Source organism: Eutrigla gurnardus, assembly GCF_963514095.1.
Source record: "Eutrigla gurnardus genome assembly, chromosome: 10".
Classification (NCBI taxonomy): Eukaryota; Metazoa; Chordata; class Actinopteri; order Perciformes; family Triglidae; genus Eutrigla; species Eutrigla gurnardus.
In genome coordinates this window covers 5,064,674-5,131,710 of record NC_139924.1, presented here as the reverse complement: position 1 = coordinate 5,131,710, position 67,037 = coordinate 5,064,674, and the positions used below count along the sequence as shown (strand labels likewise).

The 67,037-nt window shown below is 42.7% G+C and overlaps 9 protein-coding genes across 16 annotated transcripts in view; 4 read left to right on the top strand and 5 right to left on the bottom strand.

Moving 5' to 3' along the window:
- Nucleotides 1-1,486, top strand: part of mrpl28 (mitochondrial ribosomal protein L28) — a 2,922-nt gene extending 1,436 nt beyond the window's left edge. The window contains exons 3-6 of the mRNA XM_084019600.1: nt 254-406; nt 492-626; nt 736-822; nt 1,051-1,486. Of these exons, the coding sequence (XP_083875726.1) occupies nt 254-406; nt 492-626; nt 736-822; nt 1,051-1,146 (471 nt within the window). The 3' untranslated portion in view covers nt 1,147-1,486. The remainder of the gene's footprint in view (nt 1-253; nt 407-491; nt 627-735; nt 823-1,050) is intronic.
- A 4,830-nt stretch (nt 1,487-6,316) lies between these two features.
- relb (v-rel avian reticuloendotheliosis viral oncogene homolog B) lies at nt 6,317-14,990 on the bottom strand. Of its 4 annotated transcripts, none has more exons than XM_084019199.1 (11): nt 14,898-14,990; nt 14,009-14,032; nt 12,943-13,115; nt 10,753-11,055; nt 9,836-10,002; nt 9,583-9,674; nt 9,329-9,460; nt 9,136-9,240; nt 8,315-8,530; nt 8,153-8,224; nt 6,317-7,592 (listed from the first exon to the last, which is right to left on the bottom strand). In XM_084019199.1, the coding sequence occupies exons 3-11, from the start codon at nt 13,012-13,014 to the stop codon at nt 7,144-7,146; spliced, it is 1,608 nt and encodes a 535-aa protein (XP_083875325.1). In that variant the 5' UTR covers nt 13,015-13,115; nt 14,009-14,032; nt 14,898-14,990; the 3' UTR covers nt 6,317-7,143. The 4 variants fall into 4 exon arrangements, with proteins under 4 accessions (XP_083875325.1, XP_083875324.1, XP_083875323.1 ...); XM_084019198.1 differs by lacking the exon at nt 14,898-14,990 and adding an exon at nt 14,263-14,527 and having other exon boundaries at nt 6,317-7,589; XM_084019197.1 differs by lacking the exon at nt 14,898-14,990 and adding an exon at nt 14,263-14,526.
- A 1,385-nt stretch (nt 14,991-16,375) lies between these two features.
- Nucleotides 16,376-28,893, bottom strand: clptm1 (CLPTM1 regulator of GABA type A receptor forward trafficking). Its single transcript, XM_084018721.1, has 14 exons — nt 28,800-28,893; nt 24,510-24,643; nt 22,998-23,121; nt 22,628-22,786; nt 22,357-22,474; nt 22,180-22,265; nt 21,202-21,322; nt 20,866-21,110; nt 20,467-20,560; nt 20,168-20,358; nt 19,663-19,758; nt 18,223-18,358; nt 17,326-17,493; nt 16,376-16,663 (listed from the first exon to the last, which is right to left on the bottom strand). Exons 1-14 carry the CDS (start codon nt 28,848-28,850, stop codon nt 16,488-16,490), a joined length of 1,899 nt encoding a protein of 632 aa, XP_083874847.1. The 5' UTR covers nt 28,851-28,893; the 3' UTR covers nt 16,376-16,487.
- Nucleotides 28,894-29,585: 692 nt separating this feature from the next.
- Nucleotides 29,586-34,263, bottom strand: tbcb (tubulin folding cofactor B). Its single transcript, XM_084019462.1, has 7 exons — nt 34,130-34,263; nt 33,560-33,700; nt 33,247-33,390; nt 32,666-32,759; nt 32,049-32,240; nt 31,432-31,504; nt 29,586-31,324 (listed from the first exon to the last, which is right to left on the bottom strand). Exons 2-7 carry the CDS (start codon nt 33,677-33,679, stop codon nt 31,210-31,212), a joined length of 738 nt encoding a protein of 245 aa, XP_083875588.1. The 5' UTR covers nt 33,680-33,700; nt 34,130-34,263; the 3' UTR covers nt 29,586-31,209.
- A 3,858-nt stretch (nt 34,264-38,121) lies between these two features.
- six5 (SIX homeobox 5) lies at nt 38,122-44,069 on the top strand. Its single transcript, XM_084020392.1, has 3 exons — nt 38,122-39,078; nt 40,174-41,603; nt 42,307-44,069. Exons 1-3 carry the CDS (start codon nt 38,393-38,395, stop codon nt 42,963-42,965), a joined length of 2,775 nt encoding a protein of 924 aa, XP_083876518.1. The 5' UTR covers nt 38,122-38,392; the 3' UTR covers nt 42,966-44,069.
- A 127-nt stretch (nt 44,070-44,196) lies between these two features.
- six9 (SIX homeobox 9) lies at nt 44,197-47,171 on the top strand. Its single transcript, XM_084020394.1, has 3 exons — nt 44,197-45,845; nt 46,422-46,582; nt 46,962-47,171. Exons 1-3 carry the CDS (start codon nt 45,450-45,452, stop codon nt 47,116-47,118), a joined length of 714 nt encoding a protein of 237 aa, XP_083876520.1. The 5' UTR covers nt 44,197-45,449; the 3' UTR covers nt 47,119-47,171.
- Nucleotides 47,172-47,194: 23 nt separating this feature from the next.
- On the bottom strand, nt 47,195-51,937 carry qpctla (glutaminyl-peptide cyclotransferase-like a). The gene is made up of 8 exons (XM_084020393.1): nt 51,227-51,937; nt 49,949-50,095; nt 49,576-49,869; nt 49,070-49,231; nt 48,686-48,785; nt 48,485-48,601; nt 47,247-48,410; nt 47,195-47,213 (listed from the first exon to the last, which is right to left on the bottom strand). Exons 1-7 carry the CDS (start codon nt 51,449-51,451, stop codon nt 48,265-48,267), a joined length of 1,191 nt encoding a protein of 396 aa, XP_083876519.1. The 5' UTR covers nt 51,452-51,937; the 3' UTR covers nt 47,195-47,213; nt 47,247-48,264.
- A 989-nt stretch (nt 51,938-52,926) lies between these two features.
- On the top strand, nt 52,927-57,312 carry LOC311019977 (ribonucleoside-diphosphate reductase large subunit). Its single transcript, XM_084019662.1, has 4 exons — nt 52,927-53,087; nt 54,522-56,503; nt 56,634-56,822; nt 56,909-57,312. The coding sequence occupies exons 1-4, from the start codon at nt 53,069-53,071 to the stop codon at nt 57,095-57,097; spliced, it is 2,379 nt and encodes a 792-aa protein (XP_083875788.1). The 5' UTR covers nt 52,927-53,068; the 3' UTR covers nt 57,098-57,312.
- A 592-nt stretch (nt 57,313-57,904) lies between these two features.
- Nucleotides 57,905-67,037, bottom strand: part of sipa1l3 (signal-induced proliferation-associated 1 like 3) — a 59,793-nt gene continuing 50,660 nt past the window's right edge. For 4 of the 5 annotated variants that reach the window (XM_084020387.1, XM_084020388.1, XM_084020389.1 and 1 more), the window contains 11 exons: nt 66,637-66,819; nt 66,060-66,184; nt 65,662-65,774; nt 65,124-65,572; nt 63,472-63,705; nt 63,077-63,239; nt 62,822-62,996; nt 62,433-62,582; nt 61,610-61,736; nt 61,054-61,135; nt 57,905-60,884 (listed from right to left, as the gene is read on the bottom strand). In XM_084020387.1, the coding sequence (XP_083876513.1) occupies nt 60,690-60,884; nt 61,054-61,135; nt 61,610-61,736; nt 62,433-62,582; nt 62,822-62,996; nt 63,077-63,239; nt 63,472-63,705; nt 65,124-65,572; nt 65,662-65,774; nt 66,060-66,184; nt 66,637-66,819 (1,996 nt within the window). In that variant the 3' untranslated portion in view covers nt 57,905-60,689. Of the gene's footprint in view, nt 60,885-61,053; nt 61,136-61,609; nt 61,737-62,432; nt 62,583-62,821; nt 62,997-63,076; nt 63,240-63,452; nt 63,706-65,123; nt 65,573-65,661; nt 65,775-66,059; nt 66,185-66,636; nt 66,820-67,037 lie in introns of those variants that run through there. The other variant, XM_084020391.1, reaches the window with a different exon arrangement.

Sequence of the window (67,037 nt, the reverse complement as noted above, 5' to 3'; positions counted from 1 at the left end):
TAAATACACAATATATAAACAAAGTATATTACGTTTCCAGTCTGTTCATCACAATTTGTCTTTTTCAATGGGATCAGGTCAACAGCACTGTGATAGTGATCACTATAAGTGCATTATAATTTGTGTGTTTACATACTCCACCTTCAAATATGCGATACTAAAGGCCAGAAGATTTCTGAGCATGTTCTGTACCTTAAGTAGACCAAAACATGTTTTGACACAGTTCCAGACATGAAATCGTCTCTTTCTGTAGATGTCGACACGTCTGAAGAAGACCTGGAAACCACAGCTGTTCAAGAGAGAGTTGTACAGCGAGATCCTCGAACACAAGTTCACCATCACTGTCACAGCGCGCACTCTGGACCTCATCGATGCTGCCTGCGGCTTCGACTTCTATATTCTCAGTGTAAGAGAGCGCTACCTCTGCGTAACAAAATTACATTTTCCATGTGTTTTTTTTTTTATGTGACTAATTATCCAACTCCCGTCAGATGTCAAAGGAAGATCTGAACTCCAAGCTGGGGATGGATCTAAAGAGGGCCATGCTGCTTCGCCTGGCTCGCAGAAACACTGAGCTTTACCCTGCTGATCCCGTCAAGAGAGGGGAGGTCTACAACAAATACAAGGTAGGTGTACCAATGCATTTGGGAATAGAATGATAAAAACAAAGTGTTACAAAGAGTTAACAAGATATTGCGGTTAAAAAAACAAATCACATTTTCTTTTTCTGAGCAGCAGTTTGAGATCCCAGAGGAGGAGGCAGAGTGGCTTGGATTGAGTCTAGAGGAAGCCGTGGAGAAACAAAGGCAGCTGGAGCACAAGGTCCTCAAACACAACTGCCTATAGCCCGCACAATAGAAATGTTTAAATGGGTGCAAATATATTCTACTTTTGATCAGAGAAAATACATTTCACATCTCTGTCCCATCTAACAAAATCACAGAGCACTGAAAGATGTGAAAAATGTTTGACTTGTAACGAGAACGCCGCGTGCGGTCTGTGACCTCCTACCATCCTGAATCTGTTTTGTTTCTTCCTCTTGTCTCTCAGGAGCCGGAGCCTCTCTTTCAGGCCTGTGTGGAGGAGCTGGTGGAGAAGCTGCACCTCCACAAACTCTCTGAGCCACTCCTCATGGAAAAGAAGTGACAGTCTGACCCGTCTGAGCGGGACAGAGGCCGCTTTCAGACTGAAACGAGTAGTAGGTTGAACTCTCAACTTCCTCTGATGGTGGTGGAATTTCCACAGTTTCTGTTTCTGAAACTTTTGCACCGGGAGAAATCCATCTGAGAGCAACTCAAAGGTGGAAGAAGTGATGCGGTCATGTTGGAGTAATGCTTATTTATTTACCCTTGCATTTCAGATCCAAACAAGACATTTTAACAATTAAGCTTAAAGCATCCGACAGTGTAAATAATCCCCAACCCGCTGTCATACCTGGCCCTTGTACAGCATATTAACAAAAATAAAACATCTCCTTTTTCTTAAACCTTGTTTCTACTCATCTGTTGTCCAATAATCTTTAAGTCGGTTCACTAATGATATAATTCACTGTGTAATCCATGCAGCACAAATTCAAAAGACGCAGCTGTAAAAGTATTAATGCAACTTTGTAGTTAAAATACTACCAGATACAGCCATACATGGACCAGTTAGCAAAATAATAATGTGTGTTGTAGGTGGTAGTTTCTTATTTAAGTTGACAGGGATGGTAAATATCTATTTATGCTTTACTATATTTATCCAACAGCTTTAGTTGTTAGTTACTATATGGATTAACATTGACACACATATCCTCTGAATATGTATTAAGATATGATGCATTGTAAAATCTCAAACTACCCACAAGTTTGAAAAAGATGTTTAAAATGATCCCGTTGGCCAGCTACATGAACATTAAAATACTGTTTAACACATAGTAATCACATAATATTATATAGTAATATAACTCACAGGAATACCTACTGAGGAATACTTACTGACACTAATACTAATGATATTTCTGTATTTTTAAATTAGGATTTGGAAGGACTTCTGTCGTATTGGTACTTTTGATCGACTCTGCAAAAAGCAAATAAAAATGTTGCATAGTTCATTGAGCTTGTAAAGTACAAGCTGAATATGTATTTTACTACATTTGGAGGATTTGTGTAAACCCAGGACATGTTATGTCAGCATTATCCCAATAGATGGCACCAAAATGCTTTAAATGAGTACAGTCTCCATTTAATAGTGACTGTCTTTTTTAATAAAACATTTTATTTTTCTAGCACTTTTTCGATAACTCAAAGGTGCCTTACAGAGAGAAAATCCAAACCCAAAGATACGATGGAGCATTCTTTTTATTTAAAATCAAAATCAAGTTAACTACTACCACAACTTAATGACTTCAGAAATGAATCAGGACCATAAACTGCAGCGTTTTAGCTCCAAATAGCTGAAAAAACTGTTTTCTCAGCAAATGTTTGTGTTTGTGAGGACTCTGATGCAGAAAAGATCTTTCTTTGGAGAAAGATGAAGACGTTAATTAAAAGCAGCCGTTTCTCTCCTGGTTTCGCTTTCGACACTTCTGGTCCGATGTGTGACAGTTATGTTGTTGTTGCTCGGCTTTGTGGTTGCAGCTATTAATGTAAGATGGGGAGTCCCGACTGCTGCGGGGACTCCCGTGGGTGTTGTAACCTGGCAACAGAGGAAGATGGTTATACCTGGCCCTTGTAAACAGAACTGCACTATGATGACCCCGTTTATAGTGCACATTATTTGAAAAGTAACACAAACAAATTATTAAACCAAAAGTATTTCTCTGCTGGGAAACAGGTTTTAGAGGAACATCTGGCTGATTCATCTTGACTCCTTGAAGCTAAATCAGGTTTAAAAGTGAGAGCTGTTTTACCAAATTCTTTTTATATTTTAAGTCAGGCCCATGTAGGAGCTGTCTGTGTTTGAACCTTTTTCAAGCTACTCATTAGCCAATAACTGTAATCTGTAGTCTCCTGATGCAGATCATTTCTCTCTCATTCCCATTAGTCTTTATTAGTGTAAATATGTATCCCGATAGTTGCCTTCTTACCTGTCCCCGTTCTCGTCCACCTTGTGAATGTTCAGCTGTTATCAAACCTAAGAAAAAAGTTAACTTTTAACTTTATGGACTGCTTTGTCGGTCATTCCGCCACTTTGGTCCAGACTGAAATATTCCAACAAATACTAGATGGATTTCCATGTAATTGGTGCAGACATTCCTGTTTCCCATACGATGGCTTTTAAGATTCCCTTAATTTTCCTTTGGCACCATTGACATTTGTGGTTACATGAAATGTCAAACAACTACTGGGTCATTTTGCCTCTAATGCCGAATGCACCGCCTACTCCTAATACTTTTGGAGAGCTGAATACTTCCCCCACCTTGGATTATTCATCATAATGTGATCACTTGACAGAGTGGTCGTGACTCCAGTGGAAACTCGTGTATGAATGACTTCATCTGTGTGGTCTGATTGTTAAACTTCACTCTTCCCTGATTAAACCTCCTTATGTCTGTCTTTGATTGTTTCCACCACATGACTCATCCTCTCCACCCGACTTTTCCCCAGAGTCTCCGCAAACCAGCAGACACCTCTGCACATCACACAGCTGAAGGTTTGAGGTGAATGCACACAGTGTGACAAACAGGTAATACCAGTGGTGGAGAAAGTATTCACATCCTGTTTAGGTAAAAGTACAAATACCACACCGTAGCAATATTATCACACGGAAAATTCCTGAGTTGAAAATATTACTGAGAAAAATGAAAATCAGGAAAATGTACTTTAAAAGTAAAAGTACTCTATGCTGAAAAAATGTCCTGTGTGAGTCTTACTAATAAAATATTATATTATTAGATTTGTATTATTGATGCTTCCATGTAAAAGCAGGATGTTATTGTTGTAGTTGGTTGAGGTGGAGCTCATTTAAAAAATATATTTTTTATAAAATGGCACCCATCTATTGTTTTCACTGTGGATGAATCCACTCATCATTTTATCCATTAATCAATTTCTGAAAACAGTGAGAGCTGCCATTACCATTACCAAGAGTTCACAGTGATTGTATCGTGTAAAATCATTACAAATTCAAATACTAAAAGGCATGTTTTTATTCCTTGTAAATATAATGTGCACTGAAGGCAAATTCCTTGTATGTGAAAATGTACTTGGCAATAAACTCTTCTCTGATTCTGATTTTCAAGGAAAAATAGCAGAAACTTCACATTTGTGAAGCTGGATCCATGAGATGTATGAAAAATAACTAAATTATCAAAAACAAATACTTCAATCCACTTCTCAACTAATAGTTTTAACTGTACTTGTACTGCTAGATAGTTTAATTTATGAAACATAATAAACTCCTTGTGTGTATTGTGTGGAAAAATCTTTGTAACGTGACTAACCATTTAAATTTTAAAATAATCTGACTTGTATGTGGAGTAGAAGTGCCACGAAATGAAATACTTACAGGTACTTAAAATGTGTGCATATGTACCACTGGTACATATTACCTAACTTGATATAATAGAAGGAATACTGCAATAAACACTGTTTTACTTCACAAGATGAATTTTAGTGCCAAATATATGTAATTACCAGTGAATCGAATGTGAATGTCTTTGAATTCGGGCTTTGAATAGTTTTTCATCAACCTTCGGACAAGTTGTCCAGTCGAATGTGGGGCGAGCAGAGAGAGAGCATGTGAAGAGAATAAATATAGAGTCTGTTGAAGTATTTCATTTATTGTGCTTGCACATGTGACCATTCTAATGCGTGAGTCTTTTTTAGAGTCTTCTCATAAGCAGTTTCCTGGAAATAATCAATTTTATATTGAAGACGTGGGTAAAGTTCACAGTTGTCTTTGTTCACAGTTATCAGCCTCGTGGTAAACTGAATGCTAAATTATTTTCAGGATTTAGGACCTAATCCTGCGATCCTGATGATAAAAAGTAGACTTTTATACAAACTCTGAAGTATACAAATACTTTCTGTAGCTATTGCAGCCTTTCTCTCTTTATTTCAATCTTTATTAAATCACCAGTTTTCGGATGACCACATGTTAAGAGTACTGATGGTGGAGACAGGTCACAGGGTATGGTCGGACCATTTTACAGGAAATAGTGTGTATCTTGTTTGGAGGCCTTGGTAATGAGCCCAGTGTGGAGTTTCCCAGCACCTGTGAGTAAGGTGTGTTCAGGTCAAGTCAACAGTGACGGAGCCAGACAAAGTAGCACACCTGCTCCCACTGACACACACCCGACTTCATACGATGCTAAGACTGTTCTCATGATACAGTACTTTGAATGTTTAGCACTTTGACTCAACTTACTATACTATGACTTTTTCAACAATACCATACAGACCAACAAACAGACCATATATGTCAGAAAAAGTCATAGTCAAAGAGTCATATTATAGTAAGTTGGAAAAAAAAGTAATCGTTTAGTATGAAAAATAAAAGTCATAATATAGTATGTAAAAAAAGTAATAGTATAGTATGTAAAGAAAAAGTAATAGTATAGTATGTAAAAAAGTAATAGTATGTAAAAAAGTAATAGTATAGTATGTAAAGAAAAAGTCATAGTATAGTATGTAAAAAAGTAATAGTATGTAAAAAAGTAATAGTATAGTATGTAAAGAAAAAGTCATAGTATAGTATGTAAAAAAAAAAAAAAATCAGAATATAGTATGTAAAAAAAAAAAAGTCAGAATATAGTATGTAAAAAAAAGTCATAAAAAAGTCAAAGTATAGAATGTAAAAAAGTCATGGTACAGTCATAAAAAGCCAGTTTATTATGTAAAAAAATCATAGTATAGTATATAAAAAAAGTCATAAAAAGTCATAGTATGTAAAAAAAAAAAAAAAAAAGGTCATAGTATAGTATGTAAAAAAAAAAGTCATATAGTATGTCAAAAAAAGTAATGAAAAAGTCATAGTGGACTTTTTCAGAAGTCTGGACTTCTGTAAAATGTGACAGCCAAGTTATTCAGGACAAGAAGACGTGTGAAGCGAAGACAACAACAAGGTGTCTGATCCAACCATGAACAACAAAGGGCACCTTTCATCTTAGTGTGTCTCTCAAATGTCTTGGGCAGGTCATTTGACCAGGTCTGGTGACATTGCTGAAGAGGATAAAAGGTTGTTTTTTCTTTTGTTAGTTTTTTTACGCGTGAACGAGCAGGTTAGGAATGTGTGTAGGCAGGCGGCTGAAGTTCACACTCCAAGGTTTTTTCATTCCTTTTGTCATCATCATACGTATTAATCAGTTTCAGAGGAAGTAACAACAAGACAAAAATTACACAGACATGACATTTTATTTCTTTTTGTTTCTTTTCGGAAATATTGACGATGCTAGCGAGAGGGCAGATTTGAACTCGTGACAAGCTGAAAATTGAATTGTTCATCAGAGAGTGAAACTACAAAACAATAGGAACTGACACAGACAGAGCTATAAATAGAGGACTGGTTTCTATTGCATTTAAGTGGATTAAATATTAAACAAGCCAGCTGGTGTGACCGCCACATCAACAGAGATTAATAACAGGCAAGAGCAATGTGAAGACGAGATCTGAAACTACTCTACTTGAGACTTTGTCATAAAACCAAAATCCTACGTCAACTTCGTGTAGTCAGGTTTTTTTCCCCAAATCATGTTGAAGCAAACAAAACAGAGCTCAGACAAATGTATGACAGGTATGTCAGTCTTACCTCACCAATCATTAACTACAATGGAAGGCAATTAAAGGGAGGGTTTCTATTGTTCCCCAAGTTAAATATGGATGTTAATGAGTTCTCGTTTTTAAATGCGACAATCACCTTCTTCTGACGATGAAAGCTGGCAGCGTTTACTGGCACATACGTAGGAATGTTAACCTGCTCCTGCTGGTGGCTGAAGCCTCGACCAGCAAGGTCTTCAGGGGACAAAGATACAGATCACAGTGCAAGCAGCCAGAGGGGATATGGGACAACATAATCTTGTTTGGCTCTAAATCCAGAGGGGTTAAGAGAAGTTTAATATTTTGGGAAAATACACATCTTTCACATTTCCCAAAATGTCTATATTCTTTTTAAGTGGACAGAGAGAATGTGTAAGGGCGTTTCACGATGCCGAGGAACCTGTCCTCATAGCTGCTCTTCTGTCTTTACCTGAACCACGTTAGACAGGCTCTCCTGGGCCTCGGACTGCGGAGTCTGGCTCTCATTGACCAGCATGTTGAACTGCAAGTCGCTGTTATGGGAAAAGTCCTGATTGTACGAGCCAAAGTTCTGGTTAAAGTTCATATCCAGGTTGGTGAACGAGGAGCCGGCGTCCGGACCCGGCTCAAAGCCGGAGGGCATGGACGAGGTAAAGCTGGGGTCGGAAATCATTTCCCATAGCACGGGCAAATCTAGCAACTGATTGAGGATGGCCGTCGCGTCGGTGCCATTGTTTGAGTCCTGGGGCTCATTGTAACACATTTCCCCCAGAGCGGAGACCCCAGGCTGGGCGGCACAGAGCCTCTCGTTGGGCGACATCATGGCCTGAGGCTGCTGGAAGTGGAAGGGGTGCTCCACTGCAGGTGCACTTTCTGCTGCAGAGACAAGACGCAGGTTGTGTTACAGTAAACAGCACAGAGAACAAATATACCTCTTACAAATATCATGAAATACACATATAGAAAACTGTATTCTTTGATCATGACATGAGATTTGTGCTGTTTGTAGAGTTGATATCTGAAAGATATTCAGATATTTCGAGGTTTTTCAGAGTAGTGTAGGTGATTTTGATGGTGGTGGTGTTTGACAACAACTCACTTAAAGTTACCACAAGGAACAATATTTATCTGTTTTATTTTGTGAGTGAGTAAGTATTTACATAGTAAGTATGTATGTATATTTGAGAGCTGAGGTTCTGTGTTTATATTCAGTGTGAGTAGAAAAATTGTGGGTTTACGTTGTGCAGAAAAATGAATAAAACATGTAGTGAGTACACAAAGTACAAGACTGATAAAAATAAAAGTGTTGAGTGACAACGAGTAACAACTTCCTGCTGTGACAAGTCAAATACAGCTAGTTTACCTCCAAACTGCATGACACCAGAATAAACAGGAACAAAGAAAACATGAAATGAAAGAAAGAAACGATGTCTCACCTGTCACACAAGGCTTCTCCCTGAAGCTGATGTCCGACTTTATCTTTCTCTTCCGCTTCACCTCATATGGATCTGAAATGAGTTCAGTCAACCTCCGGTTAGATCTTTATGTGGCTTTAAGATCGCTGCGTTCACGCTGGCGTTAACAGACAGCCGACTGACCTGTGTTGTGTGGCAGGTAGGTGAAGGTAATGGACTCGCTCTCCATCTGGTCCGAGAGGCGACGCAGGACCACGCTGACTTCCACTTCCTCCGTGATGTCCTGGTCCTGGTAGGGCGGAGTCTTGAACACGATGGCGATCTGCCGGTGCACGTCTGTCTGGGCAAACTCCCCGCTTGCCTTCCACGACCCTCGCCTGAAGAGGATCTCTATGTCATCTGGGGACCAGCGACAAATCCCCCAACAGTTACTGTATGGTGTATTACCGTTACCATGGTATCAAGATCACAAATACCACGAGGGAAGACTTTGGCTCCATCCCCCTACGTCTTAGTATTAGTGTTTGGTTGGTTAGTGTTCCAACCAAACTAAGTGTCCACTCTCAATCTCTGCATTATTCCTGCCACTCTTATATACATACACATATTATTTTGATCAACACTTGAACCATGGTGCTGGTTATGATTACACAGTGACCCCACAGTTGTTCCTGAGATATCACTTTCACAAGGTCGGGATGGAAGTGAGGCCACAGTGACCTTTCACCTCCAAAAACGACGATGTTCACATTTTAGAGACCGACAGACATACAGACAACCCAAAAACATTATGCCTCCAACCACGGATATCACCATAAGGCACAAAAACAGCAATTCAGACAGCAGCTGCTCCTCAAATGTGGTAAACGTTCTGCTGTACGACAAACTATTTTATAGGTGAGTTTCAAAGTCAAATAAGAGGTGCAACGACTGCTAAATCCTATCACGTAGCAAGGGAAAATGTTGAACAACAGAATGGACACACAAATCAAACTTTCTCTGACCTTTCTGCACTTTGTCACACAGCATGTAGATCTCCGTCTTGCCGATGCAGGGCCCTCTGTACAGGTTGAAACGGCCGATCTTCAGCTGCGATGTAGTCGTGGCCTCTGTGAAAAACAGAAGAAAAACATGCAACAATGAGAATCAGGAAACACATTTCAATATTGCTGCAGTTCTTTAAAGGGTGCTTCTCACTCTTGTCGTAGATGGGATTGGACACCACTGGGCTGAGAGAGTCTTTTCTGCTGTCCTCCCACTCAAACTCACACTGAAAACACAGACGCACCGCGTTCATGTCCATGTCTTCAATGCCCTTTGTGTGACCAGCTGAGGGAGGAAAAGACACGATATCAAAGTATGCCGAATTAATTTAAACAGCGATGAAAGGATAAAATGTACAATCCTTTATTGTTAAATACATCGATGTGTAGGTGTGGGATCCATCTTACTTTGAAAGGGGTCAATATTTTGGCTTCTTCTCTTCTGAAGTGAAAAATCCAGCTCTTTCCTCCTCACACACTGGATACCGAGGTTAGCAAAGCTGCAAGTCCAGAAGAAAAACACACACACACACATTTTGTATGTTAGAAAATGAAAGAAAGATATTATGATGCTAAAAGTCTGAAGGAAAAAACGAGAAGTGCATTTAATAAAAAGTAAGGAGGAGGGGGGGGGGGGGGGGGTTATACAGTATATGAGCACCTGTGACGTCGGTTGTTGTGAGGATTGAGCGTGACCACGCAGATTCCTGAACCGTTTGGGCAGTCTTTACCCACAAGGCAGTGGGGGTGAGGCCGGTGTGGGGAGTCTTTGGTCACCAAGGAAACGGTGATGGTGGCCCTCTTCAAGTGATCAATGGGACCTTGAATCTGAAAGAGAGACAAGGATAGAAGAGTTTGAGAAGAAGGGAGAAGATAAAAAAAACAAGGCAACAGGAAACATCGAGATCTGGAAGCAAAACCATCAGCACAGATGAACAAAAACACATTTCTTCCTGTTATGCAGGTTTGGCAACATGTGTGATACAATCATTTCAAATGCACATGAAAAAAAAAGGGAAACGGAGAAGAATTAAGAAAATGTGATGGACTAAATATGAATATGCACAGCAGATGCTGCCTGATAAACAAGCTGCCAATCAAAACCTATTTTGTGATCTTCATGCCAAGGCATGTCTGTGATTTTAAATATTCTCACCTCCTTGTTTGTGTTTTATAACCGACCTGTTCAGGACAAACATCTGACCACCAGTTTTATCAAGAAAACTCAAAAATACAATATAAAACCGGGCCTTACTGACAGAACTACATTTAATTTACCCCGTAGTGCGATGAGATGCGTATGAGGTGAAGATGAACATGTAGGAGGGTTTGTTAGTATGGGGGCAGGGAATAAAGCACCCATCTTTAACCACACTTGAGCTGGGATTTGTGGGGACTTTCTAAATTACTCCAACAACCCACATCCTACCAGCTCCACCCGTCTGCACCGGTCGATACGGGGGGTTCAAGTGTGCACACCTAACAAAATCAACTGTGGTTTAAAACCTCTAACTGTCACTTAGAAATAGTAAACCCCCTTCAAGGTCGAACACAAAAACTAAATTTAACTGCGTCTACCTCGATCGCAGGCTGACTCTTGTTGGTTTCAGAGCTGGACGCCCCCAGGATGCTGCCGGCCGATCGCCCTTCACATTCATAGCGAAACCTCATGCCTCTCTCCTTGGGCTCCTCCACCACCACCAGCTTGGGTTTATTCAGAAGCAGCTCCAGCATCTCGACGCCGCCGCGGTTCTGAGAGGAAGCGGCGTGGGAGCCCAGTGAACACGTGGATCCTCGACCGGGCTGCGAGGAACCGGCTGGAGAGGCGGCGCCCCGGGAAGGATGAGCCATCTGTACGGACGTGCACGACTGCTGCTTGGACTGAGGAAGAAAGAACAACACAAGCTTATTAACAACATGAATCACCCTTTATGTAACCAGGTCAAAGCAACCGAGACCTGGAGACCGCAGCATAAAAACATCAACAGATAAAACTATACAAACCTCAGATTAGGGACAGATGTATGATGTTATATTACCCAGAATGGCTGAGCTACTAGTGACTATTCAGATATTACACAAGAACACAAAAGATTTGAAACGTTGTCAAGCTATCCCATGAATCATCTGGTGACCCTACCTACAGGTTGTTGGAAAACAACATCAACATGCAACCAGAGAATCAGATCTATTCAGGCATGAGAGGTGAAGCCTTCTGCTCGGCCGCTGCACTGAAATCAAGCAGCAAAACTGAGTCACTGCATGTTTTCTCCTTCATACATGTGTTTTCTATCAGGGCACAGAGTTAACCATGTGCTCGTTTGACTCCTCCTCATTTTGATATCAAATTTCCCCGTTACACCACAGATCACCAAGCTTTTCCGTTCTCAGACTCCGGTTTTTGAACACTTTTACTTTCCTTTTTACCTTTCTTTATCTGCAGAGCTCCCTATCGTATATGAGCTCCCTCAATATCTGCTCAGTTAGGCCTCTGATTGGCTTCCGTGTGACATAAAAGGATGAAAAACTAACTAGATTCATGTTAAAAACCTGCAGGGAACAAAGAAGTAAAGACGTTGCCCTCTTTGTCACCTGAGAAGCAGAAAATCAGGCGACGAGCTCATTAAAGCGTTGCTGCAGAGATGTGGGTGATGCCTCTGCATGAGATCATGTTTCCTCGGTATCCTGTCGAGCCACAGACGTCTGCGGTCCACTAAAACCGTGTTAACCAGGCCAACGCGTTAGCCTTAAAACACTTCAGCTAAACAAAAGCCTGACAGACGGAGCCAGCGAACAGGAAACAGGAAGTCAGCTCAGCCCGACGCGGATCGACCAATTGGAGAAGCAGCGTGGGGCGAAGAATGTGACCCCTCACCCCTCTGTGGGTTTGTCTGGTAAACAGAAAGGACGGCAAACTGAAAGTAGGAGTCCGATTACAGTTACTCCTCCTCCTCCTCCTCCTCCTCCTCCTCCTCTCCCAGGCGGCTTCCACAGAAAAGCATGGTGAGGAGGTGTGTTAGCTTCTATCACAAGCTGCAAAATATTCTAACAAACTTTTACACACACACAACAAAAAACCCAACTCATTAAATACCTCAAATTTGTTTTCTTTCACACTACATTATGACCCATCTGTGCAGCGTACAGAGATCAGATTACAACACTTCTGATCCGTAAACCACGTGCTTTACGGTAAGAGCCTGACCCGCCTGGCTGCCTAAATCCTCCTCTGTAACAACAAAACACCAACCGCCTGCAGCTACTCCTCTACTCTGCCGTTTCCTCCACCAGCCTTTCCACTGAATGCTTTGTTAATACTTCAAAGATAACAATTATACAAAAATGAAGCAGCAAATCCTGACATTCGAGAAGCTGGGCTTTTTTTATTTGAAGTAAACAACTAAATAATTACTAACCCAGTAAAGATGGACTTTTTTTTATAAGGAGAAGTTGGGAAAGCTGTAGGTCTGACAGCACAGAGCTAATATTTCCTTAAATCTTAAATCTGGCATCTATCGTCTTGAGATTGAAAATAAAATATTCAGCTTCTCACATTTTTTTTTTTAGAGTATAATCATTTAGAAACAGATCTATTGTATATAATTAAACGTTATCTGTTTTTGTCAGGGTTCTGGGAAATCAAGGAAACCTCAAACTGAAGGAGGAACAAGATCAGAACCGAGAGTTCAACCAAAACAACACAAATGACTACACAGGTAGAAAACCATCTCGCTCTCAGAGCACACGCCAACAATGTTTTGTACCCACTCTGGTCTGACATGCAGTGCCTCTCGGCACCAGCACGGCCTGAGACGGCGATGGGGAGCTCTGCCGGAGCATCCTGTGGTTCTGGCTGAGGAGGTCAGCAGGAGGAGCAGGAGGTCCAGGCAGGGAGCCACGCGCTCGCTCGCCGTCCTCTGTGATGATTTCGTCAATGAGATCTGCAATATATATAAATATAAATATATTGGTATTGTCTCAGTTGGCCTACATAACTGAATTTATTTTTATTAACCCTTCACAGTGGATTTATCATTACATCAATAGTAAACAATGATGAATAAAGCTAAGGCTGCTGTGTTGATCTCAGTTCTGGCATCTACACAAAAAGGTTAAACCCTCCAGAACAAACAAGAAACTGCTGACGTAGAAATATAAACAGACATGCATAGATCTTATAAATGAAGCAGCTCTCTTTTGTCTCGGGTTGTGGTGAGCATCTCGACTTTCTGTTCCGCCGCCCTGCATTTATCATCGTGGGTGAATAACAAAAACACACCTCAGAAGACGCTCAATAAGCACAATTAGACGACAGTGACCTGTGAGTGCTGGTGAGAAAATAGGCACCACATTCCCTACTTAAGCATACCAGCCGTTACCATCAGACAGACAGGGTTGGTTCCATCCCACCAAACACATCTGTAATGATGTGTGACGTGATAAGAGTTGATTTAGTTGTTTATTTATCTGACGTTTCCATCTGTCTGGATCCATGTAATGCTCAGTGTGTATAAGAGGACTGCCTTTTTGTTTGGATGATGGACTTTAAAGTATTGGTTCAAACATCATTATTTTCTGTATCACCTAAATGTGGATACTATCTATGCATGCTTACATGCTGAAATGGTTCCCAGGCAAAGTAACCACAGGCTGTGAGGGACATATTACAAGATGAGGAAGCAGAAATGCAAGATGAGGAAGCAGAGATTCTACTGATCGATCACCTCCTGCTTCACGAGGTCGCCTCAGGACACTTTTTTGTTGTTGTTGCAATAATGCCCAACACATGGAGGACTCTGTCCTCTGAGCAAAACGTGTCAAAGCTGATACTCACCGAAATCTGACGGCCCCGGCGGCTCTGCAGGAAAACACAGAAAGCATCGGAATAAAGAAACTCAGCTGTTAAAGTTTCAACCTGCACCAAAGTAAGTAAAGTGTCGCAGCAGAGGCGGGCAGAGCGCTCCGGTGAATGGGTGTTGGCTGCTCTGACTGATCACATGCCTGGCGATGATGTCAGCCATCTCTCACACACACACACACACACACACACTAATAAACTAACAAACACGGATTTAACACCACAGGTACCGTTGAAGATGTCCATGTCTTTCATCGTATACGAGGAGTCCTTAAAGACCATGAACTCAGCCGTCGTGTCCTTGATTTCTTTCCAACCGGGAGTATTTCCGGGTATTAAGTCTCCTCTCGTGTGTCAGGACTCGTTTCTCCACTTTAAAAAAACGGCTCCGACAAAAAGACTCGTCGGGCTACACGTCAGCTCCCGAGTTGTCCGCGCCGCAGAGCCGTGAACACGACGTTTGTATGTCGGATGACGTGTGACGCGTAGTTCGCCCGGTTCTGCGTTTCCGCAGCACCCCTAGCGCCGATTGGCTGGTTCCGGGTGTGGAAATCCCCTCGACGTCACGACAACTCTCAAGAGGGGAAGGCCCCCCGCCCCCCACGAGAGCAGGTGTGTACTGCATGTACATGCTGCCTTATCAACTGTGTTTTACTCATTTAAATATTCAACACGCAGAGACCAAAAGGGGGCCGTGACCCCAAAAATACCCCCGCAACCAATTATGTAACAGTCTATTTCTTGTTTACTGGGCTTCACTGCATTATGCAAAACTAATGTCACCTATTTGAATGAGCACCCATCACAAACACTTCGTACTTTGTCTCTCCCCGAAGAGACAAAGTAATGTCGCTCAGATACTTACCGCGGTTGCATCATAGCTCATATCCTGCCAGCTCCCGTTTCCGATAAACCGCTGGGAGAAGAGGAATTGCTATAAAAAAAACACGAATAATGACAGTTGTGTTCGTAGACGCCCTTAAAATGGTGACGAACTCCAGTTTCTACTCGGCATGAACTTTTTAAAACCATTTGCTCTGTTACGAAGTTCAACAGCGACACCTGCTGGAAACACGGGGCACACGCGGTTTAAAGGAAATGGAAAACGGAAGTTGAGGCGTTTAGAGTCAGCGGTGACTCAGCGTTTGGAGAATAAAAAATAAGATGTAATGTTACCCAACCTGCAAGATGGCACATGATACGAAAGAAAGAAAAAATAGAGGAAAAACAGTAAAACCTCTTGACAGTATAATCTGCTTCACTCAAAGACCTGATAATAATAATAATAATAATAATAATAATAATAATAAGCATGTCGTATTAGTAAATTGAACTGTATTTCTTGTAACATCAATTATGAAAAATTAAGATAAAAAAAAAGCTTTAGATACACATTTTAAATCACACATAAGTTTTACTATAAACATGAATGAATCAAAATTTAATATGTACCAACACGGGACCCTTTTTTTCAGGATTTACAGCACTCAAAATTAAAAACAAAGAGACACTGTAATTCTTTCAGCACACACACGACCGTCTCAATCGCATCCCTTACGTGATCTGATTTGGAGTGTGAACATGAAACAATCTGAAAATCAGACGTCCGGCTGAGGGGGTAAAATTAAAATTAGACTTGCAAATTAGCTATTGCTAGACAGATTTGACAACAGTATTATTAACATGACAAGCTGAGATTCTGTACAGTTTGAGAGAACATACAAAAAGAATGCTTCAGTGACTGAAAAACAAAAATTAAGTCATTGACAATATTAATATATTTATATTAATACCAACAAGGCTGTTATTTTTTATGTTCAACTTCAGAACATTAACCATTTGTTTAAAACTGAGGGTAGTGGTCACTGTCTTGTGGGAAGTGTCCTGTAGGGTTGTCCATCTCGTCTTCACTCACCGCCTCTCTTTTTGAACCTCCCTTGTGGCTCAGGATCTTTCCAGTTTCCTCCAGCACTACTCACCAGCTTCCAGGCAATCCGAAACACAGCGCTCACATGGAATGAAAAGAAAAATTCACAAGGAATCTACACAAAGAAAAAAAAAGCTGCATGTAGCCTCTTTTTCCCCCCGGTGTAAAAAAAAAAAAAGTAGTATAATTGCAACGAGTTCCCCTCCCAAACTCTACTCCAAGACATTGTTACCCTCTGAAAAACCATACAGATACAGTACATCACGTTTTGTTTTACTTCACTTGAACTGCAAAACGAGAGGGCCGGGGAACAGAAATAAGAATTTACCAAGTCTACACTGAATATGATTCTCTGTGGCTCCACACAGAAATCAGAGGGAACTGTTGAACTGCATTTTTTTTTTTTTGTAGTAGTAGTAATAGCGTCCATGACAGCTAAACGACGACTTCCCTCCCTGCCTAACTTCCACAAGTCCTCTTCGCCCCAGATGTGAGGGGACAGGGAGGCAGACGAGGGCGTAGCCCAGCTTAATCGTTTTTCTTCTCCTCCTCTGGTTTGTCTGTGATGGCTGCGACAGGAGCAGCATCTGCCGCTGGTGTGCTGTCCGGGACTGGCTCCACTCCGCTGGTGCCAAACTCGTTGACCCTGTTGGGATCAACCCGATAGATCCAGCGCTGGTAAAGGTAGACGAAGAACACCACGTCTGTGGGAGAGGAGACGGGTCGATCCAGTGAGAAACAGGTATCATTGTAAGTACAAACCTACTTAGTTAGGGTCACATTGTTGCCTGAAGTTCCCCCGAGTGAAAATAAGCTGAAATTCATCCATAGAAATTTAGTGCCGACATCTCCAAATCCACTTTGATTAACTATAGTGACCAGCACTGTAATAACTAAGTTATAATACAAAGACAGCCTTATAAACGAGCTGGTAATAATAGGAATTATGATCATTAATGCAAGCTAGTGAGTTGACACAAGGTGGAGTTGGAGGATTAATTATAACAGACACTGTGAGGGCATTGCCGGTTGATGGTGATTCAACCGGTGATTCTAGTCCTTGTGTTTGATTCCCTTTGGCTACAGGGAATCAAACACAAGGACTAGAAAGTGACACACTCTTTCCTTTACACAAACAATAAATATGTCTGGATTAACTGCTTGCTTTAGCTGCCACCATGCTGAGCAATGATTCAAACCTGAAACCACCTACTGCAAAAACGCTGCACATCTGAGCTTCATCAAGCTACTTACTGAAAATTGCCTCTTTAAAAAGGGATGTTAAATGCCTCTAACTGATCATTTAACTTCATCTGAACCTAGTAAACACATAAAAAGAACAACATCTAGACCAATGAAGACGTACCATCTCTGAGGCATCCTATCCTGTACATCATCGGCATCTTGATGACGAAGGCAAACAGGTCATCAATGAAGGTGTTGAGAGCCTTGTAGGTGAGCATCCTCCATGGGAGGTGGGCCACTGACTTCATTTTGTAGTTGATGAACAGCTGCGGCGTCATTGTAATGAACCCTGAAAACCAGAAGCAGAGATTGGTTAGGAAATCAGAAAACAGGCAACGTGAGTGAGGTCTATTAATACACAGCACATTAGCAGAGGCTATTGGGAACTGGATGTGTAACCATGATGCAAGTGTGAAAACATTAGCTGTATGAACATCTACTTTGAGACAGGATAATTAAACAAGACAATAATCAGCTGAATGTTTGGCCTTAAAAAAGAAATAGATTCAGAAAAATGGCAACAAAACCTGTATTTTGTTTGTTTGTTTTCCTGTACATTTTCCATTATTTTAAAAGGCCTAGACAGGTAAAATATATGTAATAATAGTGTATAGAACAATGTTACCTGCATCTTGTCATTTACATTAGTTAATTAATGGGCAGCAATATTGCACAGACACCTCAAGTATATTTGAAATGGGTACATTTCTTTTTTTTTTTTAAAGATAATTTTTTCGGCTAGAGCGCCATTCAAGCCTTTTATTATTTTAGTCAGACAGTGTGGAAACAGGGAGAGAGAGAGAGAAGACATGCGGGAAACTGATCCCAGGCCGGGAGTCCAACCCGGGACCACCGTGTCGAGGATGTTGAGCCTCTGTACATGGGGCAGCTGCCCTAACCACTGCGCCACCAGCTGCCCCGAAAGGGTACATTAAGCCCTGTTAATGGCTATGGATATCAGATTATATCAAGAGCACACAACATAATGAGTGAGGTGCAATGCTTTAGTCCTACTTACCAAAGGTTAACAAGAAGCCATAGAGCATGCTGAGTACCCATGAGTACCAGCCCTTGTGCTCTACGTACAGTAAACTGTAGATGGCATAGCAGCCAAAAAGAGGGTAGAGCAGCCATGACAGGTACTTGAAGGCCATCTGTTCACAGTGCAAGAGAGGAAAAAGGTTTTTATCAGAAACAGTAATAAGAAATTGACTTCACTAATTGGCTAATGTCAGTGTTTCCCCTAGAATTTTTTTCAGGCCCGGTGGTACCCGCCGAAAAAACCCTAAACAGACGAGAAGCGTGGGATGGTGTATTGGTGCAGTTGGATTAAGTCAGGTGGCACAGCAAGCAGTCTGCAATTCTGCAATTATTATATTTGCATTCAACATTTTTGTTCAACCAGAGTGTATTCAAGGTTTTCAAGGATTCAAGGGGAGAGTGACTTATTAAGGTGCCGGTTGATGGAAATGATCCAAAATTAGGGGCCGGAAAAATATGGCTGGAAAATGATGAGCATCACATTAATAGCTACAGATACTGTAAAACACTATAACGATATATGAGTGCATATATTGTCTTATTTTATCAAGTAAAATATAAGTTATAGGTTTACTCAACAGCTTATAGTTCATAGAAATTCAGGTAGAAATAGGTTAACTCAGAGTTCCACAGCTTATCAAAAACAATCCTTATTTTATTAACATAGGCTGCCTAAGGGCGCGATCAGTAGCGTGCCTCGGCACGATTGCCCCAGGAGGGTCCCCCGCGGCTTGCATTCACACTGCTCCAGCCCAAACGGGCTTTGGCCCGTTAGCCCGGTTGTACAAACGTCATCACGTCCTAATACTACACACGCATGGCTTGATGTTGTTTTGAAGGAGCGCCGTCTCTGCATATATTTATATTAAACACTCGACCTGCATCAGCGAATGTGCGCACGAGCGGATCTGTGCGAGCAGGCAGCGCGAGGAAAGCGGATTTTGGACGGAGAAACACAGCGGCATTTTTCTTATAAATGCACCAGTCCAGTTCCGCTCACACCGCGAGTCTAAAGAGTGCAACAGCTTGTCAAAATACAGTGTCAACTTTCCGTGTTTTCAAAGTAGAAAGCGACATAGTGGTGGTTTGACGAGGCGGAACGGCATCAGAACAATATCAAGCGTGTAAAGTACACGAAGAAGAACGTAGCGGGAGGATTGTTGCGGCCGCGCATCTTGCAGAGCAAGTCTACTGTGCTGCGCGGAGGCGCTCCTAATGTAAATGATTATTGATTTATGAATTAATTGATAGGTAGCTTATTTTTGGCGTATTGATTTTTTTTTTTTGGCCTGGCGGCAGGTCTCCTTGGCCTGGCGGGCCGCCAGGCCTGTACAATGGTAGGGGAAACACTGAATGTGTTTTTTTTTTTAAAGCAGATGAATGTGGCCAGTGCCAAGTGTGCTGCAGTTTCACTTACATCGTCGTAGATTTTGGTTGAAGACTGCACATATGTTGACTTGTCTTTGAAAACCAATCTTGGCAACACCCCTGCAATTTTGTTCTCCCTGTCCAACTAGAGAAAGACAAACATAGGTGGTTACTAGACTTTGGTAATAATAGCACATTACAAAGTACAGATACAATAGGTTTTGCATTCGGATCAACAAAAAGAAGAGTTTGAAAAACTTGTAACACTTATCAAAAAATCTCTTCTAAAGCCGGTCTAGTAGGTGTCTCTGATGGTTTTCATTCAAATGAAACATCATAAAACATCCACTGGTTAACTCACACTTTTTTGGTTGAAGATAAATGCAGTGAAACAGGCTGCATTGGGTTGGTCTGACAGTATATCTTTTTAAGGCATGCCGCCACTGACTCAAAAGGAAAAGTCTATCAAGTATTTTTTCTCAGAATTCAGATTTGAGATAAAGACTGTTGAACAATATTATGCACTGGAAAAATCAAGAGCTGCTCTGACTTACCTTGACGTCCATGACCTTGGTGATTTTCCACAGGTCAATAAGAAGGCCGATGAAGACGCTGACCTGCACCACAAAGTTAGTTTCGTTGTCCAGGATGTACAGCAGCACAACCAGGGACTGAAAGACTCCAAATATTATGGAGCGCACAGAGAGGCCTTCCAGAGACTGTCTGCTGTTCCAGAACTGGATATCTGAGGAGGAGATGGTAGACAGTTGAAGCCGAGGAGTAGATAAACACAGTGCAGTCTAATTTTTGTTGTTGTCAAGTCCTCAATACAGACTGGCTGTTGTGACCTTACCATTCTTGAACGCAAGAAACTCAAAGATGCTGTGCACAATGGAGACAACGATGGTCAGTCCCAGCAGGTAAGGGTTGGTTTCCAAAAGGGCCACCTAAACAAAGATAGTTTTAAATCTTAAATTACAGATTGAGCAGAAGGTCCACAGGTAAAAAAATTTAAAAGAAAAAGAAGGAGAAGAAGAAAGCTACTACTGCAGCAAGTCTCTATGTAAACCCCCGTTAATGATACAGCACACTGCTCATGTTTCATTATATAACTCGTTATGTATATTTAACATAATACCCAAATAAGGGAAATTATTATTGCAACCAACCTTGAAGGAACCCAAAACCAAAATCACATAATAGAATTCCTTTTTTTCCCCCAGCTTTCTGTCTTTGACCTTTGACATCTTACCTTGACAGAGTCTTGGTCTTCATCAGACTGCTCATAGGTGTCCTCGGGTAGGAAGTTCCAGGGCGAACGTGCATTTTGGGCAGCGTACAGCTGCCAACGCCACAAGGACAGCGGGCAGTAGGAGAGGCGCAGTGGGAGTGCTGTCAGGCTATCGTTGATGGGATAGTAGTCCTTCTGAAGGTTCCAGTAGTCATTGAAGTACACAATGGGATAGTAGTCCCCACTTACCGCATCAAACTTAACATCTAGTGATGGAAGAATGCAAATGTCAAAGAGGGTTGGACAGAAGAAGAACAGCTGTTGTATTTGGGGCCTGGCAGAGAGGAAGGAACTTACGCTGGTCTAGAGGAGGAGGGACAGAGCCCTTGACCCAGGCAGTGTGGTCATCCACCATGTTGATGGTGAGGTTGGGGTGCCAATGAGAAATTACTTCCACTGGACCATGGCTCTCTGCTCGCTATGAGGAAACACATAACAATAATAATAATAAAAATCATCATAATAATAATTATAATAATCATAATAATATTAACCCTAATGCCCTGTTAAAAAAAAGTTACATAGGGGCTGTTAACTTCAAGATTTGTATTTTGAACCTAAAACTGCAATAAAATTATGAAAGATCAATATTTTGCCAATTTTCTTTTTCATGTTATTCATGAAGGGGTTCTTGTTTAATTGATCATGATTTAATTAATCACAATTAAAAACTAACCCTTTAGATGCCAGTTTTTTATCATATACCACTAACCTGCTTTTTGAAAAATACCCTATAATTCAATACTATAAAAACGAATTTACTTTGATTATTATCAATTTTACCGGCTCACCCATCTGAATAATAAGTGAGAAGATTGATTTTGGTGCATTATTATTTTTTGTATGTCAGATCAAAAAAGTTACGTTGGTACTGTTAAGGCCAAAATTTTTACCATAGACTTCCATTATAACCAGTTTTTGACCTCCCCCTTTAAATTAAAAGTGAAAAAATATTTTTCATGTAATTTCCCATTTTCCCCCAGCAAACATCTTCAAATCAATCACAAAATTGCCCCATTTTAGCCCCTCCCCCCCACTGACCTCTATGGTGACCCTCGACAAAGTTATAAAGGGTCACCTTTAAACAACCTGTGATGATATCGCCATTTCTAAACCACTTCAAACCTAGTTTGGCATTTCTTTACTGCAATTTCATGGCACTTGATCAGCCCACACATACACTGATAGCAATGTATCCCTGTGACATATTGGCCATGTCAATTTATCTAGTTCTACAGTGTACAAAAGTATTAAGTAAAACAAAAATATATCAACCTTGATCATTTCTGGGTCTGCTTCCGTCTCTCCCGTTAGCAGATTCTTGGTCTTCATAAACTTTCTTCGCTTGAATTTATTTAGCACTGAAGGAGTAAACAAGTTAAAGTTAACCCTTAGAAGAATATATTTGATCATTTCTATTACTACAACTTTTGTTTACAAATCGGTGCTTACTTCGCGTTGCATGAACTGTAGCCAGTCTGCGATACTGCCCCTTGCGTTTGGGGTCTGGGTGGAATCCACTTTTAGTGAAGTAGATGTGCATGTACAGGGAACCGTTCTGCTGTAGTTCCTGCAAATACGCACCAAACAAGTAGTATTAGAGTTTCAGACAAAACGTCCACATCAGAAATCTGACAAGTTCATGACCAACTGTCTACTGTCACCTATATCCCGTTGCATATCTCTTACATTGCGCCTTCATTCAAACCTCAGTCATCCTTACCACTGGGATGTCCATATCCTTATAGTGCTCATAACAGCCATCCCCGCTCTCCCCAACGGTCCAGTCTCCGTAGACCAGGTCCCTCTGGTACCAGAACAGGGATTCTGTGTTGTTGAAGTCGGCAAACACCTCCTCCTGGGACAAATACACGTACAGGTCCTGCAGGCATGGTTAGAAAATAAAAGGTGTTCATGATATCACAAAGTCAAGGGAGAGCCAGCAGGTAAGTCTAAAAGGAAAACACTGCTTTGCTGTCGAAATACTTCAGGGAATCAGTGTGAGGGGTGGTTAAAAATTAACAGCTTCAATTAAATTAAAAACAGCTGGCCATGCGGATAAGAGCAATGGACAGAGGATACAGGTGCAATACCATGAGGGTGTCCTTGGGGAAAAGGTTCCTGCTGGGTACTCTGGGTGCCCCCGCTGGCGTGTTGGGGTCTGGAGTGGACGGCCCTCGACGGAACCAGCTACTGATCGCCCAGATTATGAAGATTCTGAACAAACAAGTGAAAACAGAGATAAAAATAAGATTTGGTAAATAAGGATTATCATTTTTATTGTCTCATGCATAAGAAATATGCCCAGACTGAACAGGCTTACAAGACACCATCAACGAGACTGGAAACCAGAGTAGCAAAACAAAACAAACAAATACTACTAAACAAAAAAAACATCCTGATATTTTTTTTCCAAGCATTAAAAACAAAATGTATTTAATTATATTCTCTCATCAGTGCACCAACACATTTCTGGATTTTGAGCAATAAGGGTGATTAGTTCGATTAATACTGAAATGTGTTCTGGATACATAAGCATAAAAACTGAGACAATATTTTCTTTTGACCCTTTTTCTTGAGATCTAAAGATCTGCTAGAGGAGAGCAAAACCACGAGGAGGCTAATCTGATCAAACTGTATTCACTTGATTTACATTAACACACACTGACAAGTCAAAAGAAGCACAAGTGAAAGAAGAGCAGAGTGCTCTGTGGCAAACAAAGAAACATTGCGTAACTGTTAAAACATTAGCAAGAACAGACACTTTTTTCTCTTTTTTTTAAATCACTAACTCTACCTTCCCTCTGTCTGCTTGTCTGCATGTTCACAAACACCTTTACACGACCACTTTATACAAAATCTTGGTTTGGTATTCCTTAGTCCAACAACCTCAAAATGATTTAAAGCCATTAAGTGAATTTTCAACATCTTTACTCAACCTTATGTAGTTTGAATTGCATTTACAATCCTATATCTATGAGGGCAATCGTACATTACAAATGCAGGAAATAGGAATGTCTAGTAATGAATGATACACTTTACCAGGTAATGATACTTAACATGTGTTAAAATGTTTGATGCCAAACAAGTATTTCAAATGATTAATGCAGTGTATTATCTTTTTGATATCATAAATGGAGCTGCTCTTTTACTCCAGTGGCTGCTGATTGGCTGCCAAAGTAGCTGCTTGCCTAAGGCAAGGAAATTTAATCACAGGGTTTTATTCAAATTAGATGTGAAAAACACACTACACTATCACCAGCTTCAGGCAATGCTGTGCTTCGCATGGGAATTTTTAGAACAATTGTGGCAATGAGTGTTACAACATCTACTCAAGTAAAATGTAGCCAAACTTTTGATCATTTTGTTCTCTAATTTCTCAAGTACCAATACCTCTGGATCTAATCAATACTCTGAATCTCTGAATTGCGAATCGGCTCCTGTTTAGAGTGGCTTTCATATGGATTTTGACACCACCATAATATATGACATCATGCATTTTGTTTATTATTAAATACATAGTTTCAGGTTATGTTTTTGTTAGGCTGCTCTCTGCTTGAAAAAAGGCAAACCTGCCAGATTAAAAGATAAAACTAAAAACTCACCTGAAAAGGACTCCTTTAATAACCTGCCATGCATTAGGTGGTTGTTGCGGCTGCTGTTGCTGAGGATCCTGTGCATTTTCAGCAGTCTGCACAGCCTGGCCATCTGTTGTTGCAGCAGTCCCATTGCTGCTCACCTACAACCATACAGACACATGGTCAGTATAGCCAAAGAAAGTCACAATGACGGTGCAGCAATGGCATCATGTGATGACGTATGTCATCAAACACGAACAGCTTCACTGGCAGTAAAAAAATATTTAAAAAATGTAAAAAAGGGGAACCACTTGGTGATATATGGATACTGTATTGGAGACTCAACTTCAATCTACAGCTGAAACTGGGAGTGTTACAGTACATCTGTATGGAATGAAGGTGGCGATATGGTGACAAAATACAGCTCATCCCAGATTAGTATAATGTTGTGTGATTATGTCTCATAACTGATGATTACATGCACATTGCATTTAAAGGAGACACATGTTACTGTTTGATGTACCGAAATTAAATAACAGTAAATTATTGTGTTAGAACAAAATTTAGCAGGAAATTTGCAATAAGATGTTGGTATGCTTGGCAAATATCACATGGCAGATTTTTTAAAAAACACACACATTTTTTATGTTCTGGAAGGACCAAACAAGGTATTTGAATTAGGGATGCAAACAATTAATCGATTATCGATTAATTGTCGATAAGAAATTACTCGATTAAAATAAATTAATTGCAATTAATTGCGTTTTGAACCCGTAATTCCCCGCCAGTCCACGTGAGGGCGCGCTTGACGCCAGACGTACTTGACGCACATGCGCAAACACAAGCGAAGCAGGGCTCTGACGACACCAACAAGACGAGCAGTGTTTCCCACACATTGACGAGACTATGCTACGCACCGCCATAGTCTCAATGTTCGCCCCAAATTATTTTGATTCCGCTTCTGCAGCGCTTATTATAAGGGGAAATCCTCGCGGCTGGTTTGGCGTATCAACGTTCTGTTTCCCCCCGTCGCCATGGCACGGCGTCCCCCGCACCGACCCCCCCTCAGCTGGCGAGTTTGACGGCGCGTATAGCCCCGTTCACATACGTCGCTACTCGCCCGTCAATCGCTTTCTCGCTGAATTCTACTCGCTGGCAAAAAAAATTCACTGCCGCCGACGGCGAGTTCAAGCGGCAACTCTCTGTTGACGTCAACTGTCAATCATCTCTATTCTACATTCCGATTGGTACTCGCTTGGTACTCGCTTCACTCGCATCGCAGAAAGTTAAATTTATTTTATCTCCGTCCCCGCCCACATCGCATCGCCTGTCCTGGCCACATTCCGCTAGAACACATTCACATTCATTGACAGTTGTCGCTCAGAGATGGGCGAGTGACGACGTATGTGAACGAGGCTTCAGTCAAAACCAAAACACCAAGGAAGGCTGAGGAATAGTCACCCACTTATATTATTAATAATAATAGTCATAATAAACTAATAGTTTAAAGGCTCAGCACTGTGTTTTAGTCATTTTTGTTTTCATCTTTTCTTGAATGCTTAAACTCCTCAACCCCATTTAGTATGTCAACATTTGGATCAGAACCAGCCGTTTGTAAGAAATTGGTCAATAATTGATATGTCATATTTTGGTTCTCAAAATTCCCCAAATTGATGCATTAAAATGAAATTATTCAAAATATGATTTGCATTTTTCTTTATATCATAAGATAGCATTTGATGTTACGTATGCAGTAGATAGAACCTATTCAGAGGGAAATTCAGCTTCTCAGAAGAATTGCCGCTTATCAATTAATCGATCGATAAGATGAAACAACTATCGATTAATGAATTACTCGATAATTTTCATCCCTAATTTGAATACAAACCATGGTGGTTCGGGAAACAGGACATTTTAAAAAAATGTATTCTGACCTTTTATTGACTTTCATAATGTTTTAAATAATTTAATTGGAAGAAATGTTAAAAATGAAAAGGACAACACAGTGACATGAGTGAAACCCTAACACCATCAACTACCATGATCTCTTGACTTAAGAGAGCCTTTGTATGAGAGTATCTTCATGCAAATTTGCACATTAAAGATCAGTAGGATCTGTCATTAATTTGCTTCAGTGTGTCCATGTAGCCCAGCCCTTTAGCAAGGCCACATTCTATTCAATGACACAATACACAAGCATATGCCAAGTCATGAGACTCATTCACTATCAAAACATCCAATCTCCCCCATTGTTACCAACACAAGGGAGAAATGGGGCTGGCCTCTAGAAACAATCAACACTTGAGGGGGACAAATGTTTTCCGCTCAGCAGGTTGAGGTGCTAAGAAGGCAAGAAATGACTGAATGAACATCGGAAACATTGAGTTTTGTGATAAGCCACTGGCCGAGCAACATCACAGACTAAATATCAAGGCCATGAAGTGGCTCAAAATAGAGGCTTTCATCCTCGTTGCCATGTCCTGTTCTGTTCTGTTGGAAAATAGAAGAAATTCTATTATCAGACATGGATCTCTGTCCCCTGGAGGGCTCACATAATAACCGTTACACAGACGGATCACCCATATGCTCAACAAAAGGAACAAGGTTATATGATCCAGTTCAAGATAATAATTTACAATTTATACACATTGGGGGTTAGTGTGTCTGGCAGGAAGAGGACCAACAGCTCAGATAAGTCAGTCTTTCACAGAAGCGGAGATTACTCTGGTAATGTTTATGGCACATGGTGACAGAATACCGTGGAGTAAGCTAATATACAACAAGGGCCTTTAAAAGGCATATCTGTTGAATGTGTGTCAAATTGTGAATGAACAAAAAGGATTTCATTCAGTCCTACAACTGTTATTTGCCAACATTAAAGACCACAATAAGAGGACATTTGGTACATGGAAAATTCACAATGGATGTGAAGACATGAAACCAGCAATTTCATCATGTGTTGTGCTGGGACGCGTACAATTACACCTGTGCTCAGTAGATATTAAATACAATTTCCTCCGATCTGATTCACCAGCAGTGGGCCTCAAAAATAACAGCATTTTATTTTCTGACAGAACATGTTGTGTCCTTGCCCTAGATTCTGCCACATAGATTTAAATCACAGAGTTAGGAATGAGTTCTGGAAGATAAATCCCTCGCAATGTGCACAAAAAATGTTTAGAAACACTTAATGAAATAAACTTGTTTCTCAAGTCACAACTATTGTTTTGCCCATATGGCTGTAAAACAATAATCTGGTAATATCTTTGACATGAATTTATGGTTCAACAACCCTCTTGGTTTTACTGTGATTATCAGAGATTTGATCGTTGCTTTATCGATGCTCAGCTCTGAGACTTCAATGAAATGGTAATACCTGAAAAAAGCAAAACCATTAAGGAAACCTAACGAAACTGGAACTAAATTAACTCATCAATCACAAATCGAATGAAAAAAGTTACATGGCTGTCTTTGTTTTAGAGGAAACATGTGCTACAGCTGTAGAATCTGCTCGGTCATATCATTATTTTTGTATCGGTAGCAAAGTTTGGCTAAAGGCAGACTTTGAATTAAGCAGAGGGGATGTCAGTGGTTAGCCTCTGGAGAACGATGATTCACTTTGACCTCTGGTAACTTGTGATATGTGTCACTCCAGAAATAATTTCTGGTTGGCTATCTGATGTCCCAAATACTTCAACAACAAAAAACTCGGCTATTATAACAATTTAAGAGAGAATTATCCAGGGTTAGAATTTGACATATACATCCAATTCGTGTCACTTACCAACGTTTCCAAGCTAAGCTACCGGATTTGTCGTGGGGCCTACAAAATGTAGATGTACCCTACAGTTTCCCCCGTAATGACAGTAAATATTGGCAGGCTGGTGACAGGTTTTGAGAGTAAATAAGATGTGTGTGTGAGCTGCTTGAGACCGGCCTGAGTAGTCAAGACGAGCTGCGTTGTTCAGGTTCAGGCCTTGTGATAAGCTAACTGTCACACTGCAGCAGTCAGCTGGCTCACACCGACACACATGGACTCAACCAATTGTGTCACATTTTCTTTAGTCCAATTGTATGTCTTCTGATAAGTCTACACGGTTAACACCGCTCTCGGTTCACTAAGATATCTCAACACAACGTTAACGGCAGGAGGGGGGTCGTTTCAAATCCAACCGGCACCGACAACGTCACCGGGGCTCGTGAAACGGTCGGTAACATCTTTACATGCTAACGGTTCCACACTCAACGCTCAAACAGAAAAAAATATTCACCTTTCGTCCAAACGTGAAAAGTAAATAAGAGTGTCATTCATTTTACCTCGCCGTTGCTCACGGTAGCTTCGGCCGCTTCGCTCTCCTGCGTCGCCATCTTTCCTTGTGTCTCTATCGCGCAGACACACCACACCACACTGCTGCCTGGGAAACTGCGCTCCGTCTCGCGAGAGGACAGTTTATAGCGTCATCACATTGACGTGCGTCTTCGAGGCAGGGGAGTGATGAAAAATGTGAGGCTGATGAATATTGTAAGATGCTTTTTGTGGCACACACAGCAAGGCTGATGAACCTAACGACATGCTGAGTCATTCATCTCCGGTCGTGTTACTCAATATCATGAACGCTCTTTAAAAACTGAGAATGAGATATCTACCGTTTGATTTTTTTATCCATTGCTAATTACAACTACCTTTCTCAGTTATCCTCCACTGACACAATTCTAGTATGTAGTCGCCAATTTGCTGTGACGGAAGGTACCTACTGAGGAACTTCTGCAGTTTTCAGAGGCAAAATACTGCCATTTTACACTATATTTATATATACACATCTACTTCAACCAGGTACAAAATTAATTGCTGCCTACTTGTTAATTCATCAGTAATAATGATCCAACAATATAAAATGGCCATTCTGCCAGAGTAGTTTAACTTTGGATATTTTAAGTATCCTTTGCAGATAATACTTCTGCACCACTACTCTACATACTGTATGTTATCCTCCCTGTCCAATTATCTTGAATGCAGCCTCCAGACTCATGGATTTCCCAATGTGTAGGTAAATAATATAATTATAATATTAATGACACATTTGCAGCATGTTTTCATTATTTAAGACCGTTTTATCGATACAGGCAAAACTTACAAAACACAAATAAAAAAAAAAACAGAATGACTTGTAAAACCAAATGTGCATTTTGAAGTAAAGATCAAGTGCAACAAAGTTAGTTTCAGGCAAAGAGGAAATGGTCTCCATCATACAGACAAATAAACTCAATCATACGCTTCTGTACCGGCAAAACATGTTTTATTAATATGCATAAACCTTTGGCACATAACGCCAGCACCTTCTAGATGAACAGAATTCTGATAAAAGGAAGAGAACAACACTACATTTTTGTAAGTGTGGTAATGAAATATCATTGAAAATAAACCCTGATTCATTTACATTTCTTCTGTAATCTTCTAAAAAGATATCATTCATTTTCAAATGGCGAGTGTTTGAGAGAGAGAAGGTTAACTGAACAATTTGTAGTTTTTGCTTGCATTTCCAATATTACTTTGATAGCCAACCTGGTATCTGTAAATATACATACGAGTACATCGTTAGGACATTTTATACAAGAAACAATCATTTAAAATCTCCCCTAAATTACTATTACCTAACCACTGACCTGGTCAAAAGAAAGGTCATGTTTTATGAATATAAAGTGCTAACAGAGATTGTAGTTAATCTGCATGAAATTCAATGTGTCATGTTCATATGGAGGTGCAGGAATAAGAAGAAAAGAAAAACATTTAAAAAAAAAAAAAGCCCCATTATGTTTGACTAAATGAATTTCACCATTCAGATCGAGTTCTCTGAAACACAACTACATCCATCAGAGTAAACTCACCATTGCCAATTTTGGAAGATATTCCCAAGCTTCAATACTTAACTGGTCATTTTCCAGTATACACTCCATAATTATTGGATATATCATTGGATTTTGTCCACAATTTGTATACAGGACAGCTCAGTTTAAATTTGGTTTGATTTCATGAATCAAATATAAACAGTAAAATTGGGCTAAACTTCAAATGTTTAATTCAAATCTATTTTTTCAGTGGTTCAATACAAGCAGACACATTAAAATGCACACAAGAGGAATTCAGTCAGAAAAATAATGGGGAATTACACATTATATCTACTTGAAGAACTAAAAATGGGGTTTTATGTAAACATAAAATGAATGACAAACTGAGTTTCTTGTTAGTCAATCATAAGTGAAATATCTGGAATGAGTTTGACCATGAAGTACTGATTTAAATCAATGACTAGAAAGTGTTTCTGCAGTTTAAACCAATTGGAGATACGGACGTGACATGTTGGGCTGGAATTCAATATACAACGTGAATTATTTTTATTCAGTGTCAAAGTATTTTGGGGGGGGATTTTACTTTGACCTACTCACTCAGCAATTTACAGTCTTCACAAAATCCTAAGACATCTTTGTACAAACTGATACAAATGAATGGGGATTCTCATGTTGAGAAAGCTCCCAAAACCCCCTCCTTTATCAAACTTTGTTGGTGTGACTATCCTGTACCAATATCATCATATCCAGCACACCAATAGATGTACTGCCTGATATTCACTTCCATTAGGTTGCATCAACGTCAGGGAAAGAAAGCTTGAACCTAAAACAGCCAAATTTCAGGGCGGAAAACCTTCAGCCCCTTTGGCACATCACAGTTCTATATCTCATCTAAACCATAATCCTCCTCGGGAAAGTCTCCCACAGTCACACTCAGGGGCTTCACAAATGCACCATATTTGTTCTCACATTCAAAGTACTGCTTCCCGTCAACACTGTGGGAACACAATTTAATAAAAGATGGAGTCAAATGCAAAAACAAGACCAACATCAATATTGTGCATAGCTTTAAAAAAAAGGAAATAAGTGATGGTGCTCTTACATTCCATTGTGCTTTCCCAGGGGCTCATCGTACTTCACACCAACCCAGCTGCCAGGCTTGAAATCTGTTGTACCTGCAATGAATGCAACATCGTTCTTTACACCTCATACTTCTCTTATCGTTTACTCGTCAAGATCTGAAAAATTTGCAGCTATAACTAATGAAAAAAACAAGTTTTAAATTAGATTTTTGTTTTTTAAAGTAAGACGCTCTCTCGAGCAAGCAACAAAAACTTGAAGACGTTTAATAACTAATTTTACTGAACAAACTACCTGATGTGATGAATTACTTGCAGTCTGTATACTTTTGGACACTGGGACATTGTTTCTGGCTCAGTACTCAAGCAAAACTGTTTTAAAATGAAAAGGTATGCCTTTATTCATATCATATGAAATGTGAAGCATTTTCTCTTCAGCAGCCAATCCAGCAGTTAGTCCTGTAAAACTAGCTGAGTGATGTACAAAAGGGGTTAGGATTCCTCCTTCATTCCTTGCATAGATCAGGTGGCCAAAAATTACAACAAAGGCCACTCTGTTGGAGAGAAAATCCTCCTCCACACAGGATTTAAACCAATGGTCCTGAAGGAAGTAACCCAGCTCAGCTTTATCCAAACTTACCAACATACATGACTGTGCCAAGCTTTGTGGGTTGCCCAGGGACCACAACTTGGCATCTGTTGCCAACAGACATAGCATCAGCAGCAGCCTTCTGCTCCTCCTCCTGAGCAGCAACCACAGCTTTCTTCCTGGCCATTTCTTCCTCATTGAAGTGACCGACACGATGTTTCTTCATGAATGACCTGGCTGAATCTGAAGGATGGAAAGACAAAGTGCACAAGATACTTCAAAACACACTGTGACGGCTGCAGAAGATCCTGCAAAATGTGCCTGTGGTTAGCATACAAATACATCTTTCTAGATAATAATAATAATAGCTCAGGTGTATCATGGAGGGATTTCATTTTTTTGGTGTCCATGACTGCAACTACCAATCAATATTCATTCATGATCGCTTTACCAATTATTGTCTGCATCCACTGAGTGGTTGTGAATTGTTCATTTGGATTGATTTAATTCAGGTAAATTACTACATTAACTGTATCTATAATGTCATATTTTGCTGCTGCAATAGCTAGATTGGGTTATGAAATGGTGGAAATATGTATTCAATACCACAAGCATAAAAAAGGAAATAAGGGTTTCTGCTAAGAAAATTTACATAGAAAAAAAAATACCTGTTCTCTTTTCATAAGCATCAGCTGAGAGTTCAAACTTCTCCACTTTGGAAACATCACAGAACTCTGCCATCTGACCACTTCTGTCAGTAACCTGTGATTCAGGATGAACAAAGACACTGTTTGAAAAAAAAAACACCAGTGTGTTTTGCATGGTTTAGCCAATAACTGAAAATCACTTAAGCTTCAAACAAGCCAGGTAATTATGATCCTCTTGCCTTATCTGATCTGAGCACTCACACTAGGCCATCCGTTCCATGCTCAGATACGATTGAACCTAAACTCTGGATTGTTTGGCCAGCGCGAGTGTAAATACGATACGCTTCCTTGGCCCTGGCACAATTGGAAGAGGTCTATTTCGGCATGGTATGATTCATGCATGAGCACATGCCAGGGAACACAGCGTGGACATGACATAGGCTTCAATCGAAAGGCCGTCCCTGTCGAATTGGGCCAATTTATGACTAAAAATGCTGTTGATGACTGTGCAAGACACAGCTGGATTGTGGGTTGTGCTTGTGCATGCTTCAGACTTGTGATGTGTTCTCTGTGTTGTTCTCTATTGTGAAAGCTATACATACGTGTATTCTGCAGTCCTCATCCACGGGATAGGAACCCAGCAAAGCTTCATTGTCGTCCATCTTCTGCAGGAACTTGTCAGAGACACTGAACAACTCCAGGTCCATGCCGGAGGCCGATGCACCCACAATCATCTCCAATTTGCCCTAAATACAATATAAGCAAAATTGTTCATGTAATACCGTGACATTTGGGAGATATCATCTCTGATAACTTGAGGAACAAAATTAAATAATGTCAATATTAAGTGTGTTATTCAGGTTGGGTACAGGAAACCAACAGTATAATGTATAATGTAACACGGGGGAGTCTCACCTTCAGTTCTGCTATTCTGATTCCTCTATTGAACCTGCGCTGCACCTCAAAGGAAGAGCTGGTGCTCGTAAGGCGCACATTCACCGTGGGATTGGTAACTACCGTCACTCCGCCGTCCATGGTGATGCGTGTTGTCAAATACTGAAAACAAGAAGCAAACAACGTGACATATTAGCCAACGGCAGTGAAATCTGATTCAAGTCGCAGTTGTGGACAAGTAGTGTAAATCCTTGTGTCCTCCTGGTGCACGGTTCCAATGATGCATCCCTAACTTTGATCCGAGTCATTTCCTAAGGGCTACTCCCACTCCCCCCTTTTACAACTAATAATTTCGCACTGTTCTGTAGCAAAGCACATTCTTGTGAAATAATGACGGTCATCTTTAACTTGGTAAACTACCATCTTTCTCTCACGTATGTTTCATTTCACATGTTTGCGATTTAGCTAGCTGGTTTGGATTAGCTAGCCGCGGGCTGCGTTAACGTTAGCTGTTTGGGTTGCGAGCTAGCAAACAGCAGAGTCACGTCGGCAACACTAAACACTCCGGACGAGGCTGTCTCATTTACTTACGAATACGCGTGTTTACTTTCAGCTCGAAGCAGAACAGCCGACACAGCGCCCAGCTTTCAACACACAAGTCTCGGAGCTAGACCGTTGATACCTCGCTTGCTTCGCCACGCCAAAAATCACGTGACCCAAGCTAACGCCCCACCTCGTGTATGCTGCCTTCACGTGCTAGTCGGAAGATCCTACTTCGCACTTGTGAAGCCGGAATTACGAGAATGTCATGTTCAAATGCTGTTGTCGGGAACTGTGGACAAGATAATGTCAGCTAATGTAATTACTTTGTGATTATAGATTATAGTCAATTTGTAATGATGGGCCGATACATAACATTGGTCTATATCAAGTTAAGTATACATAGATTATATATTTTAAATATGTACACACGCAGCTAATACGTTCTGCTCAACCCAACGAGGGAACTCGGGTATCACAATTAGCTCCGAGTTTCCCCACTCGTAATTACGACTTGAGGGGACGTTCATGTGCAATTCCCATGTCGGCAAGTCATATTTACCATAATTCAGATACCACACGAAGGCAGCACTAGTCACACTCTGCGTTGTTTGTTAGTTTTTTAATTACTCATTATCCGTTATCCTAATTATTGATTAACACTACAGTTATGCAAGTAATAACCCCCATTTATATTCTCACTGACTACGTCATGGTGTCGGATACAAATCCATCCATGAGAAGAAAAGCCGAGGGTGGCCAGCAGATGTCGCCATTTCCTGCTGTGTCAAACGCTTGGGAACAGTTAACTGTATTCAACACAACTACTACAAAGTGGTTAACTAGTTTGATAGGTCTTAACAATATAACATATCACCATCACCATTACATTATGAATGGATGGAGATGGTGGAAGTTGCACCGGTATCGTCGCTATGTGTCTGACTAGCATATGCTAACTGACGTGCCTACCCTGCATTTTGATTGGCTAAGAAACCTCTAACCCCAACCCCGACCCTAACCCTAACCCCAACCCAGCCCAGCCCAACCATAACCCTAACCCCAATTTTCCCATTTCTGCTTATATCGCGGGAACGAAGGGTCTTAGAGACTCAGGAGTGGGTGGTGTCCGGCCTCTTTAGCCCGTGTCTCTACGACTTACCCTTTCGGAGATACAGCCAAAATTAAAAAATGAATCAACCCTCACTACATTTCTGCTTGTATCTCGGGAACGGAGGGTCGTAGAGACTTGGGAGTTGGTGGATTCTGACCTAAGCCGACCCTTCTGAACACACCAGTATTTAGCCCGTGTCTCTATGACTTACCATTCCGGAGATACAGCCAAAACAACTTAACATGTCTTACACAAGTCATATGTATTCCTCTTGGAGAAACAAAGTGTTACAAAATCCGTATGAAAAATATACCATATGTTTATATTATAAGTATATTAGAGTAATATCTTTTGTAATCTGTATATGCTCAAGTGGAGAGTGACTGCTGAGTTTCCTTAAGCTTCAAAGACATTTCCTGAAATAGTTTTGAAGTTTGGAGAAATGTTTTATTTTATTAAAATATTGTCAGTCTCACCATATCAGAGATTGGTTGCCTCATCTTACACATCAACACATTTCCACTGCAGTAATTACATTTTCTTGTTGTACCAGGTGTATATAAAACAAGTGGGATCTTGGTGACCTGCAACCTGTTGTAAACTGAATGAATCAAGAATGTATGTGTATATGTATTTTGATGCATTAAAAATGAAGCATCAGCATCTATATTAGTGTCAACATCTATAATGTCACTAGGCTCGTTCTAGATTAACTGCGCCTCGCCTGGAAAGCAGACGAGAGCAGGCGGAGCCTAAAAGCTGCGCTCCAGTCGGACACTTTCAATCATAGATAAATATAAGTAGATGGCGCAAGGCGGTGTCATCAATTTCTGTCACGCCCAGCTCTGGAACGTTCTGCCCCGCCTCCAGACAGGGAAGCACCAATCACACCGGGGAACAAATGAAGCCAACCAATGGTTTTACGATACGAAGGGCAAAGATACGATTGAAAACCAATCAGATAGAAGTGTACTCGAGTGGTGGTACACTTCAGGCGAAACCCCATGGTGAACAAAAGACTCAACACAAGTATTTTCCACTTGTGAATAATATATGCCTACTGTATATTACTACGTTTGACCTGATAAGCAGCTGGATCTCAGGTAATGACAAGCAAAGTCGAGTCGTGTTGAGGTCGATTCCAGTCCTGGTTCCTGTTGAGTACATCTGGGCTACAATAGCTGGTTTTGTGACATTAATGTACAGAATACATGTATTTTCTTTTATCAACAGAAATTCATATTGCTGCAGTTTTTTTTAGAGGAATGATCAGTATGAGCTATCATTTATAAATCCTCAATTTATAAATGTCTTTTTTTTAATCATGGACATATTTCTGTGGACAAAAGTATTCATTGAGCACAGATAACAGACCAGAGCATGTATGGGCAGAAAAGAGGAGATCAAAGAAAGCCGAGAGCTCCAGCCAAACACTAGTCTGGGAGGAGCAGAGGGGGGCTGAGACATGCCCACAGTCCCACAGCGAAGATTTACATTCCGATGGTTGTTGATGGAGATGAAGTCACACCTCATCTGCAGGTCATGCTCTTACATTTGTGGCAGCTACATCATTAAGCAGACATCTGTGCCTGACACGGTTTCTCAGTCTGAGGTTCACGTTGAGGCCTGAGCTTACAAAGCTCTTAGTTTGTATCATTATAGCAGAGAGCAAACATCTGGTAAGTTGTTTATTTTGTGAACTTACAGTATTATTATATCACTAGAAGGTATCCTAATGTTGGTTTCACATAGTAAATGCAGACGTTGCCACTAGAACTCAATAACCTGTCTAAATAGTTGTTCTCCAATGCTCTCTGCTTGTAATAAGCACAATGCACATCTCTTTCAATAGAATACATGATGACCACTCAACAAATGCAAATTATACCTGCTGTGTTAGCATACACCTATTAGTTTGTACCCACAGTATTTGCATTAGGAAACCAGCTCAGGCACACAAAACCTGGGATCCGGTTAGAACAAGTGTTCGCACTGTTGTCTTACAAACGTCTTATTCATTACACGTAACAAATGTGTGATGTAAATCTCGGGAAATTCTCACATTTTTCCAGGGGTGTAATGTTAACACTATTAAATTTGGACAACTTGGAATTTACTCTCTCAAACTCACCAACTCTCTTTGATACCCTATTGGTAGAATAGAACTGTGACATGTATTTTACAGGAATATATTTGTAAATAAAAAAAATCAACACTGGTTCTGGTTCTAGGAACTTGTGATGGGCGTTTTTCACTAGGTTAATTTACAGCATTATATAGATCAGTTAATCATGAAAATAATCAACAGAGTAATAGATGATGAAAATAACAGTGCACAAGCAGAAACGCAGTACAAGTAGTTAAAATGTGTCAAAATCACATTACATTGCCAAAGACAGGTAAAGCCAGAAGCAGGTTTTGCATGCATTAAAATTCTGTCTACACAGTAATGCATCAGTAATCAATAATATAATAATATACTAATCTGACACAGGCCATGACACCTAACTGCTACTTTTAATTAGGGCTGCATTTTCCATTATCAATTAATCGGACAATTGTTTTCTTTGGTATTCTAATAATCATTTCTCTCTCTATGAAATGACAGGAAATGCTAATTACTTACCAAAAGTCTTGTCAACCAAAGATATTCAGTTATGAACTGAAAGATGTTTTGACATATAATGACAAAGACGAGCAGCAGATTCTCACATTTAAAGATGTTTTTTAAGGAAGGATTTCCTTTGGGATTAATAATGTTTTGTTTTAGCTTAAATTACTTTTGACACCTCTAATGTTTTTGCATTAATAATAATAATAATAATAATAATAATAATAATAATAATAATAATAATATGATATGGCAATTCCCCTCAAATGCATTACATCTAAAAGTAACGAGTCTGTATGTAAAACAATGGGGAAAATGTAAGGAATAGTCAAATATTGCCATAAAAATAAATACTCGATTAAAGTACAGTAAGGAAGGAACGTAATTGGTTCTCTGCTGAACGTTAGCCCACGTGACGTTGAAACAAAGGCCCTACGTGAAGGTGGGAAAGGGGCGTGGCCGCTGGGAGCGTGCACGCTCGTTCACGGTTTGGTCGGTTGGCGGAGGATGGGAGAGAGAGCTGCAGAGAGCGAGAGGGAGGGAGGGAGAGAGGGGAGGAACTAGTGGAGGAAAAAAAGTTAAAGTAAAAATGGCTTCCTTGTCTTTGGAGTCTACAGAACAATCTGAGAGCAGCCCAGAGGAGCCCACGGCCTCGGAGTCCAAAGAAGAGAAAGATCCGGTGCACATTTCGGAACAGTTACTCCAAAGTTTCCAAAAGTCGGCTCTGAGTTTTTCCACTGACCAAGTAGCATGTCTGTGCGAGGCCCTTCTGCAGGCGGGCAATGTGGATCGCCTGTGGAGATTTCTATCCACCATACCTCCTTCGTCCGAGCTGCTACGTGGCAACGAGACCCTGCTGAAGGCCCAGGCACTGGTGGCTTTCCACCGGGACGAGTTCAAGGAGCTGTACGGCATCCTGGAGAGCTACGACTTCCACCAGTCTAACCACGGGTTCCTGCAGGACCTGTACCTGAAAGCCCGCTACAAGGAGGCGGAGAGGTCCCGGGGCCGCAGCCTGGGCGCAGTGGACAAATACCGGCTCCGGAAGAAGTTCCCCCTACCCAAAACCATCTGGGACGGAGAGGAGACGGTGTACTGCTTCAAGGAGAAGTCCAGGAACGCCCTGAAGGAGTGCTACAAGAGCAACAGGTACCCGACCCCGGACGAGAAGAAGAACCTGGCCAAAGTCACCGGACTGTCCCTCACACAGGTCAGCAACTGGTTCAAGAACCGCAGGCAGAGGGACAGGACCCCGTCCGGGACCCACAGCAAAAGGCAAGACCCACAACACTGGAAACACATTAAACCACACACACGTCACGTCTTTGTGGCGCGAGTTGGCTGAAATTCAACGATTCAATCCAACAGTCCCACCCAGGGGGGCAGCAGCCCCGAACGCCCTGCTGCCTATTTGAGGGCTGCTCGTTCGTTTGTGTTGCGTTTTTATGACGTGAACAGACACAACCTGACCAAACCTGCACGGTAAACAAAGAGCAGCAGGGCAACACGGGGCAGCACAATGAAGCTTATGTACACATCACGCTGCAGAGCAACACCACTAACAACTAAAACACATTGCAACAAGTGGGGAGATGGACAGCTGACTTCTGACAGCACTACAGCCACACAGGTCTGAGAGGAGCATGTTGCTTTGTTATGAAATGTGAGATCCAGGCGCCCACCATGGCTCAGGTTTCCTGAAACCCTGCACCGCTGCCCGGGGCCTGCAGGGTGGCCGAGGCTAGAGAGTAGAGGAGCTTTAAACCAGATCCTCTTCGGTGGCTTTCACAAGGGCTGAAATCTCAGAGTTTACAGGACGCAAAGTGTGAGGAGATAAGGGAGACTTATCTTATCAGATGGTTTGTGGTGGTCTGGCAGACAATCAGTATGGTTGACCAGGACTGCTGTTAGTTGTAACACACATGAACGAGTGCAGGCCCTAAAAGAGTCTCCAGGAATCTGATCCAGCTTGGTCTAAACAGAGAGAGTTCTGTATGTAGACCAGCCGAGGTCAAAGGGCGAGAAGGGTTAATAATAGTAGAATAGCATTAATAAATCACCCATAAATAAGTGCATGGATACATATTTTGATTTATGTTGAGTTAGGTGAGCAGACTATTTTGCATTTCAAAGTTAAGTTAAGCTTATCCTTAAATTGTTTGCCTCTAAAATGAATCTTATCATGAAAATGTCATTGTGAAGTAGATATTTATTGATTTAATTGTATTACAGAGCAGCTGTGTGACTGGAGTCTGGCTTTCTCAGTCTAATGGATCACAAACTACATGCCAAGTGTTCCCGTGTGTTTAGCACTAATGAAGCACACACCTTTCCCTGTTATTTGACTCATTTATTTGTTCTCCGTTCCAGCGAGTCTGATGGAAACCACAGCACGGACGACGAGGCGAGCCCCATGGACGACGCCCCCGACAAACCGGAGGAGGCCGCCGGCTCCACTCCGTCCATCATCTCCCTCTCTGCCGTCCCCTGTAGCCCCGGAGGCCAGCTCATCCTCAACGGGTCCGGCGGCTTCCTCACAGCCTCTCAGTCCTTACTGCTCAATGGAAACTCCCTGATCTCCAGTTCTGGTGCTGGCGTCATCATTAATGGGCTAAGCTTGGGCGATTGCCAGGCAGTCACGCTGAGTCCCGTTGCAACCAACTCTCCTTTGATACTGAACGGGGCTCAGGTAATAACCAAGCAGCAGCCAGCCGCTTCTATGGCACCGCAGGAGGTTTCAGTGATGGAGGCCAAGCCGGGCAGCCTTCCAGCTGTTCTTAGCATGAACACCGCACCGGTCTCACACCATCCATCCATCATCTCTCTCCCGCTGCAAACCAAAACAGACCGCGACAATGCAATGGATTTCATCAGCGCCCCTGACTCAGAGGGCCAGACAGTATCTTCATCCTCCTCTTTATCCCCTTCCTCACCAACTGTGTCCTCGCCAACCAGGCTGTCCTCACTAGTCTTAACACAAAACGCCCAACGCCAGGAGTCTCTCCTCCTGCCGGCCTCCATGGCGTCTGCAGCCATGGCGATCTCCAGTTCTGGCGTGCCTCTCTCCACTCAGCAAGGGGAGTACGTCGTCTTCGCCACCGCCGGCTCCCACTTAAACCCTTCCAGCTCCATCTTTTCCTCCAGCAACTCCAGCCCTCAGGTCTTCTCTCTGCCCCAGGTTGTGCCCTCCATCCAAGGTATACCAGTATCCCAGCTGGTCCAGCACTCCTCTGGAGCCCAGGTGTCCCAGTGCCCTCAGCTGGTCCCAGTATCCCCCCTCACCTCGCCAGCTCCTCAGTTCCAAACCCAGACAAGCAACAGACTGATGCAGCAGGACGCCGAAGGTGTCACGACCGTCGTCTCTTTGTCATCGCTGAACAATCAGCCCCCGCAGCGAACGGTGCAGCAGCTGGGGGACCAAAGCATAAACTCCCCACCAGGCAAAATCCAGGTCCCGCAGCTTATTTCAATCTCTTCGCCGACACAAGTAGTCCCAGTCCCCCAGGCCAAAGGCACCACACCGGCACAGTTAGTCCCCCTCTCCATGCCTCAGCTGGTCCCCGTCTCCCCCATGCAAACGTCTTCCACCATCTCTTTCCCCCAAGTGGTACCCGCCAGTCCTTCTCTCTCCATGCCGTCTGCTGGGGTGCCCTTACAGATCCTGACTTCAGCTCCTGCACAGGGTCCTCTCAGGATAAACCAGCTGAGGCCCATTCAGAGTGTGGGTCCCCCAACCAGTGTGGCCCCTAGTGTGCAGCTACTCAACTCTGGGATCATTCAGCTGCCCTCTGGTCCTCCAGGTACGCTGAATTCATTGGTGTATAAATGTGGGAGGCAGAACTGAAACTATTTATCCACAAACCGAAAATGAATCAACTGTTCTCAATTAATCAGTTATTTGTTTGGTTTGGAAAATGTTAGAAAAGAACAAAAATGCTCTTCAAAGTTTGTATGCCCACGTTGTTGGTTACTTCTTTTATTCTAGCATCACTCCAATACCAACTCATATATTGAGTTTACTTTCAGATTAGCCAAAGAAATGCAGAAAACCCTCACAACTGATGAGCTCTACAGAATATTTATATTATTTCTTTAAAAAAGGCCACATAGTGGCCAATTAATCTGTCAATGACACATGTTTTAGCTCGAATATTAACATAATGTTTGTCAATCATGTTTTAGTATTAGTACAGAAGGCTATTTTATGAACACAATGCCTAAATAGTTGTTGTTTTATATTAGCTGTAACAACTGTAAATTAAGAAAGTAAAGGGAAAAAAAATAAATGTAATACACACAGCATTCATTTTTTTAAATTGAAGTAATCAGAATACAAAGACATTATTTTTCCCCCTTATAGCAGATTTTCATACTAAGTTCTGGTCTGAAAATGAATTAGTTGACTCATGTATGACGGTGCAACATCTCATTCTGCTGTGCTTCTTGTTCGGATGTTGTTCCTCGGTCTTGATGCTGACACCTTATCATTTTTCACCGCCGTAGGTAACCTCCTCCTCGGTGGAGGCCCCTACCTGAGTGTCCAGCAAGGCAAGCTGATTCTGACCATCCCAGCAGGCATTCAACTGGCCAGTTTGCCCCTGAAACCGGTCCCCGAGGCTTCACCCATCTCTGCTAATGGATTGAGTCCCCTTCTCACCGCCTGCACCCCTCCTCTGGTCTCAACCACCTCAGGCCTGACCCCCATCGGCCTCGCATCATCTCCCCTGAACTTCATCAACTCGTCTCCACCGTACTGCGCTCCAGAGACTGGGACACCTGCCGCCCCCTCCCTTCATGTGCTGGACCATTCGGTCACCCCGACAACGGCCAACACTCTCACCCCAGAAAGTATGCTTACCCTGAGTCCCATGTACAGTGGGGTGACACCCCACACCCAGCTGTCCCAACCAGCCTGGAGCCCCGTGCCCCTCTCCACGTCAGCTAGTCTAACTCTGTTTGATGTCCGCGGCAAGGGGGAGCTCCCTGTAGACCCGGCGTTGTTAGGTCTACCTGGAGGAGAGTCGCTGCTCCTGGGAAGCCCCTCGCCAGAGCAGGACGTGGATGCCCACTCTGCACTGGGGAACCCGGAGGAGATGGACGGGGACTCCAAGATCCTTACTCAGCTCCAGTCCGTCCCCGTGGACGATGACCTTGGCTTGTAGTCTGTTTACCGAGATGGTCGGCAACCCAATGTCTCTAAAAACAAAAACGTTGAAACACACATTTGGTTGCTATTATTCCACATTTTTTACAATACGTTCAGGTTCTGACATGTACAACAAGGATGCTCTCTTAGTCAGGCCTGATCCCATCATGGTCTACGCTGGCACTTTTCAGATGAACCCTCTGCAGCTCGATGTCACATGGATGGGCAGGGTTATATGGGACGCTCTCATGCGTCTCAGAGGTTGTTTTTTTTTGTTTTTTTACTAAAAGCCGTACGTGCCTTATCTGTTTTTATCAGATGCAGACAGAAGAACGGACACAGATTTGTCTGCTTGGTTACAGGTCCATGTTTTTTTTTTTTTAAAGAAGAAAATACTATATTTCGCATTGTCTATTCTCTCGGCTCTTCTTCACTGTCTTGTGGACTACAGACCAAGTACAGCCGTGCTATGGAAAGCTGTCTCTGGTTTGCGCTGGCAGCAGAAGGGGTTCTTTGTGGCTCGACCACAGTAACTGTACACCAGACTATCTGGCAAAGGCATCTAAGCTGGAAATAGTTGTTTCGCCTGCCTGTCCAGAACTCAAGAGATTCAGGATTTATTCTACCAACACTCCAGGAATACGGTGGAGATTATACTCTTCACAAACAGAACTTTGTTGAGATGGTTGCGTTTTATGTGAAACCGTTATTACATCATAGCTTCAAGGGCTATACAGCAGTATTCTACAACTACTCAGTTACTGAAGTCAAGGAGGAAACGTGCTGCCAAACTGCATTTTATCAGCACGCTGGTATAAAAGGACTTTCTGCAGTTTTCCAATGAGGATGCTGCCCTCTATTAGGAAACTATAAACAAAGGAAATAAAAGGGTCTGTACTCTATGCAATGCATGTTTAGTTCTTCAAAGGAGACACTATGTGGCTGAGTTGAAAAAGCCAGTACACTTTGGGAGATGAGGAAAAAGCTTTTTAAAATACGGAAATTTTAAATGAAGTATGACACTAAAGCATTTGCTGTGATCCCACGTCGTGATATTTGTTGTTGAATTTATCCAAAATACGTTTGTTGATATAGATAAGTGCCTTATTTTATGTTTTTTGTTTCGCTATACACCCGACCAAATTTTGGGATTCACTTTATGGACTTTTTGACTCACGTTTCTGTGCGTTTGATCGCCAGTCAAAGATAATGTGACAGTTTTGGTTGCATAGTCATAGCTTGATCTCCTGTATTTGTATATTTTGCACCTTTCATTCACACCATGTTTACTGCGCTGCCGTGTGACAGTGGGTTGGACTCATATTCTGAAATGTCCTTTATATCCTTACTTACTTGGTTAGCTAAAAAAAAACGCTCATCGTATGAGCTTTCCACTGTCACGGTAGTGGTCAAACCTTTGGCCAATTATGGTACACAAAAATACACTTCAGTGCCGCGTCTCGTTACAATAATGGCCTTTGTGTTGTTTTTCTATCAGTATGTTTGTTGTTTGTCTTTTTTGTACATTTATTCTATTTAAACCATGTATCAATCAGTAAGAAAATGAGTCCTTGTGGAAAAAAACACAGATTTGAAATGATAGTCATTTTTATTTGGTCACATTGTGAGGTTTTACAATCTTAGACTACAGGTATCACATCGATTTTTACAGTAGGTCACCCTCTGTTAATACATGTTAAGGCCATTTGTTCCCAGTGGCTTTCGAGTAGATTCTTAAATGGCTTGGACAAATCAATTTTAGTTAGGAGTTATAGGGGCAAAGGGAAAAGTGTGGTGTAACATATGGTAGCCTGCGTTTGTTTATATGAGCCATTTCTTACCAAAGTTTGAGGACATTGAAGGCCGTGTGGTGGGCTTATGCACATTTGTACCCGTTTGTTTGTAGCCTGGGATACATTTTTACTCTCACCTACCTGACACACACACACACACACACGACTCCAGATTTAACCAAAGATAACGTATTTTGTCGTCGTTCAAGGTTCTTGTTTTCTCATTTTTTGTATTCAAATGCATTCTATTTTTTATATTACATACTATTGTAATAAACTACATTTACAGAAAAAGGTTGGGCTTTTGGTCATGCATGAATTCTTATTGGCCAAGTAAACTATTTGTCTGAGGTTGCGTCTAATTTGGTAAGAAAATGTTATTCAAATGTGTCTTTTTCGTTCTGCAATGCAAAACCTGTCGTTGTCTCTGTGAGTGGATGCAGGTATGATAGCAAATCCAGAATGTGTTTGTACAAGAGGAGGAGGAGGAGTGCGTGGTGTTGTTAGAACCCTGATGGTCTCGGGTTACCTGTGATTTGATTCTGCCGGGGCACGACGAGCGGTGATAAACACGTTCACTTGTGCGTCCAGTCGAGCCACAATGCTCCACAGAGGCTTCAGCTTGCTCCACGGCAAACCCATCACAGAGAAGACCTCTCCACACAGGCTTTGATTCAACTCACATCTCTGGACTTTGTGAGGTTTCCATGGCGATGATCTTCACAGCAGAGCAGGTGGCTTGTGTGTGCGAGGTCCTTCTGCAGAGCGGTCACATGGATCGCCTCGCCGGCTTCCTCCTCACTCTTCCTCCCCCCTCCTCCTCTCCCTCTCGCCCCGGGGAGCTGGAGAGTGTGCTGAAGGCCAGAGCGGCGGTGGCCTTTCACCAGGGCCACTTCGCCGACCTCTACACCATGCTGGAGGGCTTCCCCTTCTCCCCACGGAGCCACCCGCTCCTGCAGCAGCTCTGGCTCGGGGCCCACTACATGGAGGCCGAGAGGCTCAGGGGCCGACCCCTGGGAGCCGTCGGGAAGTATCGCGTGAGAAGGAAGTTTCCTTTACCGCACACTATCTGGGACGGAGAGGAGACCAGCTACTGTTTCAAGGTGGGGTGTTATCTTAGCTCTCCCAACTCTGGTGTGTACCACATTATAAGAGACATGGATATTGATAATGATTAACACCAGTAGGCAGGTTGGAAAGGCCAGAGATATGAAGTAACTAAGTACATTTACTCAAGTACTGTAAGTGCAGTTTTGCAGTATTAATTATATTTATTTATCACATTTTATTTCTACTACACCACATTTCCTCATGTTCTTTTTATTCCACTAAATCTGCCATCTATAATTAGGCCGAGTTAATCTGCATATTCAGAAATCTCCTAAAATATGATTATTAATTACATATCACCAGTCAAAAATTAGACCTATTTATAGTAGACGAGTTCAATTTAGCTCCACATCGACTAGTTTTATATGCTGATATTACTAAAAATATTTAGTATTTAGTAGACTTAGGCCTTTTACATGTAATGAAGTGTTTTCACTGCTGGTTGGACTACTTTTCAACTGAAGGGAAGTTACAAATGTGACATTTCTTTTTCTTTAAGGGTTTATAATAAATGCTGAATGGCTAAAACTAACTTCGGGCGTGACGATATTTATGTAATGTACCAACAGGAGAAATCCCGCAGTGTGCTCCGCGAGTGGTACCGACATAACCCGTACCCTTGTACCCGGGAGAAGCGGGAGCTCGCGGGGGCCACCGGCCTGACCAGCACGCAGGTCAGCAACTGGTTCAAGAACCGCAGGCAAAGGGACCGAACCACGGACGTGAACTGGTCAGTGTAACTACCAACAGCTAGTTAATACATATATATATAAAATAATATATAAAATATAATTTAAAAATAAATACAATAACATCTAACAGGATAAAACAATAAGGAGTTCATACAGCCGCACAACCACAGGAAGCGGATGGATACACGGTGGAAGTAGAACACGGTTCGTCGGTTTTAATGCAACATGGCACATCTGCAAAGCATTTACAACAGAACCAAACAGCCATGATCATGTCCAACAACCGAATATTATTTATTTTACATAGAACAGCAGCGCCCTCTTGTGGCTAAATTAAAACACGACGCGAGATTTAACAGTGTAAAGACAGATGAAGGTTTCTGATGCTGCTCATCTCCTCGTTTTTCACAAGTGTAGCTCTGGAGGAACCTCGGGAGACATCTACGACCCTTCCTCTGACAACGACTCCTCGCCTCCAGGAAGCCCACATCCCCACTACCACCACCACCCTCCCCCTCCACCCCTCTCTCACCCACCACCTCCTCTACGTCACCCGTCTGCAGGCCTCACCTGAGCCTTTTTTTTCTATGACTTGTTAAGTCCAACAATAAAAACTGTTTTGCTGCCTTTGAGTGTAACGTACATTTTATGCTTTCAGTTAAACAAAGACTTTGCAAGTAAAATGTGTTTCCAAAATATGACTCAGCAGATATGGATTGCCATTTAAGCCAATAATAAGAAATACATAAATATGGCTATGAAATAAATAGATGTGACATTATGAAATAACAGTCCCATTAAATAAATAAATCTGTATTAATATTTACAATTATTTATGTATTTATTGCCTCATTTATTTATTTCATAGACATGTTAATGTATTTGTTTAATATTGTCTTAAATGGCATTACATAACTTGTTAATGCAGTAGGACAATAACTGTAAGACATCCCTGCATGTACGGATATTTTGTAGTAACATCATTTTTTTAGTGTTTTTTTTTTATTTCTGGAAATTGCAGCAAATTTTAAGAGAAACTGAATAGAATGTAATTGCAAATTTTGTTTTTCATCTTTTATGTAGTGTAAAAGAAAACGGGTTGAATTTTCACTCTAACAGCATCATCACACCGAGATAAAAATGTGCAGAATAGCTTCATAATATAGCTAGAATTAATAACAACAAGCTGTAAAGGCCATGAGGATCCATAGTCAAAGGTCAAGTGAAGGTCAAGAAGTATTCACAGATATGACCAACAGTTCACAGCAACTCAGAGGCCTCAACTCGTTACAGAGTCTGTCTTTCATTAGTGCATGTCAATCAGCGGGGGGAATAAATGTTAAGGCGATGATTTAATTTTTTCACAGGAATTAAGCAAAAAAAAGTAAAATAGGGAGCCTTTGAATCCACAGACTCCACTTTCCCAGCTGTTGCTCCGGTACCTCGATCCAAGAACTATTAGCATTTTAATTCAGACTCTTCCTATCCTCATCACCTGGACGGGCTTCCCCAACTCAACTAGTCGGTCCAACAGGCCAAGTCTTTGGTTTGTTTTTGCTGGTATGCCAGTGGACTGGTAACAGACCAGTTTAGCTAATTTCTTCTTTTGTGCAATGGGGTCCAATTAATGCCGTTCATTACGCAATTATGCGTCACCACACCAGTGTGACACACAGCACTAGTGCTCCAGTACGGGGGGAAAAGTGAGCACCTTCCCTGTTCAGAAGCCCAGATATTCTGCCAGGAACACAGCCATGATCTTGGTGAGGTTCACCACGGTGGGTCGGTGCATGTTCTCCTCGGTGTCCTCCAGCGTGTGCCAGAACTGTGGGAAGGGAGTGGCGATGACGTGCAGCACAGGGACACCTGTATGAGGAGGGGAGGATAGTGATGTATACGTATGACCTGCAGTATCTTCTCCAAATGTGTCCATCACTCACCTTTGTGGAGGAAGGGGATGTGGTCGTCCTGCACGGGTCCGAGGTACACATCCTTCCTAAAATACGTCTGCTCTGAGGGGTGAGACGTCAACAGACCCTGTCGATGGAGTCTCTTCTCTGAGAGCGAGCGGGGGAGGGGAGGCAGAGTTAGGGCACGCGGCACAGAGTTGCTTTTAAATATTCATATTCAACGGTGCGTACCTGCTGCGATCAGACGGTCGAACCAGCGCGCCGTGTTATCAAAGTGATTCGCAATCAGCGGGTCGGGACCGCCGATCAGATCAAGCAGCACAAAGAGGTCCTGGAGACAAAGTGCAGAGTCAAAAGGGCTGCAGAATATCGAGTTTCACTTTAATAACAGCACAACACATGTCGCTGGGTTGGGCTGACATAAGAGATCCCAGTAAGATTTGTGCTGTAAAAGTTAAATTCAGACCTATCCTAAAGTCTTATGGAGACAGAAGGAGACAGACCTGCTGCTATTGTTGTGTTCATAATGTTTTGGCCCTAAATTCAGCCTGCTCATATTTAATTTAGAGTGTGTCTGCATCAGGATGCGAGGGTGACCATGGAGGACTCGCTCACCACAGCCTGGAGCATGGTGGTGTGTGTGGCGCCCGCAGGGTGCGGCGTGTTGGTCATCCGCTCAGCCAGGTGGCGGGAGCCGTACAGCGAGTCTGTGGCGGTCCACTCTTCAAACGACTCCTCCCCATCAAAAAACACCAGCTGAAGAGACACTGGGAGTTTCTGGGAAGGACGACATTAAAATGCACTTTTCAGGAAAGCAGCGGCTGAGGGCCGTTTCTTCTTCTGCAGCGATGGCGCAGTGTGTATTCTCACAGTAACTACATAAATCACAGCCTCTGGAGGCGTATTGCTATTTACAGACGCCTGCTGCAAAGAAAACAAAACGCTGAAGTCAGCATTTTCTATCCTATAGTGCGGACACACAGCCAGAGGGATGACATGAGTAAGAAGAAGAAGAGAGAAGCTACTCTTTTCAGCATCTCCTTTTCTCTTAAAACGGCTCACAGGAAAAAGGAAACTAATCCGTCAACACACATGTAGCAAACCAGCGTCTGAGCACGTACCTGCTGTTTAAACAACATAAGCTGGGCATCCAAAGAGGTGACGAGCTCCAGGATCATAGCACATGGCACTGCCGAGTCACTGGCCCCCAGAAACACCTTCTCTGGGGCCCGGGGGTCCGGAGGCAGAGACTTGGAGTCGTAGTGGCAGGCCAGGAGCAGCCTGCGAGGGGCCGAAGGATCCAGAGTGGCAACGATGTTGGTGAAGGTGACCTGGCCACGGGGGGTTGAAGACTGGAAGGAGTCCAAGTCTATGTCCCAGCCAGCAGACAGCGCAGACAGAGTGGAGGTGATGTGCTGAAGCAGAGCAGGGAGGTGGATTAAAGGGGAGCGAGGAACACGAGTGAAGAAGAGGAACCGGTGAACTTGTACACACCTGCTGTACAGACATGCTGCCATGTGTCCCCGGGAGCCTCTCTATCAGGATGGGCCTCAGGTGGGTCTCCCACAGACGGGTACCATCCACCTGAGAGGCCAGACGGCGGATTTGAGCCTGAGAGCACTTGCTGGGTTTGTGGGACAACTGGATGGACGGGAAATGTCAAAGATTCAAGTTTAAAAAGCAAGTGATGTAAAAGTTAGGCTGCAAAGTGTAACAACATCACCGAGAGTGCATGGTAACGATCCTCTTTCCAGGTCGTTGTGGTACAGAGGAGGACTTGTCCTTTTAATTGTCATTTCTGTGCACTATTTTCTGTAAATTCAGCATCTCTTGCATTTCAGAGGAAAAAACACTGTTGCTCTTTCTAAAGTTTTACCAATTATGTTCCCATTAAAAGCTTTTTTCATATCCACATTGAGGGTCTAAAGCCCTTTGAGGCAAATGTATGATTTGGGACCGTACAAAAATGATTTAATGAAAGTGGATAACAGGGGGCAGATGAGTGTCATGAAACATCTCTTTAAATGCCGACAACAAATACTTTTATCATCAATGAATCTGCATATTATTTTCCTAAATTAATTGTAAAATGATAGAAAATAGTGATACAAACAGTGTGACCAACACTTCCCCCTCCAGTCCATAAAAGACCTTTATGCTCTTTGTTGCTTCTCTTGGATGTCTGACCCAGAATCATTATGTGCAAAACACCAGGTGGCTGTTTAACATTTACCTGCTGACCTTAATTGTGAGTTTAACACACGCATTGTGTGGTGTGGAAACTTGAAACCTCCAGTGCACCTGAGAATGAAGTCAGAGATGTTTTGTATCCAGCAGTGAAGCTTATGAAATTAACTTTTTTTTTTTTTTTTTAACACAATCGTAGATTCTGGATGGAAGTTATACTTTTTCTTCATCAGACACAGTCTTAAATATGTCCAGAGGGGACACCAAGTTCGTGATCACATGAGAAAGATCAGCAGCAAATCACCATGGCTGGAACCAGAGACTATTTGGCATTGTTTAAAAATGACTTAGAATAGTTTATTTGACTGCCTAATGATTATTCAGCTTATTTTATCATCTATATCAATAACTCTGACCCTTGATTATATCCAATATAAACACAGGTTCAGCTGGTCAACAGTCCCGTCTGGTGTTGTAACACAGGAATCCAGACATGCAACTCTATCTAACCGTGGATATTATATTTCCGGGAGCATCGAGCACCCCGGGGTGACGTTTATAGAGGATATCTGTCGCTGCTCTTACCCGGTCTTTAGTCAGATCTGCGGTTGGCATGCGGTTCACGTGTCCGTCGGCGGTGTCGTTTGACAGGTAGACCCCCAGCGCCACCGCCAGCAGCAGAACCCCGACGAGGCAGAGCAGCAGCACCCGGGCCCGGGGCATCCGCACCCGGTCGCAGCCGTGGAAAGAGCCGCCGCCGCCGCCGTCGCTCTGCTGCAGGGGCTTGTACCTCCGACCGGACCGGGACATGACGGCGCCAGATGCGGCGTCGAGGAGGCAGTCCTAACGGCTACGTGTCCAGAGCGAGAGTCGGAGCGTGTAGGAGGGAGATCCACACAGGAAGTGGAGGCTGCGTCTCTGAGCTGAAGCAGCCTCCAGGGGAAACCGGCTCCGTCTCAGCCCGGGTTCAACATCACGGCTCATCCTTCACATTTACCGGCTCTGCGGTGCTGATTGGTTCAGCTGCTTTCATCAAGGGTTAGGGAGATTCTCCATTAAAATAATGATGACACAGAAAACAGCGTCGTTCTGTTCCGTCTGTGTTTTTTTTTTTTTATCGATCAGCAACTATTTACTGTGTTACACTCATTTACATCCACTACCGAAGAAGAAAAATACGACAAACGATCATGTTACGTTAGCAAACCTGTCATAGCTCTTATGGTTCAGTAGTCCATTTAAAATCGCATAGATCTAAAGTTTTCTCTAGACAGGACACGTTCGCGGTGGTCTCAAATGGCGTAAGTTGTTTTGTTGTTGGCAAACTGTTCCGCGGTGCGCTATCGCCACCTACTGACCGGGAGTGAGAAGTCACTCCAGTCAATTTAATTTATTACAGAATAAATACAGTGCAATACAAAATTAAGATGCTAAAAATGCAAGTGTAATTTAGCAATTCCCTTCAATGCTACTCCCCCTTATTTTTGAGGCAAACAATGTACTGTTAACTCTACATTTACTGTTGTTTTGGATAATGCTGTTGTAACAAAATAAAGTATATCTACGTATGTATGTCATCTCAGATTAACTCACTGCAATACAGAGAAAACAACCACTTCCGTTGTATAAATTAAAAGATGACCTATAATTTATTTTCAGCATTCCGTGTATCTACCTACCTGTTGTTCACCCATTTCATCTGTGAAGCTGGCAAACTATAAGAACCAAGTTTATTAATTTAATATCCCCACCACATAGGAAATCTTTATTCAGTGTTTTGGTATGATTAACATGAAGTAATAATAATAATAATAATAATAATTATTATAATAATAATAATAATTATAATCTGCACATGAAAGATCTGCATTAACCCAAAGTAAATTATGTTTCAAACTTTTGTTCCACTCTTACATGCCCACCAAAATCATTGCATCATCTTCCTCTTTTTGTTCCCTGGCTTAGTTTGCAGGGATATTTGACATATTGTATTTTCCCTGTGAAAGTATTTGTGATGAATGTTGAATCAGGTCAAAACAACAAAAAAGGTCAAAACAACAAAAAAAAAAAAAAAAAAAAAAACATGTTACGTGACCTACTTTTCGATCCCGCCAGATTTTCGTCCTCGAAAATGAACGGAAAAGGAAGCTGACATTCTACACCGTTGTGATTGGCTCTCAAACGTGACGTCCTGCGTTCTCTTGCTGCTGATTGGTCCAAACCGCCGTCCGTTTCTACCCCGGCGGTTTACGCCTTCCGTACAAATACAACGTTAGCGGGACTTTTGGGACTCATTGGCGCTTTTCTCCGAGTCTGGACGGAGGTTTTGCAACTCAGCCGCGCGTTTGACACCGAGGAGCCGATCAAGTTGTCGCCGGACAGCCGCACTTTTTATTCGGGAGCCGAGGAACGTCACACTCTGCCAACATGCACGTGCTCAAGCGAGGTGAGCCGTTTTCTGTTGATCAGTTTTCAGTTAGCTTGAGTGCTATTACTGTCGGTATTGTGGATTAACGGGTCGTTATTAAACAGACAGCGACTGATCTGATGCCTCTGTCTACGGAAAGCCTGTGAAGCAGCTAGCTAACGTTGACTTAGGCTAACTTCTCTAGTTAATCAAGGAGACCTCCAGCTAGGTTGTCAGTGTTTTTAATTGAGTCAACTAACATAATCAGCGTCAGGTTAACACGCGTGATTGACCGCTAATCATACAAATAACTAATCACTAATGACATTATGATTTCTGAGCGCTTTGCTGTGTTTATCCCCACGACCCTTTGTCCTGCTTGGCGCCAAATAAAACGTCACATCGGATCCACCTGAGTGTCACCGTGAGCTTCCGGTTGGGAGAAATGTTAGTTTCTTAACTCGACGCACTTTTCTAGGCCGCACTTTAATCACTTTAGTGAGTCTTTCGGACCACAGTGTCGAGGAGCTGCTTCGAGCTTTTTGTGCCAGTATTGATCCAATCTGCATACATTTATACATTTTTCCCATATATTTATTACAGCACCGTTTGTGATAAAGAGCCAAATATGTTTCCCCCCAAAGTGAACTCTGAGCTCAACGTCGTGTTTTTAGTTCAATATTGTAACTTTAAAAGGACTAACAGAAACAACAAAACACACAATTGAAGACCACAGTTAGGTTCAATAGCAGTAGTGTTGGAATGTAAGTAAGCAAATGTATGCCAGTACTGTATTCAAATATATGGTATTTGCATTTTATGCTCCTTATGTTAACACACACTTCTTAAATCAAATCTTAAACTTGTTGTTCTCCTAAAACATACACGTTATGTAAATATGATTAATTTATTATAATACAGCATTACAATGTTTCTGAAATCGGTTATTTTGCATAATGAGTACATTTGACTTTTAGTACAGTAAGTATTTTAATACTTTTTCTTGAGTAAGATTTTGAATGCAGTACTTTAACTTGTGAAAGTAGTATTGCTACTTTTGATACTTTGACATAAGTTAAAGATCTGAATAATTTCCCCACCATTAACTCCTCAGTTAGTTAAATACCTGGGGGAATCGTGTCTTGGCTGATATTATGCTTCATTATGTAAAAATTCATGTTCTTTTAGATCGCCATGATATATTAAAACAGTGTGGCTTGATTGTCAGAATGGGGGGAAAATACCAAAAGGAAGCTGATGCTGTACGATCTTTTAGTGGAAAAATGTTGACAAAATTAGACAAAGATGGTTCAGCCCAGGCGTGGTTAATGATTAACTAACAGGATTGACTGGATTTGTCTTAAACGTACTGAAGCAGCTTTGTTTAATCTTACAGTTTGTATAATTTTCCTGCCTGATAACTTAAGACAATAGTGGTCTAACTGAAAATTCTTTCATCGGTTTATTTTTCAGATGGACGCCAAGAGCGTGTCATGTTCGATAAAATCACCTCCCGCATCCAGAAGCTGTGCTACGGACTGAACTCTGACTTTGTGGATCCGGCCCAGATTACCATGAAGGTGATCCAGGGTTTGTACAGCGGCGTCACCACCGTGGAGCTCGACACGCTGGCTGCAGAGATCGCCGCCACGCTCACTACCAAACACCCAGACTACGCCATCCTCGCTGCGCGTATTGCCGTCTCCAACCTGCACAAAGAGACCAAGAAGGTGTTCAGTGACGTGATGGAGGACTTGTTCAACTACATCAACCCCTTGAATAAACGCCACTCTCCCATGATCTCCAAGGAAACGCTCAACCTAGTTCTTGAGAACAAAGACCGCCTCAACTCTGCCATCATTTTCGACAGAGATTTCTCCTACAACTTCTTCGGCTTCAAGACTCTGGAGCGGTCCTACCTGTTGAAGATCAACGGCAAAGTGGCCGAGCGACCGCAGCACATGCTGATGCGAGTGTCTGTTGGGATCCACAAAACTGATATCGACGCAGCCATCGAGACTTACAACCTGCTGTCAGAGAAGTGGTTCACACACGCCTCCCCTACGCTCTTCAACGCCGGGACCAACAGGCCACAGCTGTCCAGCTGCTTCCTGCTCGCCATGAAAGACGACAGCATCGAAGGCATCTACGACACCCTGAAGCAATGCGCCCTCATCTCCAAATCAGCTGGAGGAATCGGCGTGGCAGTCAGCTGCATCAGGTCAACAGGGAGCTACATCGCCGGCACCAACGGCAACTCCAACGGGCTAGTCCCCATGCTGAGAGTTTACAACAACACGGCGCGTTATGTCGACCAGGGCGGGAACAAGAGACCCGGGGCCTTCGCCATGTACCTGGAGCCCTGGCACTTTGATGTGTTTGACTTCCTGGAGCTGAAGAAGAACACTGGAAAGGAGGAGCAGAGAGCCAGAGACCTTTTCTACGCCCTGTGGATCCCCGACCTGTTCATGAAGAGAGTGGAGAGCAACCAAGACTGGTCTCTGATGTGTCCCAGCGAGTGCCCCGGGCTGGACGAGTGCTGGGGGGAGGAGTTTGAAAAGCTCTACACCTCCTATGAGAAGGAGGGGAGGGTCAAGCGTGTGGTGAAGGCTCAACAACTGTGGCACGCCGTTATTGAATCCCAGACAGAAACTGGTACGCCATACATGCTGTACAAAGACGCCTGCAACAGGAAGACCAACCACCAGAATCTGGGCACCATCAAGTCCAGCAACCTCTGCACAGAAATCGTTGAATACACCAGCCACGATGAGGTAGCGGTCTGTAATCTGGCCTCAATCGCACTCAACATGTACGTCACCCCAGAGCAGACTTTTGACTTCAAGAAACTAGCATCCGTGACCAAGGTGATTGTCAAAAACTTGAACAAGATCATCGAAATTAACTTCTATCCAGTGCCTGAAGGGGAAAGGTCCAACAAGCGCCACAGGCCAATAGGGATCGGTGTCCAGGGTTTGGCTGATGCCTTCATCCTCATGCGTTACCCGTTTGAAAGCGCCGAGGCCCAGCTGCTGAATATTCACATCTTTGAGACCATCTACTACGCCGCCTTGGAGGCGAGCTGTGAGCTCGCCGCTGAGCTCGGCCCCTACGAGACGTACGAAGGCTCGCCCGTCAGCAAGGGGATCCTGCAGTACGACATGTGGGAGAAGACGCCCACCGACCTGTTGGACTGGAAGCTGCTGAAGGAGAAGATCGCCAAACACGGCGTGAGGAACAGTCTGCTGGTGGCCCCGATGCCCACAGCCTCCACCGCCCAGATCCTGGGCAACAACGAGTCCATCGAAGCCTACACCAGCAACATCTACACCCGCAGGGTCCTCTCCGGAGAATTCCAGATCGTCAATCCACATCTGCTCAAAGACCTGACGGAGAGAGGACTGTGGAGCGAGGAGATGAAGAACAAGCTGATCGGTCACAACGGATCCATTCAGGTAATCCAGGTCACATCCAGCTCGCTGTCGGAGGAAACTGTATTTGTTTGTGAGGCGTGATCACAATGTTACAACCTGCTTAATGTTTCAGCTGTAATATTGAGACTTAATAAGTGTTTTGTTTCTACAGGACATCGATGAGATTCCAGATGACCTGAAGCAGCTGTACAAAACAGTTTGGGAAATCTCCCAGAAGACCGTGCTCAAGATGGCCGCCGACCGCGGCGCCTTCATCGACCAGAGCCAGTCCCTGAACATCCACATTGCAGAGCCGAACTACGGCAAACTGACCAGCATGCACTTCTTCGGCTGGAAACAAGTAAGCGAGAGATAAAATAAAAATGAACGCACTAAACTATGAATGCAACCGACGCGCGTTGAGCTCATTTGTTCCTCTCACCACAGGGGCTGAAGACGGGGATGTACTACCTGAGGACGAAGCCTGCTGCCAACCCCATCCAGTTCACCCTCAACAAGGAGAAGATGGAGGAGCAGGAGCCCGTCAAGACCACAGAGGAGACCAAAGAGCGCAACATGGCCGCCATGGTGTGTTCTCTGGAGAACCGGGACGACTGCCTCATGTGTGGGTCTTAAACGCGTCCTCTCCACTCCCGACTCGATCTTACCTGCCGAGGCTTCAGGTGGTCGGCTAAAAGACTATTTATAAGCATACTATTCAAAAACAACTTGAGCATTTTTCATTCACCAACACAAGCTTGTCAGAATGTATAGAATTAATTTTATTAAAGTGTTCAGTCAACTCACTTATGTCAAATTTAATGTACTTACTACAAAATAAAATGTATTGTTTGAAATAAAATGACTTTGTATCATAAACATAAGTGTTATTGTATTTGTGTGAGGTGGGGAGTCTTAAAAGCTAATTGTTGAGTTGAGGATAATTTGTTTTTATTATGTGTGAATTGGTTAAGATGAGATGTTTCATCCATTAAACACAAAGTGAAAAATGCCCCAATAGCTTCAGGAGTTGTAGTCTAATGACAGTCCGAAGCAACATGCATAAACTATAATGTTAAAGCAGCAGATGTTGACTTTGTCCTGAAGTTAAGAGCATGTTTAGCTTCTGTACGGCGAGTAGCACACTTTGTTTTACTGGAAGAAAATATGGATTTTAATAGGAAAATAAGAAATGGCTGCACATGACATGCAATGAGATCTAATAGGGTTGTTTTACCTCAACTTTAAAGTTGAGGGTGCAGACCATGAGTCCTGATTCTCAAACTTTTGGTCAAGTTGTCACCTTGGCCTTTGGAATTAAGTGCTTTATCTGATTAATGCACAAAATAATCAAATGTGAAAATACTATATGAATGAAAATAAACAGTAGCTGCCCCAGTTTAATACCACTTATGCTGAGGAAAAACTGACCACGTTCTGATAATTACTTTTTAATATATTTTTTATAAAATAATGAAAACATAATTTACACTTTTAAATGTACAAGTTATTACAACCCAAAGAAAACAATGTCCAACCAAAACGTTTGCCATCACGTACCACTGCCACATGCAGGAAGCACCGACGCACACATGGGAAGAAGATGCCGGAAAACAAGGAATCATACAAGTACGTTTTGTACAGAGATCAGAAGTCAAACGGCATACACATAAAAACACAGTACCCTCTCATCTTCACTATTGTCCTCAACAGTGGGAATGTGTTAAAAAATAAATTATCAAAATATTTAACATCTAAAAAACAAACCTAGTTATACAATATTACCATTAACCATAATGCATTATTGATTTGTTCAACAGGGACCGTTGTGTATGCTTTAAATAGCTTAAAATTATACAATACATTAACAAACCTGATAAAAAAAAAAGAAACCTCGCCCCTTTTATATAAGCAATCTAATAAGACTTGCAGATACTAATGACAGCTACATCTGCGAAGCTGCATGGAGGAAGAGGAGTGTGTTTACCTATAAATGTCCAAACAGGAAGTAAAAGGAGGAGGATCTGAACCCCAGTAGAGCCTGCATGTGTTTAGGAGAGACTGGTCAAAGTAGCATTTCTGAACCCAAACTAGAAAAAGGTCCACATAGCTAAAAAGGTTACTGGTATCAAAGTGACGCAGCCCAACGTTAAACTGTATGACTGGCTGCAGAGGAAGGAAGGAGTCACACCTGTTCCCTCTAGTGAATGAACGGAGTGGGAGATACAGATATTGTCACAGCATATGAAGATACCAATAAAGTCGACTTCATGGGAAATCAAGTGAGAAAACAACGGTCTAATCCTGCAAATTAAACACTTATAAATCGAGATATTACATCATAAAAATTCAATAATGCCATAAAAGAGTCAGATTTGCCTCCAAGGGATAATTACAAAGGTATAAAGTGTTTGCAGACGTAATTGACGTCGTCTCAGCGTACGTAGCTCCACATGGCCCTCCTGACTGATGGTTTAGTGTCATTTAACAGCATCTCGAGGAACCTGAGTGAGTTTTTAAGGAGATCTTCTGTTTGTTTTTTACAATTTGATCAGCTAAACTGACAGAGGAAGATTAAGAGTCATCCTCTGCAGGGATGTAAGTGTTCCAACGTCCAAAACACACACACGTCATTTCTGTATGAAAAATAGATATAGTAGACAATATTAAGCAAGCCAGCGGTATAAATAGGGTCTCTTGTGTTCATTTGGGTTCTCACAGAGCGTCTCACACACACACACACACAAACAGGCAGACAGACAGACAGACAGACAGACAGACAGGTTCTGGTATGAAGGAGCTTCAGTGTTGTTGAGTGACTTTCATGCACAGTGAATGTCTTCTTGAAGCACAAGCTCCGTTTTCATTACTATGCACATATTGGCTTTTTTAGGGGTGCCGTGTTTGGTAACAGCTATGTGATGAAGTAAAGACATAAGCTATTAAGGTCACAGAATTTGAATGTAACTCCCGTGTCAAGCAGAGAGTCCCGGAAGTTACTACTCTATAAAAGAGTAAAACAGCAAATTTGACTTTTTACAACTCCGAGTTGTTTGGGATCAGATAAATTACATTTCAGATTTTATTTGAATGAGCGTTTGAAGGTGTTGGTACCTTTGGACAGAGCCAGGCTAGCTGCTTTCATCTCTCCAGTCTTCATGTAAACCCTTATATCTCCACCATGAAGAGAATACTAAATGTCAAACTGCTCCTTCAGATATTAGAATAAAGATAATTGCAAAGACGCACTGTGATAACGACATACATGATTATCCAGTACCTTTAGATCTGAGATGAATGGATGAAATTAAATTCAAAACAGTGCACTGCTCACCGATATGATACTATTGATATCACTGAGCTTCATGACATCGACCACTTACACTTGCTCAACATGCTGATGGCTTGTTTCACATCTAACAGGGCCACAGGTTCATCCATGTAAATGGAGGAAAGAAGAATATTGTGACCCACAAGTTTTCATTTTACAGTAAACTAGTTTGTTCATCACTCCAGACGGCCTCTGACCATCACATTCAGTCCTTCTCACAAACTCACACCAAGCGGCAATAAAAGGCATCCAACACTGGTGTGCCACGACGCGTCTGAGAATTTGTTGTACTACCAGTTATACACACACACACGCACACGCACACGCACACACGCACACACGCACACACACACACACACACACACACACACACACACCTCTTTAGTACAACAATATCAGTACAATATAGGTAATATTGATACATGAGAAATGTACCACACAGGCATCTATCTACAGTACCATGTCTGTAGAGCTTCCATTACTTCTAGTGCATTCTGGGAGATGCAGTCTGTAATGAGTCTTTTTTTCTTTTTTGGCTGTTTTCGCTGCAGGAACAGTATTAGGCCTCTCCAGGTGATGTAGTGTTCTCTAAAACAGTTTCCTCTCCTACTCGCTCCTCTGGCATAGTGAGTTGACTTGAGTTTATAAAAATAAAGAGGCTCAGAGAACAGAGAGGGGGGGGGGGTGTATCTGTTCTGACTGCTGAGACTTTCTGGGAGTGTTGCTTTGTAAAAATCGCTCGTCTTCTTGCTCTCTCTACGGTTTAAGGCAGTCCATCGGAAGCTGAGTGAGGTCACGCCATTGTGACCTCTGCTGCCGCTGCGCGTGCAAGGAATGATGGGTACTCTCATAGTGGCCCTCCCTCTGTGGCCTGAATCTCTTCTCCTTCTGCAGGTGTCACTCCCTCCTTGAGTCACTTTCATGCGTTAAGGAGTGAGCCTCGTGCTCATCCTCCGTCTTGTCGCTGTTCGTAAAAATCCTGCTGAACTTGCGCAGCTGCTCGCTGGCCGTGAGGCTCTCCTCCTGCAAGCGCTGGTTATTCACCCTCAGGTTGGCCATCTCTGCCAGCAGAATGACTTTATCCTTCTTCTCCTGGTGGTGGAGGGACGGTGAAACGAGGAGAGAAGAAGAGAAACCATGACTGTTTAGTGAAGTGTGACTTTTCAATCTTATTAAAGGAATACTTTGACAGAAGATAGCGCTCTCATGTTTGCCCCGGACTTCCTACTGTCAACTGTTTAATAAAGGAAAAGTATCTCACTCTCTCCAGATCAGTGTTCAGCTGTTTTAACATCACTTCCAGGTGGTAGAGCCGGCCAGACAAATCGTTGGGCACCTCGTCGCTGTTAACGCACAGAGCAGAGATTTATTTAAAAAAAAACATTATTAACGGCACACAGGCAGCACACAAAACAGGGACACGATATGTACCAGTACATAGGAAAATAAATATGACAATACTATTAGTATTATAAATACACAAGCCAGACTTTGTTTCTAAGGGTGGTTTTGTCCATACAGTGCCATGAAAATGTTTCACCCTCTTCCTGATTTCTTCATTTTTTGCACATTTGTCACAAATGTTTCAGATCATTAAACTAAAACTTATTTCAATATAAGACAAAGACACAAAATTACATTTTTATATGATTATTCCATTAAAATGCAATGAATTATTCCAAACCTATATCAGCCATGTGAAAAAGTAATAGCCCTCCTAATCCTAATAGCTGTTTACTGCCAGGTACGTAAATCACCAGGAGGTGGCAGTAGAGAGTTGTATTCCCTGAGCTCTCCTCACAGTGAGGTCGACCTACCCGCTGAAGGTCGGTGTGGTCCGTGGCGTCTGAGGAGTCTGAAACTGGACCGGGCTGGCGGCCGGTCTCACGTCTGGACTTCCAATCTGCGGCTCCGTCAGCGAGAAGAGGGAAACGGCTCTTTGTACTGCAACAGAGACACATCATGAAACTTTCTGGAAGCTGCATGAAGGAGTCTTTTTACCCAAGTGTCCTGAGGGAATCACACCGCAGCACAGGAGGACCTGGCAGCAGCCGAGGTTATGGATCAAGTGTTGGTGTGTTTGTCTGTGCTGTGATGGTCTTTGCAGCGACGGAGGTTGGATGGACGGGAGAGAGAGAGACCCAAACACAGATCTCTCCTCCTTTCCCACGAGTGTCATGTGACACAAGAGAGCCGAGACTCGGTGAAACCCGTCAGCCCCCAACATCCAGACAATAAGTCTCACATCCGCCGGGGATTTCAGATTTCACGCTTGTCAATCATATTTCTTTTCTTTTTTTTTAATCCAAATCTTACTTATTCATTGTTACAACAGAGCAATGATAATTTGGGGGGAATTTAATTTTGTTTAGTATAAAGTTGACCATAAAAAACACACTATTCTGTTGTGAAGGTGGTTAACGAAAGCATGTTTCTGCAGAAAGATTGGGCATATGGAGGATATTGTTGAATTATGGCAAAAAATCAAAACCTAATTTGAAGAAATCCATTATTGTGACATCACGTTCACAATAATAGTACAGATTAGACAGAAGGATATGAGGACGGATGGACCACCCAAAAACAAGACTTTTGCCGGAGGCAATACAATACTACCTATATGATGTTGATGTGTCTCACCTTCATACGCCTTGGCAGCGTTGACCAGGCTGGACCACTCAAGTCCACAGGCCGTGTCCGGGAGAGGCATCAGCCCGGGATCGAGCCTCCTCAGGGGGGGAACTTTGTCTCGGACTTCTGTGAGAGACAACTCGGAGGCAGACAGAGGCACTGAGGGACAGCAGAGGAGAGCAGCTGCAGTGAGTAAACCCCTCTGCATGTTACAATAACATCTACTCACAGCAAGCGTGTACAAGTTATGAAAGCAACACAAAACTAAGCAGTCATAACAGGACTCCCCGGATCCCCGGAGAATGAAACCTGGCAGCTGATGCACTCAACACAGCAGAGCACGTTTTGTCCACCTGCCTCACAGCAACATGACAGCAGCTGTTGCAGTTTAAACTCACCCTTCTTGCCCTGCATGTGGTTGGATGAGACGGCGTGTCTGCGTGTGGGCAGCGTGCAGGTGAACAGCACGTCGCTGGTCGCCGTCGTGTTCTCAGAGTTGGCGAAGCTGGCCTCCCTGCGCCCGCTGCACAGGGACTCGTCTGAAAAGGTGCGCTGCAAGGTCCGTCTGGGGGACTACATGGAGGACAGGGGTCAGAGATCAGAGAGCTGTGTGTGCGAGCTCCTTAAACGTGAGCGCTACGAGTGTTCCTCACTGGATCTCTCTGCGGCGTCTCTCCCGGGTTGTCCATGATGATCAGCTTCTTCAGGTCGTCTTCGATGGTGCTTTTGTAAGTCCGCCGTGGAGAACGCAGATCCCTCAGTGAGGCTCGCAGCCGAGGTTGTCCAAACACGTTCTTTGAGTTGGTATCCACCTGCCTAGAGACGCCAGACATAAGCACCAACAACACCAAGGATACTGGGTATTCTCTCCCCTTCCGTCCATCTACAGGTCCATGTTTTAGTAGCTGGTTTTACATTCAAGCTGTTCTATTGATGTAACCTCTGCGTCATGAGAAGATTTCCTCTAATCTTTAGTTACACAGTCATTTTACCCGTCAGAGCTCAAAGTACTTTCATCAGGTTGGTCACGTTTCACAGATTTACTTACTTCTTGCTGTTGGTGCCGTCATGGCCGGATGATGTGGCCGCGTTGGAAGGTGATGCGCCGTTGTTGTCGTCGTTCTGCCAGGTGCTTGGTCTGCTCTTCCCGTAAAAGGCCTTGGGGGCGGAGCTGGACAGAGGGATGGAGCTTAAATGAGCTGAAGTGGGTGTTGTCGTAGCAGCTCGGACGGGCCGGGCCTTTTCGGCGGTCGGAGTCTTGTAACCCTGCGGTGTGTAGGCCCTGAGGGGACACGTACATGTGGTCAATGAATCATTTGACAGAAGGTGAAAGTATTCATTGAATATAAAGGGGGAAATAAAAAGGGACCGGGAGTAAGTGTGTTAATCAGTGAGCTTTTTTTGTGTTACATTTAGACAGAGCCAGGGTAGCGGTTTCCCCGTTTTTATTCTTTATGCTAAGCTAAGCTAACCATCTGCAAGCAGTAGCATATACAGTATGAGTGCTATTGATCTCCTCATCCTCAACTATTCCTTTAAGAAAGAAGGCATAATAATCATACCAGTTGTGGGAAATCGTCTGGCATGTAAGGATCCATTAACGTGAAATTATTTATCAGAGCACGCACACATTTGGTCTGCTCACAGAGGATAGCTGGAGTTTGTTTTTACTGCTCTTTGTATGTGGCTGTCTTTCCACATGAATATATTCATAACATATCCATGCATAATTTATTCTTATAGCATACATCTTACTTGCCTCCTCTTCATTGATCAGCCAACGAAGACGGAGTATGCAATTAAAGTCGAGGTAGGGTTGTCCGTTTAGCAACGGTATTACACAGATAAACTGCTACTGACTGCTGATACACAACCCTCAACAGCAAAGAGGTATTAAACTACAACTACCATCATCCATCACTCAATAACACTGACTGTAACCCTCAGACCAAAACAAAGCATACACCTTACAATCATCTGCCTCCCAAAGCCCTCTGTTTTAATTTTATGACGACATTTAGTTAAAGGTCCAACACATCCAGGACAAAGTGGATGGTGCTCGGTTTAAACGGATTGTTTTAATCCAACACAGAGCGGTGGAAGCCTGTGTGTGTTTTAAGCCTACATGCATCAATAATATGTGGGTGGCAAGAGAACCAACCGTGGAGATCACGTGATGATCTGTACGTTTCACAAGGATTAGGCTGCTTTAATCCTCAACGTATATATCTGTAAGATTTCATGTGTCATACAAATGTTCAAAAGACTCTGGAGGTTATTCAGAACGGCTGCTTAGTGCATCATTCACTTAAGATTCACAACTACTGATATCAGATATCAGTCTGATGCTGACTCAAATAGCGTTACTTTAATAAATAATATTATTTTATAAAAGTTAGGAAAGCAATCTTTAAGTCAAGTCTGATGTTGCCTTACACATAAAACAATGATCCCAGTCTCTTCCACACAGTGAGGCATACTGCGTATTAATCACTGGTACTAGATCGGGACTCTGTATTGGCCGACACCCAAAGCCCACACATCTGTATTGGGACTTCAAAAGTCGGATCAGTGCACCCACACTGCAAGCTTTATGAATGCAACACTCTCCATACAATAAAAGCCAGCACGTCTCCCGTCTCAATCGTTCATGTTAGTTGATATTAGCTTCATAAAAACACCAACAAAAAAAAACCTTACCTGGGTTTGAAAGCATCCATTTTATCAGCGCTGGAGCCAGGAGGCGGGAACGTCCTGGTCCGGTACCCTTTGTTCTGATTGGCTGCGGCAGGTATGATGGGCGAAGACTCTCGTCTCCTCGTTTCTCCGCTGCTGCCGCTGCTCCTTCCCACGGACAGCTCCTGGACGCCGCTGTAGCTTGTGAAGCAGTGCATGGGCTTGTGGGACTGGCTGTTGGACATGTTTCCGGGGCGAGTGTTGTTGTAGTGGGTCGAGGCGTCGATGCCGCTGTCATTAGAACCCCCCTTGTTGAGAAGATCTGGCTCAGGGTCGACTGGGTCGCCGAGGCAACCCCCGCCTCCTCGCTCTCCTCCTGCTCCTCCGTCAAACCAGCGCTCGTCGCTGTGGCCGCTGGAGGCGTTACTGGACAGAGTGTTACTGCTGGAGTGGCTGGAGTACTGAGCTTCGCCCTGCAGAGGACAAGACGGGGACGTTTAGACACGCTCAGAGGCAACGAGGCAAAGAAGACGAACAAATGAGGGTCGATGATGAGTCTGACCTTCTGTCTGTTCGGAGAGTCTTTCCCAGGGACATCCTGTCTGGTTGGTCTCCTCTGCCCCCCTCCACCACCCGGTCCCCGAGACGACGACGCCGGGACATGCCAGAGGGGTTCTAGACAGCAAACACACACAGACACTCACAGGATTAAAGGAAATTACACTGAACCTCCATGGTTGGCAAAGAGGATTAAATACTTATAGCACATTTAAACACTGACCACCACCCACCAACGCACAAAATCACATTCTGTTATCCCTACTGTGCAACACACACACTTTGACACACAATAGACCACACATGTAGTTAAAGACACGTCTGATTAACTTACAACCTGCACATTTTAAGTTGATATGATACTTAGTGCACATTAACTGCTTGCTGGTTTTGGAGGTGTACCTGTTTTGCAGCGCTCCATGGTGCTCTCCTGACTGGTGAAGCCTGAGGAAGACTCTCCACTGGAGGTGATGTCCACACTGAGGTGGGGCTCATAGGGCAGCAGGGGGCGCTGTCCTGTTCCATATCTGCACAGATGGATCACAGGAGAAAGAGCAGCATTTGATTAATGAACACACTCATGCCAATGTCAGTTATATGTGAAATAACTCAGATTTGTGGGTATTCATGCAGTAGGCTTTCCAAAATGTTACACATTACACACACGAATACACTCAAATTAAAATACAAAAGAGAGTTTGGATTTTCTGTGTTGCATCCTCATGGCGTTTGGATAAAACACATTTCTCTGGTTGGGTGAAATGTTATCAACCTCCACACAGTGAGGAAGAGCCACCCACACAACAGATCCTTCCTCATGGAGACAGTGTGAACGGTTCATACACGTCTCACTGCAGATCTGAACACAGTATTCAGCCTAATCTTCTGAGCAGATACGATCCACCTCTAGCAATGCAAACAGACCGTTCTCATGAGCAACACTAAGATCAAAGGAGTGACGGGGAGAGACCACACTCACCTGTCGGGGGAGGGTTTGTAGCGTACGAACGGGCCCGGTGTGATTCCAGGCGGCCCGATGGCGGCGAGGCCGACCAGGCCTGAGGAGGGAGAGGAGAAGCTGGCTGAGGGGTTCCTGTAGGGCAGCATTCGGTCGCCTCCTGCAGGAGACAGACTGTAGTGGTTCTCTGGGTAGCTCACCGGCCTGGAGGAGAAACAAAGAGGGACAGAAAACAGACCAGAGTGCGGTGAGGCATATGAGCAAGGCTACAGGAACACAAGAAACCTGCATTAATTATCTGCATTAATTGAGGAACAAGCTGCAAAAAAAATTTAAAAAATGTATCCAAGTGGACTCTCATGTGATTTTATTTTGTTCATTAACTTTGGAGGTGGGCAGTGTGACAAGGTCCAAGTAATGTG

What these genes read in the sequence shown, in the direction of transcription:
- tbcb (XM_084019462.1), bottom strand. Translation starts at nt 33,679, where the DNA reads ATGGACGGCGGAGTGACGGTAGTTACCAATCCCACGGTGAATGTGCGC. An exon ending in TGCTTATGAAAAGAGAACAG is followed by an intron (nt 32,241 to 32,665) that starts GTATTTTTTTTT and finishes TCCATCCTTCAG; the next exon opens with ATTCAGCCAGGTCATTCATG. An exon ending in CTGGGAAAGCACAATGGAAT is followed by an intron (nt 31,325 to 31,431) that starts GTAAGAGCACCA and finishes GTGTTCCCACAG; the next exon opens with TGTTGACGGGAAGCAGTACT.
- relb (XM_084019197.1), bottom strand. Translation starts at nt 14,314, where the DNA reads ATGGTCTTTAAGGACTCCTCGTATACGATGAAAGACATGGACATCTTC. An exon ending in GCACTGCATGTCAGACCAGA is followed by an intron (nt 11,056 to 12,942) that starts GTGGGTACAAAA and finishes TTTCTTCCTCAG; the next exon opens with TCCAAGCAGCAGTCGTGCAC. An exon ending in AGAGTCAGCCTGCGATCGAG is followed by an intron (nt 10,003 to 10,752) that starts GTAGACGCAGTT and finishes TCTCTCTTTCAG; the next exon opens with ATTCAAGGTCCCATTGATCA.
- qpctla (XM_084020393.1), bottom strand. Translation starts at nt 51,451, where the DNA reads ATGTCCCGGTCCGGTCGGAGGTACAAGCCCCTGCAGCAGAGCGACGGC. An exon ending in CCACCATGCTCCAGGCTGTG is followed by an intron (nt 48,786 to 49,069) that starts GTGAGCGAGTCC and finishes CTTTGTCTCCAG; the next exon opens with GACCTCTTTGTGCTGCTTGA. An exon ending in CATCCCCTTCCTCCACAAAG is followed by an intron (nt 48,411 to 48,484) that starts GTGAGTGATGGA and finishes CTCCTCATACAG; the next exon opens with GTGTCCCTGTGCTGCACGTC.
- six5 (XM_084020392.1), top strand. Translation starts at nt 38,393, where the DNA reads ATGGCTTCCTTGTCTTTGGAGTCTACAGAACAATCTGAGAGCAGCCCA. An exon ending in TCCGGGACCCACAGCAAAAG is followed by an intron (nt 39,079 to 40,173) that starts GCAAGACCCACA and finishes TCTCCGTTCCAG; the next exon opens with CGAGTCTGATGGAAACCACA. An exon ending in GCTGCCCTCTGGTCCTCCAG is followed by an intron (nt 41,604 to 42,306) that starts GTACGCTGAATT and finishes TCACCGCCGTAG; the next exon opens with GTAACCTCCTCCTCGGTGGA.
- clptm1 (XM_084018721.1), bottom strand. Translation starts at nt 28,850, where the DNA reads ATGGCGACGCAGGAGAGCGAAGCGGCCGAAGCTACCGTGAGCAACGGC. An exon ending in CTACCGTGAGCAACGGCGAG is followed by an intron (nt 24,644 to 28,799) that starts GTAAAATGAATG and finishes GTATGGTTGTAG; the next exon opens with GTGAGCAGCAATGGGACTGC. An exon ending in TGGCTTCTTGTTAACCTTTG is followed by an intron (nt 17,494 to 18,222) that starts GTAAGTAGGACT and finishes TCTGGTTTTCAG; the next exon opens with GGTTCATTACAATGACGCCG.
- six9 (XM_084020394.1), top strand. Translation starts at nt 45,450, where the DNA reads ATGGCGATGATCTTCACAGCAGAGCAGGTGGCTTGTGTGTGCGAGGTC. An exon ending in AGACCAGCTACTGTTTCAAG is followed by an intron (nt 45,846 to 46,421) that starts GTGGGGTGTTAT and finishes ATGTACCAACAG; the next exon opens with GAGAAATCCCGCAGTGTGCT. An exon ending in CGAACCACGGACGTGAACTG is followed by an intron (nt 46,583 to 46,961) that starts GTCAGTGTAACT and finishes TCACAAGTGTAG; the next exon opens with CTCTGGAGGAACCTCGGGAG.
- LOC311019977 (XM_084019662.1), top strand. An exon ending in GTCACAACGGATCCATTCAG is followed by an intron (nt 56,504 to 56,633) that starts GTAATCCAGGTC and finishes TTGTTTCTACAG; the next exon opens with GACATCGATGAGATTCCAGA. An exon ending in ACTTCTTCGGCTGGAAACAA is followed by an intron (nt 56,823 to 56,908) that starts GTAAGCGAGAGA and finishes CTCTCACCACAG; the next exon opens with GGGCTGAAGACGGGGATGTA.